Source organism: Buteo buteo, chromosome 24 (assembly GCF_964188355.1).
Source record: "Buteo buteo chromosome 24, bButBut1.hap1.1, whole genome shotgun sequence".
NCBI classification, from domain to species: domain Eukaryota; kingdom Metazoa; phylum Chordata; class Aves; order Accipitriformes; family Accipitridae; genus Buteo; species Buteo buteo.
In genome coordinates, this window is record NC_134194.1 from 7,633,254 (window position 1) to 7,705,342 (window position 72,089).

General features: G+C 41.9%; 1 protein-coding gene across 1 annotated transcript; it reads right to left on the bottom strand.

The window, feature by feature from the left end:
• Positions 1–26,486: 26,486 nt before the first annotated feature.
• Positions 26,487–35,504, bottom strand: NMUR2 (neuromedin U receptor 2). Its single transcript, XM_075056836.1, has 4 exons — positions 34,785–35,504; positions 29,740–29,824; positions 27,715–27,840; positions 26,487–26,746 (listed from the first exon to the last, which is right to left on the bottom strand). The coding sequence occupies exons 1-4, from the start codon at positions 35,502–35,504 to the stop codon at positions 26,487–26,489; spliced, it is 1,191 nt and encodes a 396-aa protein (XP_074912937.1).
• Between the last annotated feature and the right edge of the window lie 36,585 nt (positions 35,505–72,089).

Below are 72,089 nucleotides of genomic sequence, written 5' to 3' on the forward strand. Positions count from 1 at the left end.
TCAGTTCTGATTAATCAGATCATATAGATTCTTGCTACTCACCAGTTCTCCATGATCTTAGTTCAGATCAAATCTTAGGCTGGAGACATTAATTTTGTGCCACTGTTTGAAAATCAAAAACCTTTCTCTAGATCACATCAAATTGATGCTCACGAGGTGCCTTACTGAAAGCACCAGGATATACTTGAGGATTTGAGCTTAAGAACCTTCCCCAGGTCCTTCCTGCCTTTGCTTACCCATGTGTAGCTAACAGGCTATGTAAGAACAATATCTCATTCTCATTTAAGTAGTCTTTACACTACAGGGACCAGCTGGTGGTCTCCTAAGTGTCCAGGAGATGAACCAAATAGAAGATTTTGAAAATAAAACCAACTCTGTGTGCTACAGAAAGAGCAGAAGGCAAGGGCAGTGTATGATGATTGCTGTGCTGAGTTACCCCTGTCTCCTTTCATTGAGCAAGAGGCTAGCTGAAATTCTTTGATGGGCTGGAAGTGGAAGTTCAGGCACAACGTACTGTGTCATGAAACAAGCAGATCCAGTGCAAGCCATCTTGTTAGGTGAAGGTATAGGAGGTTGTAGGAACTGCACGTTGCACGTAACTAAACAGAGAATGTTAATTTCCACAAGGGTTTATTCAGATACTTTCATGGCTGTTGACATAAAACATAAATCATGTGAACAGATGACTTGGCAGGAAATAAAATATTTTTTAAACCAGAGATGCTCCTCAGTGCTTGTTAAGCGAAATGCCTGGTGATGCATTCCACAGTAGTGCAGCAACTGTAGGCATTACTCGTTTTAGCTTCTGCTCTAGAAGAGATAAATGATATGTGCTGAAGAAATTGGGCAGGATTATGTGTGCCAGTGTGTCTGCATGCTAAATATCTTCAGATCTTGCAGTCTCTGTGTGAGGAAACTCTCCTTCAGGGGGAATTCTGTCTGGATAAGGCACATATGCAGTTAAATATGTTTGTCTGTCCACTCAGTCAAATGGGGCTAGGACCATTGCTGTTTTGAATGTCTTTTCTTGGCTGCTTTGTGCTTTTGGAAATCAAGGGGAGAAATAGCTTTAATTCTTGTTTCTTTTTTGCCTAGAGCCATGTTTCCATGACCAAATTTGCAATCAGAGCCCAGTGTTTCCAGTTTTCCTTTGATAACTTAGCAGAACAGCATGGTGCAAAATTTTACCTTTCCCTCTTTTTCCCTTTTAACAGGCTCTAGTGCCTCATTGTATGTTAGGAGCATCTCTCATTAGGATTAAAGTAACTTGGTCCTTCTGTCTGTTTTGGATATGCACATGGCGCTTCCTGAACCTCAGCTATTCTCTTTGTGCAATTCTGCTAATGAAATCTGGTCATAGAAGAGATAGTTTGTACTTGTAAATCCATGGCACAGGCAGGGTATTACTGTATTGCTTCCCGTCTGCTGTCACTGAGGTCACTGTTCTGGCACAGAGTGAAACATGAACAGCTGCAGAAATCCGGTGATGGCCTGCTATTGCTTTCTGGAGGGATGAATGTGGAAATAAGTGTCAGGAAAAGGAAATTGCCAGCCATGCTCTCTGTCCTGGCCACTTGCTTGTGGGAAAGGGTTGGCAGGTGGCCTCCATTTCTTCCCTGGAGGATGAGATTATATTTTTTTTTTTTCCTTCTATCTGCTAAGCTTCTGCTCAGACAAAACTGCCATAAAATACTTTTACACATGATTATTGACCTCACCCCCAGTTCAGGTCTGACTTTTGTCCCACTCCATGGTGCTAATTTTGAGGACTTTTCCCAGAAGCTGCGCCCAGAAATTATTTCTGCTCCTTTTGCTAGAGAGTTAAGTCTGTCCTTTGCAAACCAGGACAATAAGGATTAACTATCCCACCTGGCCCTGATAATGCTCCGTGTTCACTGTTCAGCTAAATGCATGTGCTAATGTTCATATAATGTAGAGGAGTTATGCACATAAGGGACAGGGACAGTTCATGACCTGAGAAACAGTGTAACATGTGTGAGTGTTATTGTATGGACTGTCTGCGTGGGGCACTGACTTTCTGGTAAACTTCTGTTGGCAAAGTGGTCTTCAGAGGTGTTGTGCTTTAACCCCAGCCAGCGACTAAGCACCACACAGCCGCTCACTCGCTTCTCCCCCACCCCCAATGGGATGGGGGAGAAAATTGGGAAAAGAAGGAAAACTCATGGGTTGAGATAAGAATGGTTTAATAGAACAGAAAAGAAGAAACTAATAATGATAATGATAACACTAATAAAATGACAACAGCAATAATAAAAGGATTGGAATGTACAAATGATGCGCAGGGCAATTGCTCACCAGCCGCCGATCAACACCCAGTTAGTCCCCGAGCGGCGATCCCCCCACCCCCACTGCCCCCAGTTTATATACTGGGCATGGCATCACCTGGTATGGAATACCCTGCTGGCCAGTTTGGGTCAGCTGTCCTGGCTGTGTCCCCTCCCAAGTTCTTGTACCCCTCCAGCCTTCTTGCTGGCTGGACATCAGAAGCTGAAAAATCCTTGACTTTAGACTAAATATTACTTAGCAACAACAGAAAACATCAATGTGCTATCAACATTCTTCTTATACCTAGCTCAAAAACATAACACTATACCAGCTACTAGGAAGACAATTAACTCTATCCCATCTGAAACCAGGACAAAAGGGCAGTTAAAAGCTAGCACATTATGACAGGCTTCATGGAGAGGATGAAGGTGACTGCCCATCACCAGCTGTTCTGAGTGGAAGTCCAGTCCGGCAGAAAGCTGCGGGCAGGAGGGACAGCACTTGCACACTGCCTGTTGGCCACTGGAAAGACTGATTTTTCAAAGCTGTGTCTTCACATCTCTACAATCCAAGTAAAGTGAAGAAATAAATCACTGTGCGCAGTTGTCATCTTTCCCCTCCAAGCACAAGCCAAAGAGTTTAAATATAGCTAAATTACTGTATTTCCTCAGAATAAACACTCAAATACTCAAAATAAATTGCTAGGTCCCAGTATCACAGGAAAGATTTATAAACCAATTATACTGGGAATTTTATTCTCTATTGTAGCTCTGATAGATTATGGGTCAATTAGGGGTTTCACTCCTGTAGGAACACATCCTCATTCTGCCACAAAATGTCTGAACTTGGCACACTGGGATTCGTTCTGTCCATCTTGCAAAACATCTCCAGTTTGTGGCAAAACTTTGATAATCATTCTGCTGAGGGCAGATTTTTTTTATACTATTTTGTCTCTGTTTACTGCTGAGGGCATTACCAGGAATGCACAGAGTTTCTTCCTGCTGAATAATCTTTCTTCACCCAATCTTGTCCTCTTCTGTTTTCTCATCAGTCTTGGGATGTGCAGATGATGCTCATGGTGCAGCTGAGTCTGTAAATAATTAGCCATTGAGGAATTAATATCTTTGAGCCTTCAGAGTAGCTTGACAGCATCAGTAATGGGGCTGAGGGGCAGCACCTATGGATAGTCCCTAAAGAAGTGTATCTATAAATAGTCAGTGGATGGAAATCATAGGAACATAAGATTAGCAATACTGGTTCAGACCATCTAGGACAGTACCCTGTCTCCAGCGGGGCCCATAAGCAGACACATGGTGAAGAACAAGAATAGGGTAAGTAAGTTTAATCTTCCTCCATAACATTTTCTACTCTCTGAGAATATTCAGCTCAGAATTTCCCAAGATTGGTGTGATTCTCAGTACGCCATACTGGGTTTCTCTTGCAGTTGCTTGTCCAATCTGTCCTTGAACATCAACAGTTCTAGCATCATTCTGAATGAGGCACGTTATCTTTTAGAGTGAAACCTGTTATCCTCTACAATGACATGAAACCACAGTTACTCTAAAGCCTTTAGCTGAGTCATTTTTTATTGGCGAAATCTGAACAAAGACGAGAATTTGACCAAGACAGTTAATATGAGAGAAAATTCAGGGGAAACAAATTTTATGAATATGCTTCTAAAGTCTTGCACTACTTTAGCAATGCAAATTGATTACTGCATTTTAATTCTCTTGTTAGAACGGACTCTTCCACTCCTGCATGTTATTTTTGTCAATATAAGCCAGAAAGAGAATCCAGCCCAAGGGTTTTGTATCATCCTTGAATCTGCTCCTCCTCCTTTTTTGCAAATTAGAATAACAATGTCACAGTCTTGAATAACGTTACATTTTTCTGCTCCCATAAGCTACAGTCATCTTCTCTAGCCTTAGAGAGATTGAAGCTGAAAGAGAAACAAAATCCATCCCAGTCACATTTCTACAGTGTTGGTGTAAGACCCCAGGCAGGTGGTTTTGGTATTCTGATGCCCAGCCTTTTTCATTTTCTGGAGGTGGCTCTTAGCAGCCTGGAGTTGTTTGCATTAAGTGGTGTACATTGAGCAAGGCTTTTCCTCAGAATGCCTGACTCTCCTTGTTGCTTCTCTCCCCCCATTTCCGTTACCTAACATATGAATACAATAAGCACTGAAATAATTAGGACATCATGTGGCATTCACAAATTATTATACAGCAATTCCAGCATTGGTGGAATGGATAAGTAGTCAGAAAGGATAAAATAAGCAATGCTGCTGATATGAGCTGAAGATGACTAAAGTCAGTGTAGTCGCATAACAGATAAACACTGAGTAAGTAAAGTGTGTGTACAGGCTGGACTTAGGGAACTTTTTAGCTTTGTTCTCATTTTGGATGAAATAGCACCACAAGTTAGAAGGGTGCCTCAAACTAATTTTACAGAGATGAATGCCCTTCATGGTGTATTTCTCTGAAGATGATCTTTATTATATTTGGCTTCCCTCAGCTGGGTGAGAAGTTCTCTAATATTTGCCTGCCTATTATTGTATCGCCATTTACTAGTTATAATGAGTATTTAGTGTTTTCAATTATTTGCTGCTTCATTGAAAACACAACAGTCATTGAAGCCATTAAGGGATTCTTAGTCAGTCCACTAAATAATAAAAAGAATCAGAGAGCATGTATAAAGTATGAGATGTTGCTGGCCTGGCTGTCAGCTGGGAATGTGAGCAAATCATACCCACTAGCCATCACAGTCATGCTAACAAAAGCTTTGAGGCACATGCAAAAATGCAGATAGTCAAATGTTCTTGGGTTGTGTCTCCGGAGAAATATTATAGCTGGGCTTGGGGAAGAGTCTTCTGGTGATGTAAATTGCGTGTCCTTTATGGATGGTTGCTCATATATGCAGAGTGTCAAGAATTTTATTGTAGAAAACCCGATTCAGTATTTTCTCCCTGATAATATGTTTCCTTCCAACTGAAATACTTCAGCTACTTGGACAAAAATTGTCTTTCAAACTAAATATCTGGCTTCATATTTTCACTAAACATTTTTTAATGATGTGGACTAGGCACGATGGAGGCCACAGAGCTAAGAACAACTTACGCAGGGAAGGTTAGAGGGTGACCTCCCAGGATGTCAGCTTCTCCACAAGAAGCCCCAGGACACCCTTTTCTTTGTTTCTACAGAGCAGATGCAAAGCAACCAACCCCCTTTTTTTTTCCTGAGGACAAATCGCTTCCAAATACATCTGGATGAGCACGAAGAATGAGAATATGAATACAGACAATTATGATGGAGTAGAGGCCTTGTAAATTTATACCCCAACTTACCCCCTGGTAACTCATTCATCTGCGTGTCTTGACAGGATGCATGTGAAATAGTGAGACAATAAAAGCTTTTGTTATGCTGAAAGATGTTAATAGCCGGCCTCAGGGTGAGCTGGGTTTCCAAGACAATCACAGATAGCACAGATAACACAGCGGAAACTCCGGAGGCTCAGGAGAATGAGCACTCAAGCCTTTATTTTGTAAAATAAAAGAGACATGGGCTATGTCAGAGTGGGGGTTGTCTAAAGGTCCTGGTTTTACAGGATCTTATTTTTACGGAAAAGTACTTTATGGGACAGCGGGGTATCTGAACTGCTGGTTACACATATGGAAATATCCAGCAAACATAATTATAGACGACTGCGCCTCAGCGGGTGAAAGTCTAAAGACATGTCAGAGGGTCCTGGGTATTGGCCCCTTCTGCCCCTTTTGCACCGCAGCGTTCAGCCTGTCTGCCAGGCTGCAGCACCACGCTGGGAACAAAAGGAGATGCTTGACAAAGAAATATCGCATGTGACGACTTTGGCAGTCTTGGATGGTTAGAGGTATTTCAAAAAAGCTTTCTTAAAATTCAGTCTTTTAGAAAGGGAGGTTGTAATACAGAGCTGTCCTCACCAAGGAACAAGTATGCAGCGAAGATCCTTTTCTGTCTCCTTTCTGTCTCTTTTCACTGTTGTCTCTACACAACCTGCTGTCTCACAGGGAAGACACTATCATAATCACAGGACTAGCTGGGAGCATATGTTCTCAGGGCTGTGGATGTTTTCTGATAGTTCCTGAGTCTAAATCTGGATCAGCTGGGTTCTGTCTGAAAATACTGTCCTTTCCAAGGTGATGCTTTTGTGAAAAGACTCAGGAATAAACAACTAGAATGGATCCACTCCTACGTACATAGGCAAACATGCAAAGTTGTTTTAAGTGTATTCCACCTAGTCTAAATGTAACTGCCTAAAAGTTAGAATCTAGTCTAAACAACTGTATAGATTTGCCACGTAGTTAGTAGGAATAGAATGACGCTTTCAGAAACTGATCCCATTTCTCTTGGACAACAGTCTTAGGATGAAACAAGTGGTCCTTGGGAGATGTTTCTCTCTCCAGTGACGACAGTAGAAACCGAGACATCTTGCAGATCAGCTGCCTAAGCTCAGCTGAGAAGAACCCCAACCAGAGTTCAGCAGCACTGACGGAAGGTTTGCTCCATGTGCCCCTGTATACTACAAGCTAAAAAAACCTTTCCAGAGCGTACACCACGGCTGTAAAGCACAAACCCCACAACTGTTCTCTGCCAGAGGAAGAAAGCGAGGATATCCTGAGGGGAAATGCACAGAGGATCCTAGGAAGTGCTTACTTGCACCTCAATTTGGATGTGTGACTAGTGGCAAAATGACACTTGAGCAAGGAAGAAACTTGAACTTTCTGCGGCAGTGCTAGTTGCCATAGGTGAGACCCACTGATGTGACGAGGCAAACTGGTAACAACATACCAGAAACTTTGAAGGGATAAACACACTCCAGAAATGCCAGTCCCAAAAGTTGCACAAGTGACTAACAAATGTGGAACAGTGCACATTTTGGTCTTGGCATCTGTAAAATAAGTAGAGCCATTTACTTATTTTAGCTTTCATGTTCTTCTTGCCCTTCTGTCCTCAAAAGAGATAGCTTAGATCAAGTCACTTAAGTCCGTGCTGAAACAAAATGTACCTTTGTGATTAATACCTGTGAAAACTCAGAGTGGCATGGTAATAAAGCTGTAAAGGTTTGGGTTCCTTCAGGGAAATCCAGTTGCACTCACTTTGTTGTCAGAATAATGAGGTCTCTATTTTGCAGTCATAGAGTTAATGCATTTGATGCAGGTAGAATGATTTTCAAGTCACAGGGACCTCTTTGGAAGAAGACAAGAAGTAAAATTTTTAAAAATTGCTGTTTCTTATATACCCACATGACAGACTATTATGGAATAAGTACCCATAAAATGTTGATGCTCTGTAATCCCATTCTATGCTTGAGAGATAGCAAACCATTCCATGGCACAGCCCTAAGCCTGTTCTTCCTTTATAATTACCCTGTATAGTGCATGCAATTTTCTGTAACATAGGTTCAGACAACAGTTGAGTGCCTGTGTTCTTTGAATTGTTGATCCCATTGGGTTAAGAGGTACATAATGAGCGGTGTCTAACTTCAAGTGTTTGGGTTTTATGTATTTGGTGACTTTGGCTTCAGTTTTCATTACATCTGATGAATATGGACAGATGCAAATACTATTTGTAATGAAATATTAGAAATATTTTAGCCGATGTAGGTGTCAGAGAAAGCTTCCGCTCCCCTTACCATTTTGTTTTTTGTCCATACTGAGAATATTACATCATTATGCCAAATACATTGTATTGACTGATTCCTGATGGTGAGTTGCTGGGACTGACTGTTGCTGCTTTGGAAGAGAATTTATTCACATTTTTGGACAAAGCAGCAATGAAGCTGGATAAACATAAACGTACTGAGGGTTGATGTTTCAGATCAGATGAAGGATTTCAGGAAATTCACTGAATGTTCCTTGTGCTTCAGTTCACCTAGAGGGAAAACTTAAGCAAAAAGTAGCAGTCACACTGAGAAACAGATGCCAGTTTTTGGAGCAGGGCAAGCAAAGGACAACAAATACAAAATTATGTGAGACAGCATCTAATGGGTGATGGACAGTTGCTTTCAAGATGGTCAAGTGTGCAGTGTTTCTAAAGTAGTGCTTAGTCACGAGGGCTCTCTTCCCATTACTGAGCAAAGTGAGCATTAGTGCTGCCATGTTCTGCCATCCAAGGAAGGAGACATTATAATATTCACCCACCTCAAACAACAAACATGAGACGCATTGCAAAATCAGTGAGTTCAAGTCAGATTGCTGAATATGCAGCAACTTACACTGTACAGTGAAGTGCTGTTCTTTCCCCCTGTATGAGCTGAGGGAAGGTAGGTCCCTGTGGCAAAATTGGGGGTCCTTTAGTTCATTCCCACCCTGACCCCCCACTTCCTCCGTTCCTGAGCACTTACTGTCAGATCTGAAGGAATGAGGACTTTCCAGTGCAGTTAGGAAAGGGATACATCTCATGCCAGGCACTAGGAGAATCATGGCAGGAACTGCAGGAGGGAGAGGGGGTAAGATTTGTGGAGATCAGTGAGAGCCTGAAACATAGGAAGACTGCAGAGTTTAAGATTATACTGAAAACAACAGTGCTGAGATTGATCTCACCTCATTTCAGGTACCTAATCATCTGTCCTGATTTAGATTTTTACCTTAAGATAAGATGAAACATAGTCTAGAAACATCCCACTGACTACAGTCAGTGCTTCGTGCAGATGAAGTTGTCCGAACTGTAGCTATCTGTGTCTGGTGAGCTGGATCTGGCCCCATATGAGTGAAAGTAAATTTGCCTGTGCAAATCCCAGTTTGAGCATTTGGGTATTGCTTCCTCTTTCAGTGCAGCCTGTCTGCGTAGCCATTTCTACACTCCCAGCAGACTAATTATTACAAAAATTCTCTGTCATTGCTTTGCAACGGTCCATAGCTTAACTAATTTAAAAATGCAAATGAATGCTAAATTGTAGTTGAATCTGAACCATCTCCTTCTCCCTTTCTCTCTCTTTCTTTTTTTTTTCTTTCCCTGTGCTGGGAAATGAAAGATACAGCAGACATTAAATGCTGATGGTGAAAATCAATCTTTCAGATTTGAGGTAATTTTGAATTAGGTCCTACTGCCAGGGATAGTGACATCATCAGAGTTGCTCAATTGATCCATGATTTGAGGAGAAACAGCTTGGACTTGATCCTCCCTTTGTCCTTACAGAGAGACATAAATGCTGCAGTCTTCAGCTCTTTTCACTGTTAAACCTTCATACTCAAATGATCTCAAATTTTAGGAAGAGGCATTCAGGAAAAACATAAGCAAATGCATAAGCTAAAACACATCCCTTTGTACTGCCACTGTCCTGATGTGTGAGGCTAGAGCTCTGTTTTGCAATCATGTGTGGGTGATGTGCCCAGATGGTTATGAAGAATCAGCTGAAGGGGTGTTATCTTTTTAGCCTCTGTAACTAGCTGGTTAACACTAGTTAAGCTGTTGGTACATTCTGAGCCTATAGCACCCATCAAGGTTGTCTCATCATCTCATGGTCCCCATCTATCTTTACCTACTGACATTAAATTTTCTCTGCTATAGTAGCTCCTTTGAGGAAGAGGCTATGCCATAGCTATGTATTTGAAGGGGACATGAACAATGTCTAGCACCATCATTTGAGGTCTTCAGCTGCAGGATCACATACATAATAGTAATAACCATTCACAGACAGTCTTGTTGCTTTCCTAATTCCAGCACTGCACTGTAACATCGCTGAGATTGAATGCTCAGGAATGGGACTTTTGAGTATTTAGAGAGCCACAGATAGGCTCCAAGTTAGGTATTGAGACTGCTTCCCTCCATGGACAGCATGTGGCATGAGGGTCTGGTAACCCAAACTGCTTACCAGTCTTTTGACTGTAGGTCCCCTTGCGGTGCAGCTAAGTTAGGTACCCAGAAAAGAATACCTGAAACTCCAGTCCCCACTGCGTTCATGGGTCTTGTACAATCCCATGACATTTGCCAGGCTGGTGTGTGATGGGAGTTAAACTTGGTTCTTTGGAGCTGTGAACCCCCTTGCTGCCCCAAAGCAGGTGCTCACAGACACACGTATCCCCCTTCCCAGATCCCAGACCAGCACAGTGTGTGTGGGAGGGACTGGTTTTCAATTAGGATTCAAACACCACGATGACAGAGTCCTCCTAATCCTTCTACAAAGGTGCGTGTGGTTAATCAAACCGTAACGTCTCAGGCTCGGGGTAGTTTTGTTTACTAGCAGCTTAGTGCCAAATCTCCTGGGACATGTTCACCAGTTCGGGACGTGCATCCCTCGCAGGGCAGGGATGGCTGCCCATGGCTGTAAGGCAGATGTAGCTGTCGTGTTGCCTCGTGTGGCCTCTTAATAGCTGATGGGAGGAAGAGGAGCCCTTGGCCTTCTCTTCCACATAGAAAAGCAGTAAGCATATTGGTCTGGGTGCAAACATGCTTTTGAGAAAGCGCAGATAATTTTCTATGTGGACCAACTGCATTCAAAGAGGGAGCTAGAGGGAAAGGGGAACAAGAAAGAGTTTTTCTTTCCTGCATTTCCTTGGAGGGAGGTTCTTCTTCTAGCCTGGGTTACCCAAGGGAATTGTAGCTAGACGTTAGCTGTGCCAGCCCAAGGTTTGCTGGTGCTCGGTTTCCTGGGAGCATGGCAGCCCACGTTTATACAAAAGATTGTCTAGTTGGGTTTTGTTTTAGTGGTGCTCCGTTTTCCTGTGTTCTTGAGGGAGAGGAGAAATAATTGTTGAAAAACTTGGGTCTTTCTGGCAACGGGCTGGTAGTTTTTGTAAACTAAGCAAGAACCTTTTTGAGGTTTTCCTGTGTATGCCTATTAAAGCCCTCAGGAGTACTGTGGCAGCTGGGGATCACCAGCACATAGTGAAGGCACGGCCTTGAGAATTTTCCCAGACACTCCTCTGGCCTCATGACCAGATGTAAGGTGACAGCGGAGCTGTTATCCAGGCTGTGGAAGTCCTAATGGTTAGTCATACCTGTTGTACTAGAGATTTGCATTATCAGTGATGCTTTCATAAGAGCCTTTATAGCCACATATAGCAGTCTTAATTTTGGATGCATGTACAAGGCCAAATCCTGATCTTGATGATACCAGTGTAAAACTGAAATTATTTATTTATTTGTTATATTCATTTCAAAGTAAGCTCTAGACTGTAGTAATGGGAACAGAATCTGACCAAAGATTCTGGATGAAGGGAGAAAATGTACCCTTTGCAGTGGAAGGGTATGAGGAAGAAAATCTTGTATCTTACTACAGTCCCGCAGTGTATGGCCCAGAGTGCTCAGTTCTGGGTGCGAGTCTTCTCCACGCGTGCCTATGTTTGCACTTGTGAGAGGTGGTCTGTCTCCGTGAGTCACAACTCCTCACGACATGCACGGCTCCGTCTCTATTGTCTAGATAGATAGCTGCGCCTAAAGCTGTGCGTGCGTGTGCCTGTGTGGGGATCATAACAATCCATCAGCACGCACCGAATCTGTCCCTTGAGCATACCAGCTTATGTCCCTTATGCCTCAGAGTCTGTTTGGGGGAGAAAGACCAAAAATGAATCTCCTCTGTGGGCATGTGTCAGAATCCCATATATATGTGTGTGAATAAACACACACACACACACATATATATATATATGTGTGTTTCCATCTCATCCGAGGGTGTTTTTTCTGTGATTCTGTGCTAGTAGGCCCAAAAGCAGTATTGAAGATTAATTCCATTTAATTTTAGCTATAAAGAACTTTGCAGTCACAAGAGGTTTGCCATCAGTGTTAGAGGACATTAAGTATTTGGGGTTTTTTTAGTTGCAAGATAATAATGTTCTGGTGTAAATGTTTTATAATTATCTCATGAATTATTCACAGTTAACTTGATAACCCAACATTTTATGGGATATGGTCTCTAGAGTGCAAGGAGGGAGGGAAAATTTAAAAATAAATAAATGTGTAGACAGGACCCAGCTGCAACAATGAGAAAGCACTGATTTATTTTCTATCTGCACTGAAGGGTCATTTCATTCTTTTATTTTTATTTTTGTGGTGATGAGCCACAGAATGTCAGTAAGTGGATGAGGTTATTTTCTATATATATAGAAGGAAAAGAAAAACTGGGAAAGAAATCAAACTCCCTTCACTGGTTTTTAATCTGAAAGTGGTGCTTGAATTATTTTACCTATTGTTCCAGAGAGCAGAGGTTCTATTATGGTTGATACCATTTCCATCTGGTGAAGCATTAGTGAAGACCAGCATGGATTTTTCTTTATGCATATTTCTGGGCCTTTTTTCTCCCTTTTCCTTTCCTTCCCCTTCCCCTTATCCTCTCTTCTTTCATCCTTATTCCCATTCAATTTCTTTATTAATTCCCCCCCCCCCCCCCCTTCCTTTTCAGTTCCTGTCTCTCTTCCTCTGGGCTTGTCTTTTTTTCCCTCGCTTCTCTGATTCTTTCACCACTTCTCATCTTTCAGTGTTTTTGTCTGTCTACAATTCCCTCTTTGTTCTTTCTATTGCTAACAGGATCTTAATACTGTCTGCTGAAGTCCATGAGCCTTAACCCAAATCAGCTGAAGAAAGAATCAGTCCCAAAGAAGAGTTCCTGCAATTTAATGAAACATGGTGACAGCTTCTGGAAGAAGAGTATTGCAACTCACACCTGTACACCCAGTCTGAATGTCTATCAGGCCTTGATAACTAAAAGGAACTGGAAAGAAATGCAGTAACTTCCTTACCATACCCCAGAGATCAATGGCACAGAATTCTCAGGGAGGGACTGGAGAAGTCGCCCAGCTTGCCAGATATCCATGAATCCAAATGGAAAAGAGAACATGGCACACAACATTTAATTCCAGTGTGAGCAAAGGCTACCCTCGTACCCAGAGAAACAACTGATAGCTAACATAGGACTGAGACCTCCGGGAAGCTGTCCAGGAGCAATGTCTCCTCTGTGGAAGACAAAAGCTTGGGACAAACTCCAAGGTCTTCTCTGCGTGGGTAGTGGGAAGGGAACAGTGTAATGTCTGGGATCACCTGAGCTACATGGCATCCAGGTGTTGAGGTTTATTGCACCTGAGTTTCCATAAAGAAGTTTTTCATCAATTGGGAATGCATGTACTTTTTCAAAGAAACTCAGGGGGTCTGCAGAGCCTGATGGATATGCTTACGAATTTCCAAGTGGGAAATGTGGAGCGTAGCTAGCAAGACATGAGCCATTGCAGAAAGATTAATTCATAGGCAGGACTTTTTAGAGAATTGATTTGAGAATGAAAGACTAATTCCACCAACTTGCTTCATTCATTTATTTAAATTTTTGCTATAAAATGAACAGCAGAGAAAAGCCAAAACTTGCACTGATGACTTTCTTTCTTCTCCCTAACCTTCTTTTATTTATTAAACTGCTCTGGATACACCTTTCAAAGAACTCTTTTTTTTTTTTTTTTTTTTTTTGGCTCACTGTTTATTATAGCTTCATCAGCCTTGAAATGGGAGCTGCAGGCAGCTTAATAAATGGATTGAAAAGCTGCTTTTGCCAGAATCAAACTAACAAAACCCCCTCAATATCTATAAACCCTTTTGTTTTAACATTTCTAAAACCAACACTATTTCCCTCAGAGCATCGTTGAAGAGTGACGCACCAGTATCCCTCAGTGTTTCAGCAAAGGGATTATTTTATCCAGTTGTGCCCAGGGCAGAAGTTCGTCACTGGGTCATGAAGAGGACTCAGCCTGCAGCATTGGAGAGCAAGGGCAGCTGGGTATGGTCGAGGGAGGGTCAGAGACGGTCCTAGGAAGGCTGAGCAAATCTTAACTCTGAAATGTGCTGGGCAGATCAATGGAGTAAACGAGCCAAGATGTAAGAAGTTGGGTCCTGCTTACAGACACTAGCAGCTGTCCTGCTTCCATACAGCTATTTTTTACTTAGGTACTGTCTAAACTCTCCCTTTCCTTCCAATCTTTCTTTAAATATAGGCAGCTAAATATATCCCTGGTTCAAACCTTTTGTCTGCAGCACACTTACTAAGTTCCACAGTTGGTCCAGCCTGGCAGTAAACCAGGGCTTTAGCTACTGTGATTTATTGATAGAGGTAAGTGGTTCAGTCCCATCTGTGAAGGCACAAAATGTTCATAAGGAAATAAATACCCCCTAAGAAAGCGGTAATGGGCCGTCAGTTGCAAAGCTTCCAAACAGCCAGGTGAAGACATGTTACATTTCCTGCTGTAATAAATATCACAGATGTTACAGAAAAGGTGGGGGGAGAAACAACTGCCCCCCCCCCCCCCAAAAAAAAAACCCTCCAAAAAAAGGAATGAAAATATCTGACTTCTGAGAGGAAGGACCAGTGGTGGATCCTGAGGGTAAATTGAGAGAGGTTTGTATTCCTTTCCTCACTAACCTTGTTTCACCTCTACATGCAAAGCTGATTAATATGCAAAGCAAAGGATGCGAATGTCCCGTTGGCCTAAGCTCATTGCTGTGTAACTTGCCAATATTGCTCATACTGAGAACAGTGCATCCTATGCTCCTAACACAGTTTCCAACATGCAGCAGGCTGGCAGCACCCAAGGGCTGCTGCGAGGATGTCTGATATAAAAATGGGCTCTGCCAAAAGCAACAGTCTTCTTATCTCAGTTCCCACCCATTGCTTGCCTGGTTTCTGACTGTCTATGTCATCACTGAGCTGCCAAGGTCCTGGGCTGGTTAGGGTCACATCTTCCAAGTAATGACTCCGGTGCCATGGCCAAACTGTGGGCTTGTTTCCAAATTATGGTGAGCTAATATTACTGAGTTATTGTAGTGACCCCGCCTTGTTTCTTTTTTCCCCATCTGCTCCAGTCCCTCTTAAGAACTGCCTGCCTTCAGAAAGAACTTTGCTGTTCCTTGAGGCAGGAGGTGAGTATGAACGGAGAAGGACAGAGGGATGGAGACAGCCTTTCTCTTGCTGGAAAGGTGTGGTGTGTACAAGGCTGTGCAGGCAGGAATGCTAATGGGGATAAGAAGTAAGAGGTCTGAAGGTACCTTGACCCTTGGGATTCTCTGGTTGTTTAGAATGCATAATTGCAGTTTGTTTAACACCAAAGGATAACTGATCATTCACAGGAAAGAAGCCAGTGGCAGGGATCAATATTTCTACTGCTGTGCTAGAAAAATAGCAGAAAAGGGACGGCTCTCTATTACAGCAAAGCAGAAAAAATATATGCTTAAGGCTTCTTGTAGAAGGGGCCAACAGAGGGTTTGTTCAATGCTGGCTGTCATTGCAGTCTTGAGCTTCAGTGAATGTGTGTGGATGATGTGTATCCTGCACTTCAGATGTGGCCTTCCTAGAGACAGGGCAGACGACAGCTCTGCCACCCTTGATCTAGAGAGAAAAATTAAGCCACCATGAAGGTGAAATAAAGAATATCCGGGCCACAGACTGATGCGTGGAATAGTAACCTGAGGAGATCACAAATGAGCACTTCAATCTCCATTTTCTATATAGGCCATACTGATGCATATTTTTTATATAGGTGGGTGTATGAGTTACTAAGAGCTGATTACGCTTGGTAGAGCCAGAGCTGAGTTTTCAGTGGCACCTGTGGGATCGTACATAAAAGCATGGATTTGTTTTTGTGGTGGAAAAATCTATTTTATCAAAATGCTTAGCTGAAGGATTTTGTTTCCCATCAAATATTTGTTGAGCCTTTCTTGGAGGTTCTCACAGAAGGAGTGGGAGGAGGTGACTCTTTGAATGGGGTTCAGTGTAAAAAAATCTTAATTATTGGCACTGGCAAGGAATTTGGCTCTGAATTAATTATATCTGGACTCATACTTGTGTTGATCATGCATCAATATCCTGATCTCTCATCCATAGGGTGCAATCTATATATAATTATGATGCCACTCCCCTGTGAAACAAAACTAAAAGATTAAGAATTGCCCTGAAACAAGAGTATTTTTCAGGTCAGCTTCATGAGGAGGCCAAGCCTGACTCACCAGCTACGTGGTGCCACTGCACACATTTGCTTGGATCTGAGAAGCATCCTGGTGTTCTGTGGTCCTGCACTGTGCTGATTGAACAGCACATGCATCTCCCATCCTGAGCTTATCCAGCAACAAACCACTGGATACTTTTGAGCAAGGGAAAAAAAAAGAAATGAGAACACGAAAAATCTCTAAATCATAAATCAACACCGAGGGAGCTGGAACAGGTTCTCTCTTGGGGCATCTTGTGCATCGCACGCACAGGCTTAGAGTCCAAGGCTGCGGGAAATCACGGCACCCCACTGCCTCGCTCCCCACGCAGGTTTTCGTGGCACAAGACTGACCTCCAGTGGACACTGACTAGTGTCGTTGGTCTGTAAATCTGGGGAAGATGTGTACAGATGATCTTTATTGATGCCACACGTTCAGATTTCAGGGCAGGTATTTGCTCCTTGGCTTCTTCAGGCCCTTCTGGCCTAAAACCAGACCTTAGGAACAGTCTCCTGCTGAGCTGATAAATGCAACGTGGTTACACTGAGATGGATAATTCTGAAAATGTCTTAGCGAAGCAGGGAGGAATTATCCTACCTATGACCTCTCTCCCTACAGAACAGAGAGGGACACAGCAAAATGATGAGCAAGCAAGGGGCAACAGAGAAAGGGAAGAGCCTGCAGCTTTTGGGGCAGAAAAAGTTTCATTCTGTATGAGGCTCTATCCCTGAGGAATTCTGGGACCAAGGGCAAGGACCTGACTGCAGTTCATGTGGTATAGCCTCCTCACAGTAGTTTGTGTCATTCCCATTAACTTCATGGGTCACTCACCAGACCCTCAGGAAGGCTAGTCCTCTAGCTGCACTGCTACCAGTGTTCTAGTTAGTTAACTCGAGTACATGTGCAGGATTTGCAACTCTACCTTTGTAGGATGAGGGGGACATATCCCAGTTTAACCTGTGGTTCCACTTTCCAGGGTAGCAAAGAGCTGGACAGAAGTGCTCATCTAAATGAGGAGCAACCGTCTGCATAAAAAATCACCGGGACTCTCCTTCCTTCCCAGAGACCACAGGTGTCATCTTCTAACAGTAGAAATATTCTGATTCCTCTCATAACTGCCACAAACCCCTCCTTGCCTTTTATGTCACTGGTGGGAGTTTCATTCCCCCTCCCCTATGCCTTTAGATGGCTTCATAGTGTTTCACATGCCCTCACAAGTCTGTTGGTTACTGCTATCTCACAACTCTTTCCTCACTGTGCGAATACTGATCTCTCCTCATTCTTCTCAGAGCAGCATCCTGCTTCTACCAGTGAGGAATCACTGACACCATGACAAAACTTGATGAACTTAGGAAGAGGTGTCCTGCCTGGGTAATAATTACTTGACCTCCAGCAGAAGGAAGAAGATATTTATTTCCTCTGCCAGTGGAGAACTTTTGTGAACGGTAAGCCACAGCAGTACAACCTTACCTACTAGAAGGTGGGAAACCCGTCAACTGCTAGAGAGAGATCCTGCTCCTTATTTCCTAAGGAAACCTGTAATCATCAGCTAAGGAGAGGATGAGGTGTGAGAGGCTGCCCTGGATCTAGTCCAGTTGGTGCATTTTTATCTCAGAGGGAATTTTTCAAGGAGAGAGCTATCATCAGTATATGACTTTTGGGCAACCAGAGCTGCATTAATCAAGAGAGATCTTTGGCTTACCAAATGTGCCAGTAATAGGAAGTCATCCTGGACTGAGCACATCCAATGTTCAGACTCAGTAGGACTCAGGTTTAGCTCAGATTTGCACCCAGGGCAGGTTCCAATAGGCATAGACTTTGAACCTAGACACTTTCCACCTCTCTGAATCTGGTGGGAAAATTGCAGTGCCCTTGGCATCTGCATAAGAGAAGCATTCACCTGGCAGTTCATAGCCATGACTGCTGTGGAGCTCAATGGTTGTGATGAACTTGGGTAAGCTGCAAAATGGATAGATGAAATGCCTTACTTAAAAGTGGCTCAAAGGAGCAGCAGAAGCTATGAGCAACTGGGAGAGGTCTCCGGAGGGAGCAGGACAGACACAGCTGAGCTGCCTTTCCCAGAGCCTACTTAGCATGGGCCAAAGCCCTCATTTACTATTGACTGGAGGGATGTTTTACAAGTGCCCCCGCTGGTTTAGAGAGATATGAAATCTGTCTGTAATTAAGTTAATTTGGAGTTGAACACGGGCAAAGATAATGAGCTGGAAATAACAAAAGAAGAGTAAGAAAGAGGAGAAGGAGTTGCTAAGAAACAGATCTCTTGCACTAAATCCTCCCCCCCAATCAAATAAACCATTTTTGGATGGCTGAGCGATGGGGCAGACAGAGCACAGGCATGGAAATGATTGCTATATCAAGAGCTCAAAAGAATGAAGGAGATAGGAAGGTTATGACCTGGAGAACTGAGAAAGGCAAAAAGGGAGAGGAAAATTATTTCTTTTGCAGGTGACAGCTGTGACCAGCACAGTTTAGTGGCAAAGCATTGGCTTTGGGATCAGCAGACGGTGTCCTGTATGTGACTTGCCTGCCAGTCTGAATGAACACCTCCAACGCTCTGAGCCTCCACTGGGAAGTGCTCTGGGACTGGCTACCACCATGTCTTGCTTATAAAAGATGAGCAAATAACCCCTCTTAAAGCACAAGGCTTTTACCTTCTCCAGTATTTGATCCTGGTGAGAGTTCTCACTGGAGTCAAGCACCAGGGTGAAGACTTAAGGCTGTTTCTCCATGTCTTTTAGAAATGATATAAAAAATAGCATGTTCAAGCCAAAAGGAGGATGGAAAAGGGGTCTGCAGAAAGGACCAGAATACTTAACAGTCAGCAAAGCATAAGTAAATAGACAAGTTATGATCAATGAGTTTGTTTGAATTTGACAGAACTTTCCTGCAAACATAGGGGAAGGAAGGGGGGTGAAACATTCCCTGCCAGTAGGAGCTGTAATAAAGGACCTGCTGTTTTCTGATTCTCACTCTCTGTGAAAATTGAAAAGGTTAGCCAGGTAATTGAAATCGGGACTAGAATACAAATACGGTGTGAAAACCCTACAGCTGGCAAATAAAGTTGCAGGGAAAAGACTCAATCCTCGGTGGAATTTCTTAGCAGCAAAAAGACAGGGGCGGAGGGGGGCGGGGGAGAGATGATTCTTCAATATGCCTGTTCCTCGTGGGAGGGGTGATAGGGGAATAAATGAGACCTGAAGTGACCAGATTGAGGCTAACACTTATATGAGTGCTCCTTGCTGTCAATGCAAGAGACACTGTAAAAAAGTGGAGCGTGCTAAGGTTGAAACGTGTATGGCAGTCATTGCTGCCTCTTGGAATAATGTAGTAGGTTTACAGGGAATTGGTAGGCTGTCATGTCATCCCCAACTTAGAGACTGTTTCTTGTTATATGCAGATAGAGAGCTCCACATGACTCTACCCCTCGTCTTGGGGCTGAGATACATAAGCAAACTAGATGCGGCTGGACCGATGTCAACTGCCTCTTCATCTTTGTTGTGTGCCAGAACACAAACTGATTTGCATTACTTTAGGCTAGGAGCACAGAGATAGATGGTTACTGCGAAGCAGCTGAGGAGTGGTTCCTTGTTACCCCCCTGTGTGCTGTATGTGTCTGAGTCCCAGCGGAGGGTCCTGTCATTGCTACTGCAATGTAAATTTATATGTGTTGCTCTATCTGTGGTCTGTTTTTCTGCAGGAGCAGGTAAGTTGAGCTGGGACAAAACAGTGGTGCAGGGCTCAGGGGAACCTGAGGTTTGTGGTATTAGCCAAGTTCATTCACATTCAAAAAACCCCTCTGCATGTAGCATGTCCCTAGCACCAAGCCAACGAACAGAAACTCCGGTCTGTATGTGGTTAAATAAACAATAGCTATACCTCCGAGGTCCTGCATTAGTGTTTTATTTCCTTCCTCATGGAAAGGCTGGGGAGTTCTTCTATTTCCCAAAATTGTGATGCTTGTAGTTTTTTGCTGCAGTTGCTCAGTGCTGCCCAACCCACCCACACTGCAGTCAACAGCAGCATGAAGACTTCCCTTTGGAGCCTTTCCATTGAGTTTAGGCAGCTATTTAGCATGCTCTGTGGCAGGACAGATATCTTTCCTGCCCTTACCAGCTCCTACAGAAGTAAGGGAAGGAAAACTGCGAGCTTGCAAACAAATGCTGCAAATCCTAGGAGTGGTAGAGCTTTGTTTGAATTTTCCCAGCTCGTGAGAACATGCTCCAGGTGTCCCAGAGGCACCAGCCCCAGATCAATGAACAAAATGGTAGGTGACCCCCTGAGGATGCTGGTCTCCCAGTGTTTTGTGGCGAGTAGGTTGTTAGCCATTTGTTTTGCTCATTTGCAGCATGATTTTCCTAGTGAGTCATTTCTAAGGGAGTCTCTTGGGTTCTAAAGAAATGAAACAAATTGAAAGGGACTGACAAGCATACCTGCTCTTCAACAAAGAGCGTACAGCATTTCAAGGTGACCTGTACCTAGCTGCCTGGCTTTGTTTTTCAATTGTAGAAGATATGCATACAAACTACCTGTAAAACACCTAAGGTAGATGACTGAAATAGGTCAGATAAATTGATTTTAGCACAGCAGGTTTTTTCCTCCTTTGACTATAAAAGAAATCCAGATTTCCTCTGATGGAGCTCTTCATGCTGTAGACATTTGAGTCTAAGGGTCTTTTGGAAAACCCACTCCTAGCCAAAAAAGCAAACAAAAGCCTGTTCCTCTGGGAAGGAACTTAGCTGCATTTCACAACATAGTATAAGCTGAGGATGCATGAAAAAAAGTTATTTGGGCTTTTACAATAAAGACTTCAGTATTTCATTCATGAATTAGCTGTCCTAGTGGGAAGCAAATTATTCCAACAGCTCCCATACTTCTAAAATTAATCCTTCTTTAAAAATTAAGTGGATTTAAGATAATTTGCCTTAAAAGCAACAGCTGCAACTTTTCAGGGTTTCACAAAGCCTAGACAGTAACAGAAAGTCTTCCACTTCTGGTGGCAAATGGTCCTAGCTCTCTGCCTCTGTGTCTGGGGTATGACCAAAGGAGGTTGTTGACTAGCCAAAAGGTGAAATGCAAAGAAATGTGGAAGAAAATCAGCAACCCTTGACCATCCAGGCGATGTTCTTACATTATGGTCCATGCTTATTTTATGCATGGCAAATTATTTTTTTAAGTCAGGGAAACCAGTCCTGAATCATGCACTGTCTTTTGGTGCATGAGCCCTTATGGCTTGTGATCTACCCTAACAACCTCAAAAGTGTTTATTTTCCTAGGCAGGGAAATCTGCAAGGCCCAAACTGGGCAATTCTCTGCAGAGTTTATTTTCAAACTTTTTTTTCCCCCAACTCAGTCTGAAGGACATTTACCATTATTGCATCAAGTTGGACCAAATTCTGAAACCAACTTTCAATCCTTGCAAGAGTTCTTCATTGTTTGATTTCTTGTCCTTTCCCCGTAACTCCTCAGTTTATTATAGAAAGAAAAAGTCCAGATTATTATTCTGTTTTCATTACCATATTTTTCTTACTTTAATATCCATTTGATATGGAAATGCTACAGCTGAGCAATTTGCTATAGATTTGCTAGTCTGTGGACAAGAAACCTCAGTGGGGAAAAAACCTAGCAAGTGTCATAATGAACAGCAGAGAAAATGAGGCAAATGATTGTAGAAAAACAGAGAGGGAGAGCAGACCTGGCTGTTTCCCAGCCTGGGAAGCAGCACTTTTTGCTTTGGGACCTTCTGGCTCTGACAACTGTGCTGCCTGGTTTTTAACCTCCTCCCCTGAAGATGCGGTCACGCAGAGCACTTGGATGCAACAAACCACACTGGGATTAGTGCTGTATTTTCATGCATATATACCAGCTGAAATAATTTGCTTTTTTTTTTTTTTAAAATACTGTGATTTTTAGTAAGACTTTAGTGTCCTTCACTTGGTGCTGGCTGAACATCCAGGGATTCTCCATCTTCTGCTGTGACATCAGAGGGAGAAAAAAGAAGCACAAGGATTGCTGGAGGATGGACCAGACATAGGAAGAGAGACCAGTATATTTATTTTCATGTTACACACAGATACATATAACCAGCTGTGCAGCCAAAGCGTACATTTAGTTTTACTGATAAGTCATGGTTTAAATACTTCAAAACACAGTAGTGTCCAAAACCTCTTCATATAAACTTAACAGAATTGTCCACTTGCTGTCATGATTTTTTTTCCAGTACTGAACCTGGCATTAGATCTGAGTATCACTCACTGGCAATACAAGCAATTCATCTCTCCTTTAAGTGCTTCCTTGCAACACATTTCAAACTGTCCATGTTTTGTTCACATTGCTGAAGCATTGCCCCTGCTCTCCACACATTCTGCTCACACACTTGCATGTTTCCCAGAGGGAAACAGAAGCAGAGAAATAAATCAATAGACAGTTCTGTCTAGGAAGTCACGCTTGATTTCAAATAAATATATTTTTATCACACTAGACTACTTTGAGGGAAAGTGAGTTGTTCTCAGTTTTCTTGCAAGAGGAGTTTTTCTCAGCCAGTTGCCAACATTTTTCAGCACTTGGCTGTGAAAGCTGCTAAATGTAGAACTAAAGGAATATCACCAGCTTTCATGACATCTCTATCCATCTTCCCAGTATTATCATGTCTGGATCCAGCTTCCAAAATTCAGCCAGGTAAATATCAGAGCAGAGTGATAAATAACACAAACACTGACCTTTTGGGAAGAAAAGCCTCCTGTGGACATTAGCTACTTTTTAGGGACAAAGTGCATCGACCACTTTCTAGAGATTCCCCCTCAGGAACGATTGGTTACTGAGCTGTGCTGTCCCAGGCAACTTAACTCGGAGCACTCAACCTCAAGCCAGCCCACATTTTTTTCACTGCATTTATTTTAATTTTAGTAGAATTTAGAAGAATTTTGACATCTCCCCCAATAACACTTTCACAGAAGGTTTGACTTGGTGCAAGACTAAATGTTTTCAGCTTTGCTTTTGATGTTTGGCAAAAAAAGCTCAGTAATTTTTGGTTATGAGTGTAATTTCCTTTGGTGCCAAATTAAATGTGATAAAAACTGCTTTCAGGACCAAAAAAAAAGAGCCCAGAATTGGAGGTAAGTTCCTGGTCATTTGCTTCTCACTATTTCTCTTCTAAAATTTCCCCATCCATACACACTTTTTCCCCCCACCACTTCCCCTTCCTTACAAATCCCTTTGTCTTCCCTAGGAACAAAAACTTGGCCCTTTTGTTTAAGATCACACAAAATCTTCACCCTACAGCTTTTGGTCTCTTCTGTCAGGTGGCTGGAGATAGGACAAGAGGAAATGGCCTCAAATTGAGGCAAGGGAGATTTAGGTTAGATATTAGGAAAATTTTTTTTACTGAGAGGGTTGTCAAACATTGGAATGGGCTGCCCAGGAAAGTGGTTGAGTCACCATCCCTGGAGATATTCAAAAAGAGAGTGGGCAGGGTACTTCAGGACCTGGTTTAGTGGGCATGGTTAATGGTTGGACTTGATGATCTTGAAGGTCTTTTCCAACCTAAATGATTCTATGATTCTATGATTCTATTCTATGATTCACATTCCAACCTTGACTGCAGGTCTGTGTGCCCATCTGCAAGTCAAGGGATGCATTTAACAACCCCTGAGCTTTACAGCCAAGGTTGCAATTCTCCCACGAAGGGAGGAGAAGAGAGCGGCGTCACTCATGGATGGCTCTCCGTGCACCAACACAAGATGCTGTCTGGTCCTAAATGCATAAGACGCATTCAAAGAGCCACAAAATCTTGCAGAGTAATGTCTCCATCATATAGTGGATGTGTGGGTATGTCAAACTATACTGTCTCCTCACTGCTTTGGCTGGGTGTCTAGGACGGCAGAGAAGAAGACATGCTTTCAGTGGCACAGAGCTGGGATGAGGAGGATAACCCCCTGAGCTCAATTAGTTCGGGAGTTGCACAAGTGAGGCCCATGGTAAGGGAGAAAATCCCGCACAGCCTCTGCCCAGGCGGTCCCAGTCCGTTACTGGAAGCACAGAGCTCAGTGTCCTGCACGGGGACTGGGCAGCTCGCAGGCAGCAAGGTACGACCGCCACAGCAAATCCAGAGGGAAAACACACCTTAATGTCTGGTGGAGGGAAAAATGACAATACAAAACCGGTTAGAAATGTAAATGGCACTGACAAAACTCAAGTGTCCACTTGGGGGTGGCAAAGTATTTCAGCTGTGTCTTCAGGGAGCAGGAGTTGCCTTTTCTCTCCAGGGCCTTGTGTGTATCTGCTACCCTCTCCGCGGCTTGTTTCTCAAGATTGCAGCTGGTAAAATGGGTCTGACGGAAAACGTGGGCTAAAATTCCCCTTGTGCTGCGGGAAAAGGCAACTCGCCGGCTGACATGAGGCCCAAAGGTCTCGCCTCACCTGGGAGTCCCCCAGCGAGAGGCAAACCAGAGGACTTTGGGGCAAACAAGGTAAGAGCCCATAGTAGCAGGAGTAGAACCCATTCCTCCTACGGTGGGAAATGTCATCCGGATCCCTAGTAACGAGACTGGAATAAGCCTTTATGCATACAGTGTGTCATCTTTCAGGAACTAATGTTCTTATTCATTATGGTAACTCTGTGTCCTCTGGCTGTGTAAGGAAGTCCCAGCCCCTTGATGACACACATCGGACGATTTTCTGGGGCAGTGCGTGCCAAACCTGAGCCCAGTGTGGTGGCCAAACCTAGCCCTGCGTCATGATGCACAGGGGAGGCATTCCTCTGGAATACAAGCAGGCTCTGAAACTTGGGACGCAGAAGTTTACAAAATTCTCTGTCATGTAACAGATTCACCCTGTCCTTCCTTTACAAAACTCTGTAGGGTCCTGACCTTGCAGTTAGTGGAGCTCGGGAACTCGTTAACTTGGATGTAGGTGTGCTGCCTTCAGGATCTGTTTGCGTGAGCGGAGTGCGGGAGGGTCTCGTGCTTTCTGGCAAAACCTGAATTCAGTAGATGCAAAATCACTGCGAAACTCTCTTTTTTATTGCCTTTGTACCGGCTTCTCTGATCCTGCAGGTTTGCCCCAATTCTGTTGTGAATGGTTTCCAGCCTGTTTCCTGGCGGTTGCTAACCTTATGTAGATCTCTGATTTCTGCAATCCTCCCGGTATGGGCAGGTGTGAAGTCTGCTGAAGTATGACCACAGGCCTTCGCTGGCAGAGACAACACCTAAGTATCTGAAGTTCAAGCAATGATAAGAAGCTGTTGCAAACTGCAGGACACGGGGCATAGCAGGGACCTACCACAGACCATTTGTTCCCGGTCAGGCTCAGTTCAGGCAGATGAGCAAAAATGAAGCTGTATGATGCACAGGAAAAGATTGGAGACATTTCACGTTCCCTGGGCAGATATCTCCCATTAACTGCATTTTGGGCAAAGGAGCCACACCAGGAATATCCTCAGCTCCCAGCAATGGCTATTTCCCGGGTAATGTAGATGGATTTGTGGCATACACGTGCCATTTCAGCACTTTGTAGATATTGTCAGACATAGTATGCAGAGATATGGTAGTAACGTTGATACATTAAAAACAACTGCTAAAGGGTAGGTTTTTTGACAAGATTCAAGGCATTAATCACCACCCCCCACCTGAATCTTCACGTACCTCAGAAAGCAAAAGTTTGCTTCTCATAATTATTGGCTCCCTGGTTCTCCTGGCCCAGAAATAGCTATTGCTGGTGTCTGATGTTTATCAGCCCAGCTTGGAGCTGCCCTTGTTCATGCCTACTTGCTCATGTTGCCAAGAGGGGCTTGCAGCAGCTACACCTTGAGAAGATCATAGAGGAGAGAAGTGAGACTGGCTTGCCTAAAGCTAGAAGTGGGTAGACAAGGCTTTTCCAGCAGGTTGCTCTATTTCAAACTAAGTAAACTGATGTTTAGGCTGGTGCACAAAAAGCCATTTGGTAAGACTTGGATAAGCTGTGTGTCCCTCCTGTGCTGGCAACATTGGGAGTGTGTCTCATTTTTGTAAAGAAGCTTTTCGTTGGCACAGCTTGCAGCCAGTAAGCTGAGATTTTCAGCCCTCCTATTAGCTTGAGGATAATACAATGCTTGTCAACCACCTGCTAATTACAGTCTCCTCATTCATTCATTCAACAAGACATGTCTGTGAGGTCTTCCTGCTGAAATCAGTCTTTTAGGAGGGTCTTTTCTCTTTTTGTTTCTTAAAGTAATTTTCTTTAACTTCTCTCTCACCTGGATCACAACATGGAAAGTCACAGGCCAGTGGAGATCTGAGAACTGCTGACAGATGTCCTGTGGGTGCCAGGGAGACTTGTGTCTTCAGCAGAGTCCATGAGATTGTGGTCCTCAACCACAAAGATGCTCTGCTGGGCAGGAATCCTGCTGGTGGGATGGGTAGGGGCCCAGTGCTTGCAGCAAGGAGAGATCACACTGAGGAAAGCCATCCTGAAGCGCTGGGACAACAGATTGTAAATGATGGGGTTCACGGCAGAGCTCAGATAGAAGAAAACACCTACAAGAACAAGGGGGGGGGGGGGGGAGACCTCATTTCTAGTGGAATAATCTCAGAAGAGGAAAATATCTTCATTTCTTACACTGCTTCACCAAGCTTGGGTGCAAGGGTGGAGGCAGCGACAGCACATCTCTGCCTGCTGCCACCCAGGAGGGAGAGGGATGTCTCACCAAGGCTGGCTCAGGCACCACAGCACACAGGGAAAGTGGGAGAATATTAACTGGAGCTCACCGTCTCCAGCTGTTCAGGAACCAGCTCTCTCTTGAGCTCTACTGACCTGCCTCCAGCACAGCCCTCATCCCCACAGCAGGATTTGCACAGCTGGTGCCCTCATCAAAGCTGTCAGAGGATAACTTCCACCCGAGGGGAGCTAATTTCTCACAACACACCAGGACAATTGCATGAGATCGGATTTGTCTGAGCTGCCTAATGGCCACATTCAGTGTTTTCCATGGCAGACTGAAAATAAGATTCCTCTTTGAAAAAGCCTTCATTTTATGGTTGGCAGGGCCACAAACATTCGGTTTTATCACCCAATTCTGAGCAGTATGTAAGTCTTTCGTCTTGCCATTTGGTAAGGTTTCCCATTTGCCTGAGACCCTCTGGAGAACGATGCCTGCTGCTGTGTATTCATTAAAAGCAGCTCAATGACTACGGACTTCATTTCTGAACATTCTCAAGGAGGAAAAGCAGCTGGTAAAGATGCATGATAACCTTTTTTTTTTTTTCCTTCTTTGTGAATATTCAGACAACTGTATTGGACAACATGCCCACATCTTGAAAGTTGCAGAAACTTGCATGCAGTTTTTATTTCAGGCACAATTCTCATCACTGTCCACCAACCCCCAACGAGCTTCTCCATGCATGTCTTATGTCACCTACAAAATAGACAACTACATATTTCAAGTAAACCGCTCACAAATATTTTTTTTGCCAGCCCCTGTGCAAGTGGAAGAAGAAAGCTTTACCTGACACCACATGAATTAAGTTGAATATATTAGCCAGAGGCTCTGTCCATTCCACAACAAAGCTGAAGAAAAGTCGATCTATATGGAATGGAGCCCAGCAGATAGCAAAAACCATCACGAGGACAACTAGCATGGAGAAAGGGGAGAAGAAAAACAAGTCAATTATGGAAGGATATGGTTCACTAGCCTGCACAGAGCAGAGGTGGTTCAGAAAGCTGGATGAAAGACTAAATTATACAAATTTTATTCATTTTTTTCAAAGCTTTTGCCATCCTTTCTGTCTTACCATTACCAGCTAAAAGAACAAACTTTCCACTGATTTCTGTGTTGGCAAACCCAATGCATGCACACACAATGACATTGAAACAGAGCAGGCAACAGCCAGCTAATGTTGTGGCATGTACAGAGCCTAATGAAGAAACTGCCAGTGAGACATCTGGATTCATCTGTGGTACCTGGAACACACTGACCACGTTGCACCTTGGAGTTAATTTCCTCTGCACGCTATCTGTACATCACATAGCAGGATAAGGCCATAGGAACCATGTGCTGATAAGTCTGTCTGTGCACGCTGCTCAGCATGAAAGAAAAAGAGTTTGCTGCCATGCACACCTTGGCCTGTGCTGGCTCCAGTAAGGACTCTCACAAACCCATTCCAGACTCGGGTTCTATGAATATCTGTGGTCACACTCATGGGGCACATGAAATCAGGCTGAGTTCAAAGTACAATTTCCTGGTTCAGATGGTGACTTAAGCTGCCTAAAAGAATAAAGTTGTTGCAGGAAATATTGAAGGTGGTTTATGTTTCCTGCATAAATACCATCTCATTAGCAAGGTGATCTTTACCTTAAAGACAGCCCTAATTAGGAAGTGATGCGAGTGCTTTCAGGGTGGTTGGAGCACAAATTCTCCTGAATGCAATACAATGTGCAAGTCTGCCTAGGTCCTCCTTCTTCTCGGGAAGGTCTAAGTGGTTAAGTCAGCAGTAGGTGATGTACATGGCTTGGCAGGACCTTCCTGTTCATGAGCGGAGCTTGTGGTGTGATGCAAAACAGATGTACATTCTTCTTTAACCATGTACAAGATAGATAGACTATTTGCACGCTGTCCTGGTTTCAGCTGGGGTAGAGTTAATTGTCTTCCTAGTAGCTGGTACAGTGCTATGTTTTGAGTTCAGTATGCGAAGAATGTTGATAACACACTGATGTTTGCAGTTGTTGCTAAGTAGTGTTTAGACTAAAGTCAAAGATTTTTCAGCTTCTCATGCCCAGCCAGCGAGAAAGGTGGAGGGGCACAAGAAGTTGGGAGGGGACACAGCCAGGACAGCTGACCCAAACTGGCCTACGGGGTATTCCAGACCATGGGACATAATATCTAGTATAGGAACTGGGGGGAGTGGCGGGGGGAATCACCGCTTGGGGACTAACTGGGTGTCAATTGGCTGGTGGTGAGCAATTGCCCTGCGCATCATTTGTACATTCCAATCCTTTTATTATTGCTGTTGTCATTTTATTAGTGTTATCATTATCATTATTAGTTTCTTCTTTTCTGTTCTATTAAACCATTCTTATCTCAACCCATGAGTTTTCCTTCTTTTCCCAATTTTCTCCCCCATCCCACTGGGTGGGGGCGGGGGGGAGTAAGCGGCTGCGTGGTGCTTCGTTGCTGGCTGGGGTTAAACCACGACACACGCTGAAAAAGGGGGATCCTCCCTAAAGGACTGCAAGAACCAGGTTTGAAGTAAGAGATATTGGAGAGTTGCCATGCAAGCATCTGCCACGTAGGTTTGCTCAACCTCCTCTCATATTCAGGAGGAAAATCTACCTTCTGAGTCTTTTGATATTTAACCACGGTGTTTCACTCCTATGCCCTCTAAGTCCAGATAAGACAGCAATAAGCCTTTATTTTTTTATCACAGTTACTCATCTTATAACTCTTGTATCCAGTGAATTTGCCTGATACCCTTCAGGACCTGGTCACCCTCTTGTCCACAGTAAATAAAACACAGAAGGACTCACTACTTACACAACATCTTGGTGACTGATTTCCTGGATGGTCTCTGAACATTCACCGCCATTTCCTCCACTTCCAAAGATTTGTCCCCTTTCAACTGGCAAAAGGAAGGAAAAAGGAGAGCTTAGACAGGAGATGACATTCCCACCAGACACAGCTTGTTTGATATTTTGATAGCTGTAGTTTGAGAAAGAAAATTTGGGGCAATTCAGGACTCACTGAAAAAAATCTACATTTAATTTTCAGTTTTAGTCTAGGGAAACATTGAAGCTTTAGGTTCAAAACAATCTGTAGATTTTATGCATCTGAGACTGCATATTTACAGTAACTTTGTATTTCAGTTCCCCACTTGTCCTTTCCCAATGAGTCAATATTTGGTTCACAGTTTGTGTTCAATTTCAACAGTATTTTGCTAGGCATTATTTTCTCTTCTAGCAAAATATTATTTGTTTGTTTATTTTCCTGAAAGGGTTCCCCACAATTAAGCACAAACCAATGATCCAAATAATACCCAGAGAGGCCTCAGTGAAACACAGCTGTAATCACTGGAAAAATTCCTGTAGAATTCAAGGGAGTTTGTTTCATGCCCTGAGTGTTTGGACTAATCGATATTCAATCCATCTAATGAACAAAACACATATACGTTCTCTTGCAGACAGCCGGTGTGCATGATATCCACAGATTCAGCCACATACTGCTCAATTACAACAGGGTTGTTTTTTTTTTTTAATTCTGGTAGTTTTTCTGGACTTCTAAAAAATGGACATCAAGAATAATAATCTGATCCTCCCTGAAATGCTTCCCCAATATGCTTATGGTGAGAGCACTGGTGCTTTCGTGATGAAAAGACCAGGTCTAGGTAACCAGGACAATTACTTTGATTATAAAAGAAATCATCTAGGGAGAGTGCATAATTGGACCCAGCTTCTTGAAGTGGGAACTTCTGATTAGCCAACAGATTTGGAGTGATGCTTTTTTCAACTGAGAGAAACTGGAAACAAAACTTTTAATTGCAGAGGAAAGAATATCAGCAGTGAGGGAAAAGATAGAAATCAATCTGGATTTGTAAAAATCTTGTGAAAACATGCTAGTTGTGCCATTTTCTTTTGCCTTTTACATTGTGACTTTGCTTCCTGATTTTTGATTAACAATACTTTACTGTAAGGATGATCAAATGAGACCTTCTTTCAATGTTCTATTTATTCATAAAACCCATAAAAGGGAAACACATGTAAATTGAATTATATTCAATTATAGTGCAATTTAGCCTCTCATTTTTTACATTATTCCCTTTGTAACTTTTAGTCGTAGCCACAGTTGCTTGAGGAAGAGGCTCAGTTGATTTGAAACACATCTAGCGATAAATGTCTGCTCAGATTGATTAAAATCCCTAGTTTCCCTTCAGTGGTTTTCAGTCTCAACAGTAATCCTTCCAGGCATATTCCAAAGCCTCAGAGAATACAGTGCTCTAATGCTGTAATAAACCAGACACACATGTATCTGTAATTTTCTCCTTCCTCCTGTCATTTTGATGATGCTATAAGGCTCTCTTTAGCCTCAAGTGATAAAAATGGAGGTGTAACTAGTAAGAATAACTCAGCAGTTGCAATTTAATAAAACAATAAGTTATGACAAAGGGGAAGGGGAAAAAAAAAAAGAAACAGGTTTAAGGCAAAGGTTGTAACTTGAGTTCATGCCAATGGTTTGACAGAGGGAGAACTCCAGCCAAGGTAGTGGTTACCTTTACATCACTGTGGATGTATGAGGCTATGTAGAGTTGCCTGGAGATGAATGTTACCCATTCACTGCAAGACAATTAGAAGTGTCTGGAGCAAGAAGCTGAAAATTGGATTTTCCCTCCACAACTTTATTAGCTACGGCATTTCATACTAGAAATCAAAAGGCAGAGTGAAATTAGGGCCTCACCTATCCCCAGGCAAACCTAGTGAGGCCACTCAACAAGAGCAGGAGAACTGTTTTCTGTAAGCTCCTCGGCCTGTCTGACATGAGTGGTGACCAAACTTTCTCTCCAGCTGACAGAAAAATTGATATTTAAAACCCACATGGCTTGCGCTAAAGCATGCAGTCCTGCCTACTTCAGTGATTTGGCTGAAGCATTTGCCACCTCTCTGCTGAACTGCAGCCTGGGTGTGCTCCTAGCTCAGCCCCATTGCAAAGGAAAATGAGTTAGTGCAAGGTTTGTTGCACAACCTCCATGGAAAGGGGACAGACTCTTCCAGGAGCGTGCTGGGCTCTGCAGAAATTAGCCAAAAGCAATCACTCTTCACATATGATTCTGGTTTTAACAACTGGGCATTTAGGGGGCAAAACAGACTTTGATGATAAAATCTGGACAGCTATGCATTGACAAGAATAAGTTGTCTTGATTCAAAGACAGCTGAAATAAAAATTACCAGTGTGTCCAATGTGTTACTGAGGGGAAGTGATACTAAGAGAAGTGCTGGACTCTTAGCAAAAGAATCGTCCTGCCTAGGTGAGGTTAATCTAGTCCCATCTGATCATTTAGATCCCCTCACAGATGTCTGAAGTAGGTGGGATGAATGAGTCTCTGGACTCTCCACTCTTTTCATTCACTGTCAAAAATCCTCATTAAATAGAGTCTGACTTTTAGACAACCAGTGAGAACCACCAATCCCTGTGTCCTTTTAGAGATCAGCTTGAAAGAAACGACCAGGGACCTTGCACCAACTCCTGCTGCAATGCAGACTTCTTCCCAAGCAATGCCACCCCACGTCTACCAGTGCTGCAGGGATTAGCTTCTACAAGCAGCCATTTCCCAGTGCTCTCGTTTCCTCCCTCTCCTCTTCCTCCTCAGCTTTTTGGCTATAGGTTGCAACCAGTAGCCCAACAGCTGAACTGGGTTTAAAGAAGAGCCTGGCTGATCTGGCACTGGTCCTAAAGGCACCTGTGATGAGAACCCCATGAAAGAGGCAGCAGAAAGTTTCCGCAATCAAATCTAATGAGACTACAGTGTAATCATCAGTGTCCTCTTCTTTACACTAATGCTGGAAGTATCTATTGATGATAACATTGTAATATTAAACCATCAAGCCTTAAAATTATATCCAAGTAGATCAAGAGGTAATTGATCATGAGGTAATCAACTTGATGGCTCTGTTGGCAATAAATTTCCTGGTGAAAAAGACAAATATATTTTTTTCCTTTTCGCAAGGAATACAGTTAAAAATTAACTCAGTTACCATATGACCCATGTTTGCTACCTTCTCACAGCTGCTTAACATGTCACACGTTTCCTTCTGTGTTACATCCTGAGGCTCTCCTGAGCACTGGCAAAGCTTGAGGGAGAAACTTTGGTGAGGAAATGCCCTTTCGACAAAGCCTGGAGTTGGAAAGACTACGTCTCTGCTGAATTTGAGCTGTTGTGCAACCTTTGGATCAATTCTGAGTTTTTCCACTACAGTCTGTGAGCAATACATGGCACTCGGGAGACTCTAGAGTGCTGCTGAAGCATCACAGATTTCATCCTCTGTGAGTAGATAAAAAGTGTCTTCTCTGAAAAATTATATATATACAGCTTTCTTCTATCATTTCTGTTGAAAAAAATGCAATTATGTTGCCTAGTGCAGTTCGGAGCGTAATGTAGGTATATGTAGGATGCTTAAAATTTGGAAGCCTGAGTTGGATATACAGAAAAGCAGAGGCACAAACAATGAACATTGCAGCTTTTAGGAAAGACAGCTTGAACATGTCTGTGAATATACAGAAGTCCTGAGGGAGCAGCCCTTGTCTGGTACCTAGCTTCTCTTTTGGGATGGGGATTAGGAATATCTGCCGCCACAAATAGAAGTTATCGCAGTCTTCAAGACTTCTTTTTATTAGTTCAGGGATTTCTCTATTTCTTTTTGTAACAGCTATATTTTCAGCACTTTTTCATCCCTTCAGGTCTTATTTTGAAAATTTTCAGTGAAACTATGTAAAGACCCCACAACAGCCACTGGGCAGCGGGGATAATTTAACCCACTCATTTCTTCAATGATCTACTGTGTGCTATGGATTTCTGCAGTTAATCCTTGTGGCTTTTCCTGGGTAAGGAAAAATTACTTCTGTATAGTTTCAGATAAAATTATATATACACCAGCAGAGATTTGGTTGAATTTCTTGTACATAATTTGGTAAGTTCATTCATGTCTACTAGCATATTGCATCCCTTTCTTGCTATATGATCAGGCACAGCTTTTTTAAACTTTAAGTTATATTCAATGTGATGAGGTAGGTTTTATATTTTCAAAATATGTGTACCATACGAGAAGAAAAAAGTCATTGACTCACTATGATTAGCAGTGCATTTCAGCGTCGTGGTTTTTTAATACTGTGATACTGATTGTTTTATCCATGTATTTAAATGATGAATACTTGGTAAATCTAGTCTCACTTTCTGAAGAGACAGTGAATATGAGCTCTAAGGTAGCCTTAATCGATGGTGAAACTGTGCCATAGTTATATAAAGAAACGATTGCTGAATTTGCTAGCAGCAGCAATAAGGTAGCATTTCAGTGTATGACAGCTTTGTGACTTTTAACAACTGAATATTAGCACCATCTCCAGGGAAGAAGAAAAATAAAGTAGTGTAATGGAAATTCCACAGTCACAAGAAGAGGGAAAACAAATAATATACAAGGTTCAATCACTAGCCTGCTCCTTTTTATTCTTTTCAAGTTTTCCTTTTGGTCTATTTCCTTCTAGTCCCTACTGCAAACGTGCAAATCTCTGAGAAGGTGGAATCAGTCTACAGACTTGGATATTTCAGTAACATTCCAATGTGAGCAGCAGTGATGGTAATTTTTTTTAAAAAGATTGGGGTAAATTATTCCCCAACAAAGTTATATTAATTTCAGAATGGGATTACAGCAAAGAAGGAGTTGGCTCCACTGTTTTCAGAGGTTTGAAATACTTTTGCTTTTTGGGGGGAAAACAGATGGGCAAGAAAAAGGTGTAATCACTTAAAAGACACATACAGACACAAACACACAAGAATGAGCTAAGGAAACACTGAGCACAGTCGGAGTAGGACTTACTCTTAGCCCCATCAGATAGTACAGCACACTTATTACCCCCATAGGCAGCACATAGAAGAGAAAAGAAGTAATCTGGACAATACAGTTGTAGATCCACATGGGCATGACTACAGTGCAGGTAGCAGAGCCAGGGACCAGGGTGCCATTGGGGAAATACTGCAGCATGATACCGTGGGTGCCAGTGTTGGGGAGGGCAAAGAGGACAGAGAGGACCCAGAGCACCACGACGGTCCTGAGGGCACGCTTGCGAGTGCTTTCCAGCTTGGCACGGAAAGGATGGAGGATGGCAATGTATCTCTCCACGCTGACTGTGGTCACGCTGAGGATGGAGGCAAAACAGACCGTCTCAAAGAGCGCCGTCTTCAAATAGCAGCCGACGGGCCCAAACAAGAAGGGGTAGTTGCTCCACATCTCATAGACTTCCAGGGGCATCCCAAAAAGCAGCACGAGCAGGTCTGAGACGGCCAGACTGAAGAGGTAGTAATTGGTCGGCGTCTTCATGTTCTGGTGCTTGAGGATTACCAGGCAAACTAAGAAGTTACCTGCCACCCCAACGACGAAGATGAGGGTGTACACCAAAGCCATGGGCAAGAACAGATGGCTCCGTCTGGGCCCACACAGGAAGGCTAAGTAATCCTCAGTGCTGTTTAAGTACCTCCTGAAACGTTCTTCATGTAGATCAAGGTGATTAAACCAGGAGGTATTACTGATCCAGGCCATCGCTGGATCTGCTGAAGTGTTTCACAACTGAGAACCGGTCGTCTTTAAGTTTCTCTGTGCTAGTTTGCTCACTTTTTGCAGAGGGAAGAAGCTGGCGGGGGGAGTTGTCTTGCCGGACCTAGATGCACAAAGCCACTGAGAGATGTGAGTGAGTGTGTTTGCCTGGCTTCGGTTAAGGTTTTGCCGATGTAACAGCTGTTCCCCTGCAAGGAGTCCCTTAGCCAGAAAGCCCCTCCTTTCACACATATTCATTGGCTCACTAAGTGCATTAGATTATAGAGTAAGAAAAGAGGTTCCAGCTCCTTGTCTCAGCTCCCATAGCAGATGCATTTACAGAATCAGAAATGTGGGCTTTAGAGAGCTGGGAATCTGAAATATAGGATGTGAGACAAGCTGCAAGATGTTTGTATTTGTCAGAGGGTGGGAAACCAGACAAAAAAAAACCCCTGAAAACTCAGTCCAAAAAGCTTTTACAAAATGATATTGATGCTACATCCAGTTATGAGCCACAAGACAAAAAAAAAAAAAAAAATTCTGGCATGATTTTATTTTTCAGGTCTCTGTTCACTTTTATTTTCTGTTGTCTATAGCAGCAAGTACTTGGAAACAGAGTTTGATCAGTAGAAAGCCAACCTGTTTTTGTAGTTATTCACATGGAATTAGGCTAATGTAAGGTTTCAGCCTTTTTTTAAACACTGTAATTTTTTTTTTCCCTGAAATCCAACACAGGACTTTAATTGCTCTTCTTATTGATATCAAAATATTTTCCCACTTTCCTGGTATGCTGGAATCTGATCCCATATCCTTAGATAGCCTTGTTTTGGGAATCTTTCTGAGGACTGTATTATTCCAAAGACATATTTATTGCCCCTGGGACGAAATTTACATGATTTTTTTATAAACTCTTATTTCTTCCTGAATGACAACCATTCTGCAAACACACTTTCTGAGCCAAAAAAGTGTATCCTGCAAGGATGATGGCTGTGTCAAAATAGATCTTTTAGCTCCTTATGAATGCTTGGTTCGTCACTGAATTTCTCTAAACCAAAAAAGGTTTAAAGTGCATGGATGTCATCTTCTGAGATTCAGAAAAAGTTTAGGTGTTTGGGATCAAAGAGGTACAAAAGCTGAGGGCTAGTTTAGGGTATTTTGCCAGCTTGATGTGCAATTTGTCTGCCCAGGACCTCTCACTAGCTCTCACTTTTGCATACCTGCTCCTTCCACCTCCTTGAAGCCATGTAGACCTTTTACCTCCCTAACTTCCTTTGGCAAGGAGCTCCTTGGGTCTATTATCTATGTGTGAAGAACCACCTTTTCTCTGTTTGACCCTTTAGGTGACTCTCCCTGGCTACTAACCTAAGAGTGTATATTTTTAACCATCCGGGAGCAAAAGAACAGCCCTTTTGGCTGGCATGTCCTCCAAAATCCTGCCAAAAGCAAGTTTTCCAAGGAAGGTGCAAACTACTGCACTATAAGTGGCTAAACAGTAAACTGATCCCACACAAAACCTGTTTTCTGAGTCTTAAGAATTGAGGCTGTCTTAGATCCTGTCGTCTTTACTCCTTCCCTCTTTAACTTCTTCTGGGTTAGTAGTGGTCTGAGAACATTGCAAGAAAAAATACCGTAATAAGCACACACTGCCTCAAAAAATAACAGCAAGAGGTGAAGAACCAAGGTTTGGTCCCACAGAGACATATTTGATGTGTGGAGCCTGAGGATTACTGTGCATTCATTTAAAGCGTTAGGGGCATGGAAGGTACTACAACAACTGTACTAAAAGACAGAAGCATGTCTCTTGTGATGATTTTCTGATCTGCTGAAATTATCTCATACATAAATTCTCTCTGTCACAAAGACCCTACTCATTTATTTTAGCATTGCACAGAGGTATTTCATTCAGCAGATTGAAAGGTTTTATGTATCGGTGAGCTACAAGTGTGCTCTTTTGACCTATTTCTCCCTTTGTTAAGGATTCATCTTAAAGATATTCCTTGCATTTTAACAATGTTGAAAGAATGTGAATTTGATTTTGATCCACTGTTGGCGTAAGAAAGAGGTAGGAACAGGAATCATTAGTAGGGTGCCTGGTCAAGACCAGGACTGGCTGTTTCAGGGCACAGTAGGAGACAAGTATTTGAGAATTTGTGCAGGATTAAACACTTACTGTACCTCTACTTAACTTTCAGGGTTTTTTTTCCCACTTAATCTCTCAACAGTATTTAATTTCTTTCCATTTCTTCTTCCCTCCCCAGTCAATTCCACCACTCTCTACACTGCATCATAACTGAGATGAGTGAACACTTCTAAAGTAACTACCAAACTGGTCTTCATGTTTCTTCTTACACATTACCCTCTGTAAAGAAACTGAAAAGGAAACTTGAGGTTCAGCTTGAACTCAATCTTACAGAAAAGGAAGCCAAAATTGAGTTATTTACTAAAAAAAACCAACAGGGCAGCCATACCCATCATGCTCTCTGTGAAAGGAAAGCAATGGGCAGGTCACTTGAAAGTGTGTGCCAGGAGGTGCCAGGACCACTTATGTCTACTTCCACTTGTTCTCCCTCCTCCATCCTTTCTGATCCTGCTGGGCTCGGGTGCTGACAAGCTCTAAGAATAGAAACGCAGAAGAAAACCAGGTCTATTTTTCTAGCAGGTCACCCCTAGAACCATGTCACTACAACCACGATTAAGTGGCAAATGGAGAGGACAAGGAGAATGGAAAATGTATTTCAGTTCATTTCTCGAAGCTTTATTAGGTGTTCTTTATCATATCTGTCTCAATAAGGATAGGAGAGTATATCTAACCAAAGACTAGCTGTGGCTCTGGATGACTGGAAATATTTTTATTTTTACAATGGAGACAGAAAATAAAAACAGATTTTCCTTTTGAAAGTAATATTAAAGCATTTGATATTTTTCATTATAAAGCACACTTCACTGGTCCTTGCTGTACTACGCTCAAAGGAAGACAGTGTGTTGCATGCTGGCCTTAGAATTGTGCAGTTTTATGCAATAGTAATGTAATTAATATAATGTAATATTTACATTAATATAATGTACACTATGTGATGCGTATTAACGTAGTGTAATATTTGGCAATGTTAACCTAGACAAGCTTTTTGGCACAGTAAGTGTCACTACTAGTCAGTGTGGCATTATCTCCCCAGGCACTGACTATGCCCTCATGCTGGTAGTATCTCTTGTACCACATTTACACTGTGGAATATTTCCCTTAGCCAACGCAATGTGCTACAGCATATTTTTGTGTTCCATTGAGAGCAGCAAAGTGCACATTTAAGAAAAGGTGAATTCAAGTGCCTTCATGTTTCCCAAAGCCCTTGTCAGGGCACCCATTAGCGACTATTAGGTCAGTAAATGGTGAATAATTTTATATTTTAGGGAAAATTGGACACATTCGTCAAAAGAGACAGAAAGCAGTGGAGGTAATCCAGAGTATAACAAATGGAAAAATCCTCCTCTGGTCTGCTTACAGAGGGATGTACTTTGAAGAACTATGGGCCGTTATGATGGTCTGCTCTAAATACTTGCTCATCTCAGAATGTAAGATTTTATTCATACAAAACAAGCTTTTTTTGATATTTATATCTATGTGGTGAGACAGGGAGGTTTCTCATTCAGCTTCATATGCTCTGGTTGTGGAACTGGAAGTAATATAGCTGTGCTAATGCCGTGGTGTGCCATGCTAATTAATTCTGTTGATTAGCTGAGAGACAATACTGCCCTGACATGTCCACTTGGCATCTGGGACTTGAGCTGACAACTCTGAGCAACCTGCATGGGATGTTGCTAAGGGGTTGCAAGCAAGTGCTGTAATGCTCACTATACACACAACTTTAGAAAGACATCCTACTTTACTGGAAAGGCTGGGAGAGGTATTGGGTTTGCCATAATTCTTGGCAAGCAGGTGCACTAATTTTTATCTTCAGCAATTACAACCTGGCCTTTCATTTCTAATTTCCATTTTCAGCCATCAGATTCTGTTGTTTCAGTGGTTTCATCATTTCTCCAATTTGTAGATACTGAAGGTAGGTGCAAACTCCCTCAGAAATTCTGTGTGAGGGGAATGCTATCCAACCTGTCTAAGCTTGCTTTCTCTACTCCTTTCATGGAGCCTTTCAGAGCTGCCCATGGAGCCACACTGCTTTCTGAATTCCAGGTTCAAAATCACTGCTTTAATCCTTTGAGAACTTGGCAGTACCAGGTATCTCTGTCCCATAGGGACACAAAGAAAAGGATACAAATAGAGGGCTCAGAGCTGGTAAGCAGAAATGTTAATCCTTACTACATTGAACATGTTGACACAATTGCTAGAAAAATATAGCCCTACTCCCCTTACAAATTACTGAGCTATTATGATAGATCATGGATTTGACTTTTTTTTTTTTCTCCTTTGAAGAGCTTGTTTGGTTCACTACAGTAGCTGGAATGTGAGTCCTTGTTTTTCTAAGTATATTCAGTATAACATTCAACATGCCATCAAATGCTTAGATAGATTTTTTTATATTTTCTTTCCCTCCAGGCTGGAGGGGTGAGCTGCACTATAATAATAGGTGGATCTGCAGTAGTCTTTCCATGCCTTATTGTAAGTAATTTTGCAATTATCTAGGCTCTTCACAGACGGCTTTTCCATGGCTGTGCATGATATCTGAAGTCCCCAGGATATCAATCAACACACATAAGTGGATTTCATGACTGCAGTACAAAATACCAAGGAGGGCAGGTCTCTGCATGGAGCAGCTGGCAACCTACACAGACAGTGCAGACACAGGCCACTCCAAGAGTGGAACCCATTTTGCCTAACTTTAGTCATTAAAAACAGCAAATGAGTCCACGCAGATTTTTCAGGCTCCTACATTAATCAATAACAGAAAAAAGAACCTCCAGAAAGGGGTTTGTCCTAAACCAAAGCACAAGGTAAGAGGTATGAAAAGGAGGAACTTATTTTTTCCTATTGTCTGCAGAAGGGAAGTGGGTAATAACAGCAAGCTTGTTAAAAAGCTGAGAACAATTTCGAGCCCAATTTTGTGCAGTCTTATCCATCCTCTTCCCATTAGGATCAGTCTTTAGAGAGAGCCACGTACAGGCTTTGTCTCTGAGAAGCTGGTGGGACAGTTGAAAACAGGGCCAGGAGAGCCAGCCAGCAGGTAAAGAGTAAGGATAGTCCAGCGCTAAAAAAACACTCCCTAGTCCTCTTTTATCTAGCAGGGTGGATGTACCTATCAACATGGCTTTCAACGACGGATTGCTTTGTTAGTGTTGATTCCAGAATTTAGTGGGAAAGATGTCCTTCCTTTTTAGTAACTGTTTTGTGTGTTGTTTATGTTTGTGTGTGCTCATGCTTTGAAGAGACATTGGGTGGGAGGTAAGGATGTGGTTCAGATTTGACAAGCAGAGGAACAGCAAAAAGAGCTGAAAAAGAACTCTGATACAGAAAATCCTGTCATACTGAATGTGTCCATCGTGACAAAGTGACTTGGATTTACATGGGGGAAGATGAAAGGATTGTCATGGCAGAAAATGTATTGAAGTCACAAGCACGGTACAGAATGAGTCAGATTGTCTGAGTCAGGAGGGATCTGGTACTACAGGGCTCAGGTTTACACAGGAAGAATCAGATCATTCAGCAGCTCTCTATGGCTTTCTGCATCTTATTACAGTACTGATACTCCACTGCAGTTTCTTCCTCTCCTTGTGATGTATATATTTCTTGGAGAGCTTGACTCACTTGATTGTCCGACCCAAAAGAGACTTAACTACTTTCCCTGACGTGAATCATCAGTATTAATTTTCAACTTGCATCCATTTGGCTTCTGTTTCACACCTTGGGATTTGGGCAAGGATTTTTCTCCGCGGGAAAAAACCATCCATATCATAGAGTCTGCATAGTGCCTGGATATGTATTAGACATATGCAGTGATGAGACAGAAGGAATCACAGTGACAAGTCTTAACATAGTCAAAGAAAGGCCGTGATGCATTGTATTATTGGAGGTGGTAGAAAGTGAGCAATTTGTTATAGAACTGAATCCATCAATGAAAATGATAAACAGGACACATGGAATTTATATAGCACATATCATATATAAAGTTAACAGTAAGAGAATTCTTAAGAGAATCCCTTTTCTGAACATTTCTTTCTTTAAGGATTGGTGTGGAGGTAAACTTGCTGTAAGAATAATAAAGTTTATTTGAAAAGTTTTACTCCTATTGGAAAACTATATGCACTCTCTATTTCCCCCAGAAATGCAGTGATGTGTTAGTTTATACTCTATGAAACAGTTTGTTCAGAGCTACAGACATAATAATAATAATAATAATAATAATAATAATGCAATTTAAGAAACTGGAAATTAGACAGCATTTTTTCCTTTTCTTCTAATTTCAGAAAAGCCTCGTTTAAATAATCTATGCATGTTTAAACTTTTCTTGGGTCTGCTGAAGGTATCATTCTACTGCTCATAAGGGTGACTGACTGGCAAAAAGACTTGTCAAGAGTTTCCATTCCCTCCTGCCTCAGCTGCTGTTCAGATTGCTTTGTAAGTTGGATTACAGTGATCACCTGTCATTGTGTCACATTGAGAATCGATATTATTTGACTTAGAATTAATGAAACCATCTTTATGAAGAAGGATGTGCATAATTTGGAACATTAATATGTTGGCAGATGATGTTCTCTTCCTGCTCTTTTCCCCATTAGACTATCCCCAGGAGTCCTATCTTGGTTTAGTTAAATGCAGTGAGGGATGGTACTGTTCTTTTGAATGTCTCCTGCTACAAGGTTAGAGAGAGAAAGAAAGCTCTAGACACCACAGTGATGAAAAAGATACCTGCTAGAGGGATAATTTGCCATAGTTTTCAAATAACCTAACAGGCCTTAGGCATGCAAAGAGAACTGGAGCAACTTATTAAAAACCTTGTTTCAAATTGTGGTGTACACCTCAGAAACATTTTTGTGCTTTGCAGCCCACTCAGTAGTGAGACGATCCCAGGCAGAACTGCAAAATAAGGTAAAATAACCCATCCATGGCCTCTGAGCTGAGGAGCAGAACAAGCAGCAGTCCCCATGCAATGAGGAGAGCTCTCCTATGCAGGACTGGGGTGTGGGGTTAGGTGGCCTGCGTACCCCTACGACCTGGTGATTTTGGATTCAGTGGCTTTACTAAGTCAGATCTTCTCCACCAGGATTTAGATCAGACTGCCAGTTTGGGAGCCTTATTCCCCTCCATGAAACTGAAGAGGAGCGTGAGGCTCAGGAGCTTCCCACATAGACCCCTGCAAACAGACAAGGGAACGAAGGCTGCACCCTCTTAATTTCAGATGCAGAAAAATGCTATTTGGACATTTCCTTATACCATGGGCACTAAGGCCACAGCTGCTGCAGTGCATGTCTCTTTATTCTTCCCCAGTGCTAGTTTTATAGTGGCTGTACAGATTTGGCTTAGTCCACCTCTCTTTGCTGGGAGAGCAGTTCAGCATCCTGACTAATAGATATTTTGCCCAGCCAAGACACCTTCATTATCTGCTCATTTGCAAACTCTGATCCACAATTAGATCTGAGCTGACCCAGAACTCTATTGATTTGCTCTGATTGTACTAAATGCCAAACATATCTTGTATTGACGAATATCCAAACATATTCTACAATACCTTTAATAAAACAAACTTCGGCATCAGAGAGAAATGACTCAAATCTGAGTCAAGTTGTTGTTCTCTCAATACAGCAAGCTGATTTAAATGGGTAGGAATATTAACTCTGAAATGGCATCAGAAACAGATTAGGTAAGGAGAACAGAACTAGAAAGTCTGATGTTTTATTTTTCAATTCTATTTAAAGATCAATGGCTAAAGATTAATGTTGCTTGAAACAAGAAAAGATTAATGATAGCTGGCAGGACAAAGGAGGGAAAGAAAATGGAGGAGGAGAAGACCTAACAACCTTGAAACAATAGGAAGATAAACGAAGAAACACTGGGGATTGGAAGTGAAAAAGGACAAAATTAACTTTAGACAGGGAAATGAACAGAATACATGAAATGAAAAACATACATAAAGGTAAAGACAGAGATGAGGAAGGAAGACAGAAAGAAAGGAAGCAAAAAATAACCTGTAAAGAAATAGAATCACAGGCTAACACAGCCTGGAAAGTAACTCTGCAGGTCTTTAGTCCAATCTCCTGCTTAGACCAGCGTCTGCTGTAGAGTCAGACCACAGGGTGGACCATGCAGTGACGCCTCCTGGGGGCTGCAGAGGCTGCTAGGATGTCCTCTGAAGCCTTCTCTTTCCCAGGTGAAACCAGACCAGTTCTCTCAACGTCTCTTCTAGGGCAAGTGCGCCAGCCCCAAATATCTTGGCGACCTCTCCTAAACTTGCTCCAGTTTATCAGTGTCATTCCCACATTGGGGGAACCAGAATTGGATGCAGTACTCTAGGTAGGGGCTAATGAGTGCTGAGCTGGGGGAGATCAACACCTCCCTCTCGCTACTGGCTCTGCTCCTATCAATACAGCCTGTTACTGCTGTCAGGCATACAGCTGGCTCATGTTCAGATCGCTATCTACCAACACCCCTAGGTCCTTTTCAAGAAAGCTGCTCCCCAGCCAGCTTTACTTTAGTATGCACTTGTCTGCCTTTCCCAGCATTCCTCTGCGTGGAAGCTGTTACCACTAAAATTTGAGGAATGGCTCTTTAGCATTGCTATTTCCAAGATAACTCTGTGTATAAACCCAATTAGTCCCACATTGTTATTCATTATTCTCTCTTCTGCTGTTTGAAATGATTCAATCATCCCAGAAGAGAAAGGAAACAGTGCCCACGGTCCAGATTTATGAGGTGTCTTGGAGCCTGTCTCTCTGGTACTCATGAGACTTCGAATCTTAAAGGCTGTTCAGAGCCTTGGTTCCTAGCCTTATGTTACCAGTAACAGAAGAGAAATACTATAACACAATTTTTCCCAGCACTGAGAACGTCCTGCTTAAATATCTACCTTACCATTTCCCTGGAGGATATAATGCATGATGAGTTGGTACTCGATAGTCTGCTAGCACTAACAAATGGCCTATAGAAAATATTCAGGACTTTTTCTCAAGGCATAAAAGAGTTCCACAGTTAGAACTGAGGGTTTCCAGGCTCCTCACGCCAAGTCTCCTAAAACTTCGGGGTGTCCAGCAGCTTCTAAACCCTCCAGCATCACTGTAGCGGCCCTTCATTTCTTTGGAAAATACTGTGCTTTCTTTTGGTTGACAATCACCACATTTTGAAATGCATGGTCTTACACAACACCTGTTTAAACTGAAGTCTCAGAGCTGACCTACAAGTCATTTAACACAAAACAGAACGGAAAGGGAAGACATGCAGGTAGTACTTTGTGAGTGTCTCATATTTGCTAATAGTTTTATTGGGTCCCTAGAACAGTGAAGCTGGTCTGTCAGGCTGACAGCACTGTAGGTGCCTCCAAGCTAATAGAAAACCAGAGAATTTGCTCGTATTTGTGAAGGTACAAGGTTTAAATGATACCTAATAGTCAGATAGAAAAGAAGATCCACTCCTACTGGCTAGATGGAAAAAGGTTCAAGCCAGAATACAAGGCAATAATCTGCACATCTCTGGTCCCTTTTGAGAAACATTTATTCACAGACCTAAATGAGACTTCCTATGGGGAGTGAGTGGCTCACACTCTGGCTGTGTGCTAAATAGGTACTTTTCAGATGAAGACAGGCCATAATGTTGTCTTCAAGATGTGAGAATCAAGGCCTATGCATTTTGCCAGTGATTCTTTCAAAAGCATTCTACAATGCAATGCAGATGGTGCTTCACAGTGTTAAAAAGGCTGTGCTCAGTGGGGAAAAAACCTCCACTTCCTGAGCACATCTACCCCTGCTTTGCTATAAAATTTCTCACGAGATTTTCAAGTGCTTTATAGGTGTGAATAGCCCAGCTCTTCAAAGCAAGATTGTCCCTCTTTCCCGGAGATATACAAAGAAAGTATGAAATTCTACAAAGATCGTAGTGATTTAAACTTTTTGGCATTTGGGCCTATGCTGTACCAGCAACCCAGTGGAGGAAGGTCATGAGGCATTTTTGTGTCTCCAAAAGAAATGTTGTCTTCCCGTCCACCCTTTTGGGAGCATTATGTAGATTCTGCTTTGAGAGACTTCATGTCTTTCTGTCACAATTACAACAATGTCAAGAGCCCTGGAATACCTTAAAGCCCATTTAAGTCTGCTGTATAATATTTTGAAAATTTTTAGATTGCTACCAGATTTTGTACACATTAACTTGAAGGTTTTTTCTTCAGCGTGTATACATATTTATAGTGATGTGGGTGCTTTTTCTAACTGCTCTTGGCATTTTTAAAATACAGGCCATGGAAGGTGTTCTCTTACTGTATCTTCACATTAAAGAAAAGGGTGAAAAACAGGAAAACATGTAGTTTTCATGCAACAGCCATGCTGTTGTAGGAAAGAAGCTGCTGTATTGTTCTGTTGCAGCTGGACTTCTGAGATCTGAAGTCAACTGTAAGATGAAAAATGGGCCCAAAAGACCAGGCTTAAAATTAAATGTACTCTTTAATCAAAAAAGCTCATTTGAATAGTGCTGTATTTCACTGTGAAGAGGTATTACCTGAGTATGTTAAAGTACATGCACTGCTTCATTCAAATAGAAAGTGTCCAAATGTGAAGCACAAAAAGCTAAGTATCATGGAAGCATGTGAAAGCACCTCCTAAAGAGCAGAATTAGTAAAAACCACACCCAAATCTGAAGAACTGAAAAGCTGAATGCGTTTTGAAACCACGTTACTTTCTGACAGTACATATGTTAATTCTGTTATTATCTGAATAGCTGTTTACCTAGTTAGCTGGGGAAAAAAAATGGTTTCTACTTTTCCACTGTAATTTCAAAGATTTGTTACTGAGTTCAGATGTGTTTTAATCTCTGCTGGAACACTCAAGGTAAAGAAAACAACAAAGCCACCTCAAAGCAGCTCAGTCAAATGAACTTGGAGTGTCACAAAAGAGCAGTAAAGACCCATTTCCCTTTCCCACTCTTGATGGAGAGGGGTCCCTAGGTGTGGAGCATATGCTGCAGCCCATCATAGCTGTTTTCATGTCTAGCTTCAGCGGGACTAGAACGAGAGTTGACTGGGCACTGCCCCTTTTTGGTGGATAGCATCAACCTCACACCTCAGTGAATACGAGTCCAAATTGCTGGTGAACATGTTGCTATGGGTTGCTGCGTGTCTGTGAGAATCTTCAGCAGAATGGGATCAAACCTTGGTAATATTTCATCCTTTTTCAATGCAATGAAGACATTTGCTTCTACCTGCTTAGTCTTCCTCTGCTGTTCTCTTGCCAAACCTTCCTGGCAGCATGGAAACTCTCTCTGCTCATGATCGTCTCCTTGGACAATTTATGGTGAACTAGTCCTGACCCTGGTGACTCCATCTTAAGCTCACAAATGGATGTATAGAAGTTAAAATAATTAAATTCTTGGTAGGAATCAACTCTAGTTATGCGCCTGTGGTTAAAACAGCTTTCTTTGGGGAAATAATGTTCTGATGAAAACCAGTGTGTTTTGTGCCTCATGAGATGCCACTGATTTTGATGAAACTACTCCCCTCCAGAAAACTTCTGAAAGTAAAATGTGATCTGCTTTGGAAATGTCAAAAGAAAGATTTTAATATCAAAATATTGTTATGCCTTTTCATTTATATTGGTTTGAATATTTCTATATTATTTTCAGGTCTGTCATAACTATTACTCAATATGCTTTGTTAAGAAGGTGTCAAGTTACAGTGTGAAATACAGCCAGACACAGCATGACATTTACATATTTTCTAACCTTTTAAAATAAGTTTTAAGTGCAGTTACTACTGAGTAGAGATTGAACTGGAAAAGTAACACGAAGTCTTTCAGAGTGTTTTCTCATTTAATCAAGAAGACAAGAGCAGCACTGAAAGTATTACCCAGGGAATAGCTGTTTTCAATAGCCCGGTGTTAACTTGGAATAATTTTTTTAATATATATATAAAATGGTATTCTTTTATAAAAACTATTGGAATTTTAGACTTTTTTCACTCAGCAAAAGATTTCAGGATTTCAGCTATTCCTCCTAATTCAGAAAGAAAACAAGTCTTCAAACATTAGTGTTTCCAATGAACCCAAAGTTCTGACGAACTCTAATAACGATCAATATTCTTTTTCTCAGATTGTTTATATGCATATCTGACATCTGAAAAGTTCCACACTCACCTTAGCAAATAGGATCCAGAGACTTTAGGTAGGCAAGATTGCATTTACATACAAAGCAGACAAGCTTTTGAGGCCCGCATCCTCAGACACTTCATTTTCATGCAAAACAGACATGCTGTGAAGTAAGGCCTCGATTATACACAGGAGAGAGGGCAGAAGAGGCAGGGCTCGATTCAGAGACAACCTGTTAAACTGTTGGTAAGATAAATTAAGGACATTCTGGACTTCTATATGTGTGCACTTACAGGTGTGTATGTAGACTCTCTATTTAAAGGGTAGCTATGCAACTACATATATGGAGGGTTTTCCCTTTTATGTGTTTTATCCTAGTTCTAAACATAAAATAAGTCTTTAAATAAATGAAAAAAAGATAATGTAGATAACCTGACCACTCCAGCAAGCAATATTAGGCTATATTTAGAAAGAAAAAAATAAAACTCAAGTTTCTGACACTTGTTTTTAGAGCTTTTGTATTACTCTAAAAAGGTCAAAGTATTGGTGGTGTTTGAAAGCAAATCAATGCGTCTAATTTACTGTCTGCATTTCCATTGCATTTTTAAGTGTGTGAGAAGACATGTGAAGTTTTCTGGGGATTTACCTGCCCAGCTTTCGTTGAATACAACTAATCAATTCTAAGGATTTTGGGAATAGCATTTTAAGCACAGTTTTTGCAGAGCTCACTCACAATATCTACTGTTTAAGATTGCGGTCTTAAACCTATTCAGCGCAGGAAAAAAAAAAAAGCATTACTCCCTTATGCTGCTTGAAGACCGGTAAATACAAATACACTTCCCCTTAATGGAAATTTCCAGCTCAGTGGAATCGTGGATGAAGATTTTGGAACAATTTTGCAGTTCTGTATAGGTAATAACTGGGGACAATATATCATAATATCCCAAAGTAGTGAGGGGAAGGGAAGGGACACAGAATGCATTAGACTTAATTACATAATTTATTCACTTGGTAATTTTTTTCAGTAGGAAGAGAACTGTTATCAGAAAATGTCAAGTTGTTGAACTCAAAACCTTTCATGTGAATGCACTCATTTTAAAGACTTACTAGGCAAAGATTTCTCTGTTTCAGGGTGGGTTTCTAAGAAGCACATGGAAGGACTTTACTCCTTTCCAAGAAAAGTCGATAGCCCAGTGCTCTGGATATTACCCCAGCATGTGTAACATCAGATTCAACTCTCCATTCCTACACATTTGTTAAATTAATTCAAAATTAGCCAAAAGTCTGGCACTTAAACTCTTTTTGAGCCTGACCTGGATTCACCATCATGCTGAGTGAGCCCCCACCTGTAGGCTCGTACTCACATATGGTCTGAGTTTTCCCAAGGTAACATTGATACAGTCTTTGTTTTAACTAAAAACTGACCCTAAAGTATTAATGTGGTGGAGGAGGCATTTCCTCTCAAGATCTCAAATTTATTTCAGAAGGTAGCTAAGATTCAGTGAAATCCTGTTGAGGATACGTACCTACCAAGCACGACCAAATACAGAAAACAGAGAGAGCTTTGAAATTTTTCAAAAGAACAAGTAAAAATATTTTTTCCTCCCTTCTTCTCCCTTATATGACAAACAAAGGCCATTAATAATGACAAGTGAAATGTAAAAACTTCTGTGACTTGCCTAGGGTTGCAAAACAGGTCAGTAATTCAATGTCTATAGGAATGAAATGTTTATGGTTCCCAGCTGCCTCTTTGCCTCCCTAGACTGTGTTATTTGTTTCCCTTGTATGCTGAAAATGCCCTAAAGTATAAAGAGGAACTTTTAAGAACCACATGTGATTACATAATGACAAAAATGGGATTGTTTGGAATAATTTTAAAATGACTAACTGAGCTATAGATAAAAATGATCTCCTGATTTTGTTGATAGAGTGTCATAGTTCAGAAATATACCTTCAGCAATGAAACCACTGCAGCTTGAAAAGGGAAAATGTAAACACTTCTGCAAAGCTAAAGTTAGGCACTTTAAAGCAAATAAAATAGCAGTGGCATCTAAGTTATATCTGATTTACACACAATCAAGCCAAAATGTTACATGGTGGGGTTTTTTTTTTTGCATATTTTCAAATATGTTCTAGTAATTTTACTTGGAAATTTAGTTCAAGCAATGAAATATTGTACTAATACCTGGCATCTATATACTTTTCAGCACAGCTGTTCCCATTTTTAAAATGAATCATCATCACAGCTTGAATGCAACAGGAAAATAAAAGCCCGATTCATGAAAATATACTTGCACATGTTTCAAGATGCTTACATCAAAGTCAGGCTCTTAGGTAAGACCCTCTTTGGACCAGATCTTTTCTATGTATAGTTCAGGATGCAGATTTCTAGAAGGAGAAAGAGAAGCCTAGCAAGAGAAGCCCAGCAAAATGAATGTGGTAAATAACCAAACTTCTGCAGCCATGACTCTGACTTGTTTTTGCCTCTAACTGTATTCAAGAGCTGATTACTTCTGCTTTTCCTCTGAACTCAGTGACAAGTACCTTGTTTTAATGAATCTATTATTTATCTCTTTATTATAGCAAAAATGACAATAACCGAAACCAAACAGGACCGCATTTATGAAAAATCACAAATTACTTAACTGCATTCTTAAAATGTTAACCACAGGACTGCATATATGAAAAAGAGGAAGACTCACCAGAAGAAAGAATGCTGCACAAAATATTAATAAGTGTCCTGTTACAGAGATGCACTTAGGACGAATAAACATGTAAGGATGGGAAAATGAATAGTGGAAAAAGACAGAGATAATAATTTGAAAAAGAGTCCTGGCAAAACTACCTAGACTAAAGCGTCAGAAGCCAGAAACTTCTGATTGATAGAAGAGGAGGAGACAATCAGTTAGGAACAAAGATGAAAATCTCAGATTTACAGTATTTGAAGCAAGCAATATTAATCTGCTATGAAAGCTAGTTGTGACACAGAGGTTAAGGCAAAAGGCATTCTTGCTTGTGTGTGTGTGTGTGTGTGTAGAAGAAGATGGTAATTGGGTTTTTCACTAGCCACAGGTAACCAGAAATATTACAGGAAACTACCCTCCTAATGATGTCATAGATCTGCTAAAAGAATATCATTACGTATTCCTTCCACCCTTCTGTGCATATACTATGCACCTCTAGCATCATTTGGTCCCTAAGTGAACCTACTGACTCTTTTCCTTGTTCATGTCTTGATTTCCTTTTGCTGCCATTCTTTCATTCTCTGGACCAAAACAGAAATCTAACTAAGATCCTGCTAACATAACGTGCATCCATACTTCCATGTCTCAGTGCAAGATAGTCAGCATTATGGCAGGATAGGGAGGAAATATATGGGAAGCTCCTCAAGCCCTGCGGGGAGACAAGGATGGCTGGGTTTCGCCGGTACTGCTGCAGCCCTTTGCCAGCGTTCCAGTCGGTGAAATCTGCAGCAAAGTGTCTCACCACTCTGATGTTATCCATTCCTATGTAACTTTTTCCTGGATATATGCTTGACATTTGCACAGCCTCTCTGTCTCAGGTGTTGCTAGGAGTCAAATAACACCTGCCATACAAAGTGTATTAAGCCCTTTTGCTATACTAACATTGATATCCATCTATCTCCTTGCCTGACGTGTGTGTGTGTAAACATGCTATAAACCCAAGGGGATTAGAACTAACAAATTAGGTATTATGATATATTATGACACGAAGAAAGTGGAGCTTAAGGACTAAAGATGCTGATCCGTCATTGCTAAAAAATATTCCAACCCTTCTTCCCTCAGAGCTGACCCTCTCCTCACCTTCTGAGCGTTCATCTCTCACATGCTTATTTTTGTGCAGATGCCTTCCATGATTTAATAACTTTAACAGAAGAATACATGTAGCATTTGTTATCGATGTGTCTTGGAAATGCAGATCAGCACGCCCAGAGCAGAAGTAGTTTGTTTACTACTTAATGGCAAAGTGGTTGAATTCTAAAAAGGGCACTGATGTTATTATTTAAAGACAAGCAGAAAGCAGGCAGTGAAAAGAAACAACCTACTCGAAATTCCACACTGTCTACAAGATAGTAATAACCTTCTGCCATGGTAGAGAAATAGAGGTAATTAATGCCTTTAAACTCCAGTTAGAAACAGCATCCATTTCTTTCCTTTCCTGCCACAGTTTAATATCACAAGGCAATATCCGAGCGGGGAAAATGGCAAGTCCTGGGACAACTTCCCAGGAAAGGTGGTGGAATTGCTGTGATGAAATTCTGAAGAGGCAAAACTAATGTCTGTGGTAGCAAAATGCCAACCCACCCTGAGTCCACATTGGCTAATTTAGTGGTTCCTCAACTTTGTGTAAAGAAAGGATCTGATTTTTGGGGGAAAAAAAAAGAAAAAAAATAACAAAAATAACTGTGCAGCACATACAGAGATGAGGAAATGTGAGAGCTTTTTGGAAATTAAATCTTTGCAAACACTTTGCCTGCAAAATCTTTTAGTTTCTTATTGCAGAAAATACTCTTAGGAACAGTGCCTCAATTTCATATAATCCTATAAATGAGGACCATTGCTGTTCAGTGAATTTCTCCCTCTGGTGGAGACAATGTGATAAACAAAAGCTAATATTTCTATCAGAAGATAATCTTCCTGTAACCATAAAACTAAGGCCTGGAAAAACCCATTACTTAGACATGAGTGCCTCTGAATGAGCTACCCAGTAGGAGGCTGTATGCTTCATAACTTGGGGGCAGAGAGCTCTACAGCCTCTGGGCAAGCAAACATTGCAAATATTTGCTTTCCTAATGATGTCCAAGAATGTAGGTCTCTCCCACCCTAACTGATTCCAAAAAAGAGAATGTGTTTCTTCTCAGGAAAAAAACCCAAACAACCAACAATGCCACAGTTTCTCTTTCTTCAAGTTTTCTTTAATTTTGTCTGAACAAAGTGATATTTTACTTAGGTTTTGGGGCATAACTTCAATTCTACCATCTTGTGACCATTTAAACTGCAAGAAGGAGCACTGCATGGACTGTTGATGTTCTGAAGAGGGTAACACAAGGGCAACCATGCCTAGGAGTCCAGTTAACACTAAGAACCACCTGCTTCTTCAGGACCATGTTCTTTCACATGGAGCAAGGGTGCCTGCTCTGCTACCCTTCGTGGGATGTGTTTCAAAGTTATCAGTTGGTTGGCAGGATCCAGAGCGGCTCTCTGAGCCATTTAGCAGACAGCTCATCATGCAGTATTTCAAAATGGGGCCATTTTGCAGGAGGCATTTGTGAAAGAGCACATTTGTACAATCAGAAGGAAATGGGGCTCATTTCAAACATCCCCATGATTCTCAGTACAGCACTCATCAGCGTAGTATCTTGCAGCCTTTGAGGCCACTGGGCAGGCCTGTAGATTTTTCCTGGTGAGGTATGCCAGAGGATGTGTCACAGCATCTGAGATGCCTTTGGGTAGCTACATTAATCTGCACATGCCCACACGTTGCTGTTTCGCAGGAATGAAGGTTTTACTGCACATGCACAGATTGAGCACCCTCACAGCACATGCTGGTGGTGGAGGATTTGCTTTGCTGGTGATAACTGCCTCCCACCAAGCAAGAGGCAAGGGTTTGCAGGACTGATATTCTGCATATTAGTGCATTTTTTCAACATCTCCCTAAGTGACACGTCCAGTGCACATCCCTATAAATAGCAGGACTTTGGAAGTAGTTTCTTGACCAATATAAAATGCTTTTTATATAAAACCTCAAAAAAAAAGAAAAAAATCATGACTACCAGTTGTCATTACAAATATTATTTAACTCCCGCCCCCCAAATTACACCTAATTATAGAGACAAGGGGAAAGGAAAAGAAGAAAAAATAAAAATTACAGTCTGGTAAGAAAAGTATTTCAGCAATTTATATAAGTGGCATCAGAAAATACAGGAAATAAGGAGGTTAATTACACACTTTGGTCCTCTCTGAATTTTCTGTCTACGTGAGTCTAAGTAATCAACTCTCACAACGTTCATGAAACCTCTGGGAATGAATTTCAGCCTTGTGAATTCATACTGTGAGAAAAGCACCATAAACAAGCTCCCAAAATAATAATTTGTTTCCACAGAGGGCCAGACCATGGGGAAATGTCATAAAATGAGATGAAGACAGGGCCCGAACTCTAACAGGCAGATAATTCTCCCAAATTGGCTCTCTGCGCCATCAAACAATAACTTCAGATGCTGTTTAAATATGACAGTACTGTTCTGGCCAGTGCTAATCCCCCAAATCCCTTCTTCAGTTGCATAATTCTTGACAGCTTAGTGGCTCCAAGTCATTTCTCGGCAAGGGAGACTCAGCAAATGACTGTTTCATTGCGGCAAGGTAAAAGAGATTGAATTATTCAAGGGTTAGTTTATCTGAAGCCAGCACGGCTGCGGCAGTCACAGAGTGCCCGTCAGGCTGTCCTGTCACCCGTGTCTTCTTTTTCACCCACATGCCTCTTCCCCAGTGCCAGGCTGATAGCCCGGTCCCTGCCGTGGCAGCTTTGGGGCGATGTTTTTATGGTTTACCAGTAAACCTTGTGTGTGAAGTACACCTTCACCCGTAAGGGAAGGGACAGAAAGTTGGCTCCGAGGTTCACCCACTCCTCCCCAGCTGGGTAGGCATAGGGGACCCTCCCCGATAAAAGGACCGAGGGGCTTTGCACGCGGCAGCATGCAGAGCAGAGAGACCATTGGGCGAGGGAGAGTGACAAGAAACCCAGATTAATGCTTTATAACCTTTCAGATGTAGCAAAAGAAGCAGTGCGGGCTCAAACTGAGACAAACCCCTATCCTCCCTCCATGACTGACTGGCTTCCTGATACACAGATTTTTGTCCTTATTTACTCCTGGAGATTGGTACCTTCTGTGCTTGCAAAGCTTTCCATTCCCTGATCAGTAAATGCATACAAAACCTTGTTGTATTCTGGCTTCTAGAAAACAAAGCTTATCTGATACTTATTTAGCAACACACTGTCTCAAGGCATCTAGAATTTCACTGGGGCAGCTGCACACACTGTCTCCTTTTCCTTCTTCAGTGCTTGCCAAGTTTTGTCAGATGAATGAGCACATGGGTGCTGGTGAGGGATGCTGCCTGCTCCCCTGCATCCCAGCCAGGCAATGGAGCTGAGGTGACAGATTGATCCCACCGGGATCGTTCCAGCAGACCACCCTGAGAGCATTCTTATTTTTTCTTACCACCAGAGGACCAGGAATGGAAATCAAGTCAAGCATTGGTATTCTAGTGTTTGGATGCTGTTAATACATTGAATAATTATACAGTTGCATATATTAGCCTGGATTCAATAAGGAAATGAATTTGTCACTGACTGTCTATTCCCGACCCAAATTTGAATTAATTGATTTCAACCACATTTCAAAGTCTGAAAAAGTAATTGAGATCTCACATGTTTGAGAGAATTTGCAGCTAAACAGAAGAGAGTCAAGTTGTTAGTCCCACAGAAGGAAAAAGCACATGGCTTTGGTTGCCCACTTTGTTGTCCCCGAGCACATTCCCTCCTGACCGATCGGCTCAGACAGAGCTCCCGCACACAGCTGGCCCACAGAGGTTATTCCTGGCAGGATTCATGGGAAGAGCTGGGGTTACCATTATGTGAATGGGGAATCGGCAGGGAAAGGACACAGATCTATTGGAGCGCAGCTTTCACTAGGTATGCTTTTCTTGGAGCTATCCTTTTTGGATGGAATACTAGTTTTTTGGGTTTCTCAGTTATTACTTTTATGAGGGGAAATAACCTTTTGCATATTCCTGTAAAGCTGTTAATGAGATGTTCAAACTACATTAAACAAATACATACTGTTTCAATTCTGTAGTTAAAGATGAATCATCTTAGTTTGTCATCCAGGTAGTTGTAAGCAATAAAAACCTGTTTTGGTGACTTTTACTTCGGGGTGGATCATTTGCACTGCTGCTGTATTTCATAAGAACTTCTCATATAGGATCCTGTTTGCATGTATGACAAACTGGAGTGATCTGCAGTGCTGGATTTTTTTATTCAAGGAGCTTTTCATCTTCATGTGGCATCCAATCATTACTGGAGAGAGAAGAGATTTTAAAATAGGGGGTTTGAAGTTGTTCTTTTATTTCTGATTCAACAGGCACATGATTTCATATTCACTTCAGGGGATATCTGTAGATTTTTTTATTGAGACTGCTTGCTCTGAAGTGATTGCACAGTCAGATTATCTTAACATGACAGCCAGGGGCTCTTCCAATGAATTTGTATCCCACACACCACAGAAAATCAAGACAGTCCTAGGAATATTTACTCCACTTCATTTGAATAGCTTAAGTGCATTTCAATGGCCTTTCATTCCACTTAGCCTCACTATATTTTCAGTGTGTTAAGCTCTCTTCAAATATAGCACTTTTAACCTCTTTGGGGTAGGTTTTAATTGGTCCATTTCAAGAAAATCAACATTGACCTTCTGCTTCTGTAGTGACCACCATAGTGGTATGATTGGTATGATTCAGTGCATTGTTTCTATTGCAAAAGCTAGACTGGATAATTTAGAGTTCAGGTTACAAAGGGAATATATTGTATAATAATTCAAGCACAGAAAGCCACTTAATTAAAAAGTATGATCTGCAAAATGTCAGTTAGTTCTGATGCTTTTATTCCATATACAAACTTATGATATTTAAATAAAGCAAGATCTAACTGTTATCTCTGAACTAGTGGTGGGTGAGAAAAAGGTAAACCATCTTACAAATGTTTGCCTAATATTTATCTACCAAATATTTCTCAGCTTTCTGACCTGTTCCTATTCTACAGAGAGAGAAATACAAAGTCTCATAAAGAAGGCCAAAGTGAATTCTAAAGCAAAAGTTCATACCTTGTTTTTGGGAAATGTAGGCTTGGTTCCTTCTTTGTTACTTCCCCAAGGTTCACAAAGGTGACATACACACCATTTTCTGATGTGAGATGTGACACAACTGACAAACTGTCAAGATTTGGGCATCCTCAGATGACTGGAAAGCACAAATCTTCACAAGTTTTTGGCTGTGATCATGGTCAGAAAACAGGCCATATGAGTAGGAAGGCTCTGTTGTCAAGCATTGGTTAAAACTAATATGGAAAAAGCAGAAGATGGACAATAATTTCAGCTGACAGCAATTCACTTGCTCCTCCAGGGTATATGTTGTCTATGGCTCTTCATTCTGATAGCAAGAGAAAAATGTTTAAATGAAAAAAAATTTAAAAAATGCTGCGCAAATGAAGCTGCATTGGTAGCTCCACTTCTGTGGGCAGGTATAAAGGAGCTGGCAGCTCATGTGAGGGAACCTGCACAACTGCAGTGACTACCATCTTCGCTCTGTGCGTAAACACAGAAGATCAGAAATGAAGGTCATCAGTTTGATATCTTCCAGCAAAGCTAATTTCCTAGAAAAATGTCAATCTCGTTGCCTTGGTGAATTGTCCAGTGTATTAAATCTCATAAAACCTTTATCATTTCAAATCTTTGCAATTTGCTACTTGCTCAGCCACCTACCAGAAAGATTTAGTTTCTCTGAATATTTTTCAAAAACTGCTACAGCTGCCAGGTCTGTTTTGCACTGAAACAAAACTACACATTGTCACAAGCCTTCTGCAGAATTCTGGGATTCATCTGTACTGCCCATGTCCTTGATACAGGGCAGGAGTTTCTTTTCCTCTTAGAACCCTGTGTTACTAGATCTCAAGATGAGAATTTGGGTGAGCACTCAATAACAGTATAGACATGTTAAGCCAAAAGCAATAAAAGTATTTTTTTTATCAAATCCAAGTAGGAAATACAATACAAAAAGATCTGCAGAGATATAGCTGTCCAGAAAAAAAATGACGCAAAAAATTTACCTAGTACTTAGACTGACATTATTAATATAGCGAGTTCAGTTGATAGTGATTGGCAGGTCTCTCATGGGCTTCCTTCAACAGGTGTTTAGTCCTCATGCATCCCTTCCTTACTTAAGACTTGTTTTCACAGAAGGTAACTGTTCTTTGCAGGACTCTTTTATCTTCTGATGTGGCTACCCCTCTAGACACCCATTCCAGAACATCACTCCACCAAGGGCTTTCCAAGGCTTGACTTATCTCAGTTCAGCCTAAATTTATTTGTGTCCTCCAACAGACACATTAGCCTCAAATTATGGCTTAGCGTCTCCCACCAACCCAAAGCATAACCAGGAATAGCTATCAGGAATAATTGGAACATTTAATTATTCTTCAAAATCTCCAGTGCTGAAAAATCCCAAATGACCCTTGACATTGTCTAAAGCTTGACTTTCCTTAGTCAGATTTTTTTCTTAGTATCTCAGGTACCTGTCTTTGGCTTCATATTAAGCCTCATATTTGTGAACGTGGTGAAGCACAGAGCACTGCCCATGTAAAAAAGCCTTTCATGGAGTTGGAGGCTTCTCAGACTTTCCCTATCACTTTCTTTTTGTAGAAGAAACAAATTAATTGCTTTCAACCTTATATTGCAGTTTGTCTTTCCCCAAAGTCTATCATTTTCATGTCTATAGCCTTTATTAATAGCTCTTCTGTAATTACTGCAGTTTAGAAACTGCTCCCTGATAATCACCCCCTGATGTATTAATAGAGGGCAGTTATATGCGCTCTCAATTAAAATTTTAATAATATTTCAGAAGACCTTCTGTGGAAAGCAGTATCAGAGTACAAAACATTGTACTTCCATGGAATTTTTTTAAAAAATAGTTTATGAATCTACTTTCATGTCTAAATACCAACTATGGTACGCTATGAATTTGATATGTTATATAGCTAACAAGTTAAGGGATTCTGTCCTTAACAGCAACCCTTTCTGAAACAGAAAAGGTCTGGGAAAAGCATAGATTTGATCTCCTTGTGCTGAAATGACCATTTTACCAAGCAACTGATTTATCTTGGGATTTCTAGATTGCTGGAAACTCTGAAAAGTATTGGCTTCAAAAAGAAAAAGAAAGAAAAATATAATAGTTCTTTTTATTGATCTGATCTAGTTATAACCACTCATAACCTTGGGGCTTAAGTGGTCTCTCTCACTTGATGGTGACTTCGTTTGGCAGGATAGCACAAAAAGCAATGCAAATCCAAGTGATCTGAAGCCCCCCGCTACAAAACTGATGAGAACTCCTGGGATTAGTCTTGTTATTTTTGTCTGAGTTTCACTCAGATGGCTCTATTCAGCTCATTCATCAAACACTGTTGAAAGTCCTGAGGAGTAAAGGACCGGCTCTACAGTCACAGCAGAACGACAAGGACCCTGGTGCTTGGAGAGTTAATGAGCTATAGGGTGTTCTGAACAGCTCTTTATTACTACGGAAAACCCAGGAGGAAAGATCCTTTTGTGATGGCAGTGGCTGAGGTATAGGATTCAGTAGGAAATTGTTGCTTGCCCAATAAGTACAGAGATAACACTGTCCACTTCCACAGTCTACTCAGAGGTCATGGGATGGAGTTGGTACAGAGGAATTCTACCCTCCTGTTCAGGTACAAAGTGGGCACAAAGTGGACATACCAGTGAGGATTTGGCCATGTCCCCATTTTCATCTGCGATGCAAATGAACAAAGAGCTTCTTTCAATCTCTGTATCCAGGCACTACACTCCAGAGAAGCAAGAACTATCTCAAGATACCTGGGACCCTAATAAAAACATTGGCAAATTTTTCTATTCTTTTACAAATCTTATTTGGTTCCCAAGAGTGTGTCCAACTTCAGAATAAATAAAAAACCAAACAAACGAACAACAACAACAAAAAACAGAAAAGTTGGGGAACACCAGCAGCCTTCTTTAGAGCTGAAAACATTTGCAAATTCCTGTATAGGTTTGCTACCAAAATCTTTTGGCAAGACATCTTTCCTGGAGCTGTGCTGCCTCAGTCTTTGATCATACTCTACTGACCTTTCCAAGTATTAAGTTCCCCTGAGAACTGAAGTTCTCCAGGATGAATAGCAGAAAAAAGTTATGTGAGTATTCCCTGAGAGTCTTTAGACGCAAAAAAAAAAAGTGCCTTAAGTTGCAGCTAAATTAATGATTTTAAAAACAAAATCAAAGCTTAACATGGGCAAAAACTACAGAAAAAGGAAGTTGAGGCAATGACTCAGCTGTAATGAGCGGGGCCGGGAGGGATCGTGCAGGGGGGCCGTGGTCCAGCACACTAACGCGCTGTCAGCCGCGCTGGGGACTGACTGCATCACTGCTGCTGGAATTACACCGGAGCCAGCCTTGGGCAAGCAAAGGAGAAATTAAGTGCTAATGAGCAGATTGCCCTGAATCACTCTGGATCAAACAGGCTGTAAATCTGGCCAGCTGAGGCCTCCCAGGTGCACGCAGCAATTGCGCGCAATGGGGGAGAAAGAGCGAGACGGAGATGCTTGTGGTGCAGAGAGGAACACGGCTGTAACAGGTTTTAGGGTATCCTTCCCACCCTGCAAGGCACCGTGTGATTTAAAATACATTGCACCAATTTTAAGGAAGGAAATTGTATTTTAAAAAAAAAGGTTAACTATTCCAGCAGAGAGTTTTTTGGGAATGTATCTGTTAATTGTGTAACTACTGTGAAATGGGTGTATCCAGATGAGACCGTGCCCTACAGCCAACACAATGAGTCTGTTTATAGTGCAATAGCATTTTCAGGAAATATTAGCTGGGCTGCTGCTGTGAAGTTCAGACTTTTTATCAGCAAATTGTTTTCTCCCAGTAGTTTGCTGTTGTGCCAAATTGCGGTGCTGCATCCAAAGAAAATTCTCCTGGCACTACGTGTATGAACTGGAAATTCAAGGCTTCCAGTCTCAGTAATTTCTTGATCAATCTGTGGTACTTCTGGCAGAACAAAACCAGGATATCATAAAGCCATGGTGATGCAGAGTTGGTACAAAGTGAGTACAATTACTTTTTCAAGTACAACACCCTCATGAAACATAGGGCAGGTTATTGCCTGTATTGCTAATAGTCATTGCTCTATCACAAAGATGAATACCTACCATTAGAGCTAAATCATATAGTGTGTCTCGCTGAAAGTGTAATTGCATTAATCTGGCTACTTTTCTCACCATTACTGGACATGCAAACTGACAGACTAACAATTATCCAGGGATCATTTCTTTAAAAGGTGGTACAAGTATGATTTTGTTTGATTCAAACTGAATTATATATTTCTTTCTCACTAGAAACAACAACAAAAGAGGCTTTTCATATTTTCTAATTTTAGAAATCTAGCAAACAAACAGTGGGAACTAAAAGCCAGGCATCAACTCCACCTCAAACCCAGCAGGAGCAGCTCTTCTTTTCTTCAAGTCAGTAGGTCAACACAGAGGATGTTTCCTTAGCCCAGTTCAATTCCCACGTCTTCTTTAGACAGTCTGACCCAATACCTCCTGCTTCCACAGCCTGTGAAATATTCCTTAATGAGCCTTTTCCAGTCTAACCTGCTAGAAAAGCTCCCCTTTTCCATAGACTCTTGCAACATTATTTATAGCAGGAGCAGGTGCTCTCAACAACATCTCCCTGTTGAGCAGATGTCGTCTTTCTTTGACTATATAGGCAAAAGCACTTTTAAAAGGAAAAAAAAATCTCTCTTTAAAGTGATAATTTAGAGAACAACCCATGTTTTTTAGATCATCAAAATGGATATAAGAATCTCAGTTTGTCACAAAAGAAAATTAAAAATTTCACGTATTCCTTTCCTTTCCAGAAAGAAGAAAAACAAACTTTGGGGTAACAGAAGTAGACTTCTTGGCAGATCTAGTTCACTGTCAGGGATCAGGTAATAATGGACCCCTTCCTGAGTGGCTAAGGCCACACATCCCCTTCCCTTTCCCCACTTCATTGCCACATCCATACAGAAGGTTCATGTGTTTTTTCAGAACCTTCAGTCAGGCTATTCTTTTGCTCTTCTAAATCTGAAAGTTTGAGCCAAAGAGGTGCTGGTTCATGAGCACTTCAGACCTGAACACAATCAGACTCTTCCCCTGTTCAGGACCCTTACTGGATTTTTACCTTATTTATTTGATAACAAATAGACATTTGACCTTAAAACTAACTTCTCCTAGCTCAGGTCTTTCTTAGCTAGGCAATATTAACACATAGAGACAACTGTATTAGCAGCAAAGTAAACTCAGTATTTCTTAGAAGAAAAATGTTCATTTTAAAGTTTTCCCCAAATGCACAAAAGTTGCTGGTGGAAAAATATTTTAAGTATTTTGTCCTAGGAAAATGGAAATTATTCAATGTCTTCATCAGTCATAAACCCAGGACTGCAGTGAGGTCGTTCACAACTTCTCAGCAAACCTTTCACCTATGCCTTAGGACTGTGAATAAATTTCAGATTGCTGCTGAATGTGAGAATACAGCTAGGAAGAGTGATGCAGAAAGGGACAGAGACTGGTACCCAGATTTTGTGCATGCAAGTCCTGAATTCAGGTATTGCATTCACAAAGCAGCTGAAATAAACCTCCATTTTCCACAAAACCTGATTTAGCTGATTGCAGAGGGTGAGTAACCACACTGGGTAGCTCAGCTGCTCGAGCTTAGATCAACATAAGCACAGAAACGTGTAAATAAATTCAACCCACAGAGGAGAAAATGATTGTCTGGACTGGTTGGGGCTACTTCTGGCTTTTCTTTCTCCTGCAGCTCTCTAGTGTGTTATCTGTGTTTTCAGATTGTTTCTCACCATTCCTGCTAAAACCTTTGAGTCCTACTCACTTCTTTTTGGCCATTATTTGATAAATAGTAGAATGGCTTTTAAAAAATGTATTTGAAGCAATTGACTTTCTGGAAGGCTGAGAACAGCAAGGCTATTGTGCAATGGCAACACCAGGGAGCAGATGGTGACATTGATGCTAGTTAGTGAGAGGGATGAAGCTCTCAGTAACTGATGTCTGTGGCGATGAGTGATTTTACATACAAAAAAAATCTTCCTATACAATCTGTTACCCTTCTGCATATTCATTTAATTCTATCCAATATCCAACCCCTTTTCCTGTAGCTTCCTGAATCTTTTTGCCATTATAAAAAATTAATTTATATTGTCTTGTGTCTGTCACTCATATCTGCATGCATCTGCCGGTGGAAGAAAACAAGCTAAAAGTACAGCACCAAGAATTTCAGTAACACTGACATAAACGGTTCTGATTTAGGAAGGGATTTGAAAGTCACATCTGCCCTAACACACTGTCAGAAACTGCTACCCTGGTGCAGGGTGCTGCAGAAGTGAACATGTGCTAATCCCTCAGCTGCCACAAACCCTCTCCGGAGGGAGCTGGAGCTGGAACTGCAGCCTCCTGAGCCAAATGTGTGGAGGTGACACACATCTGGCTCTGCCATCTCTCCTAGAAAGACATCACCTCTGGCAGAGGGAGAGGTGGGCTGCTGTAGGTGGGAAAGCTGCTATAAGGTGACAGGGCTGAGCTGTCAGAGCCCTAATCCTGCTTTTGGTCTCAGTGTACCTCAGGAAGCGAAATGCCTCACATGAGAAACTACCCGTGAGACAAGCAGGGCCAGACGAACTCCACATTTTCCAATCAATTTGGTTTCAAGTCATATTATTTCCTTCATGGAGGGGGGAGGACAGGCAAGTTCAATAATGGCAACTCCCTTTCAAGAAAAATGAAAACACACTCTGCTTGAATTTTAGATCAATTAAAAAGTTTTCACCGGACTGGAAAGGAAATATTTCAAGTTGCTTAATCTTCTAATTAGGTCAAATTTGAATGGAGGACACTGCTTTGGAACAAAATTTTTTAAAAAGCACAAGAAAACAAAACTCACAGCTTTTGATGTTGATGCAAAACGCTGCAGCACTTGCCAGTGAACCATCCTAGTGCTCCACTCTCTGACCAGCAGACAGCTGGTTGCGCTGGGTTATGGCATCTCATGCATGATGGTGCAAGATGTTCACACATTTAGGATGTTAAGCCATGAAAGAAATGAGTTCAGATCCTGAAGCATCTGGGGCAAGAAACAACTACAAACAAACAAGACCAAACATTACAGTATATAAAGCTTATAAAGATTTTGTGATACTAAGCAGTGAACCCACAGTGCATCTTGAGTAGCCGGGGTTTTCAGCAGAGATCACAGGTGTACTTTCAGTGCCAGTAATGAGAAGAAACAGTAGGTTAAGTACAAAGATATTAAGAAACTATTTTTGATGTGTGAGTCAACAAGGCATAGAGTATTAACCATGTCTGATCCTCATGGGCTGACTCTGGGCTTCATCTCAGGGGGGAAGAATAAGAAAGGACATAATTGCTGGTCCCAGGAGGGAAGCAAAGGAAAAAGGGCTGTAACAGCAGCAGAGCTATAGGGGTCCCAAATGTATGAGCTACTGTGCACATACCTTCTCTGGGGGGAGCCTGCACAATCCTAGAGCATAAACAGCAGCAGCTGTTTGTATCCTCATCCTGCTCTGGGTAAGGGGGAGGTCTTTCTTATCCCTAGGAGAAATGTTGAAAAGTATATACCTGTATATCCCAATTTTTTCCCAGAAGTTTCCAAGTCACAAGGAAAATAGCCCACAACAACCAAACCAACACGATTCTGTTTAGTCTTTTACAAAAACATGTATTTTACAAAATTCTCCAAATCTTTTCTAAAATTTTGAAGTGAAAGAAATAATTTTGTAGCAAACAAAAGCCAGTACTAATGATCATTAGTACTTCCCAGCATTAACCAGTGAACTTCCCAAGCAAAAACCTTTGAGTATCTAGTGAGAAGATATCAAAGTGAAGAATTTAGTTTGAAGTCAAACTAAAACAATATTCAGTTTTAATCGTTAATAATGTTGGGCTTGAATATGCTGAGTAGCAGACAGAAATCCAGCCCAGGATAGCTGGATGCTGACTTTATCACTGAGACCTTTATAGACCAAACTCTGCAGTTCTCTGCTATTTTCCCCAGGAAACAATGCAGTATTTGGCACTGATAGCTGCCAGGGCTTAATTGCTACCTTGCCCACATTACTTTAATATGGACTAAAGTCCATGAAATTAATTCGTGTTACTCCTTCCACACCGCAGCCACTGTGTGCTTATAGTTTCCTCTTCGACTATCTGTTTTGAGAAATCAATTTTAAAGCTCCATGCCTTGCTGCTGTCTATGAATGCTTTCCCTTGGGCAATTCCCCCTTGTGCTATTGACCTGGCGTCTCGTTGAACAGGACAGCAATTATCCCGTGCAACCTGTCCTGTACAAACAACCCCAAAAGGGCAAAACCCACAAAAGAAGAGTGCTGAGTTGCCTGCAAGTTTCTGAAAGGAGCCACTGGCAGTGAGATTTTTGAGAGGACAGGCATGGCTTGCCTTCCACCTGGTGGCCAGGAGATGACATTTGCTAGCCACAGGCTTTGGTGTCCACCTCGATGGCCACAAGGACTTGCACAAGCATCTGAGGACCGCAGGTCACGCTCTGGCCATGAGGATCTGAGCAGCAGTGAGGAGGCGAGGGGAAGCACCAAGGTCTGGCATCCTGCCCTCTTGGGTTAGAGAAGTGCTGGGCATCGCCAATGCCTGAGCGGGCACCTCGCTGCAGGTGGGAGCAGACTGGGTCGCGGTTTTCTCCAGTCCGTGCATGGTGCCCAGCTCCAGGAAAGAGACAGCTGAGGGTCATTTGTACCTTCTCTGTCTTTTAGGGCTTTGTTATAGGCTGTCTAGGGAAGAGAATAAGCCTTTGCAGGTTCTACTCCTGCCACCATTGCATGAATTACAAGCCCGAGGATCACTGTCTGCCGAGCACTCGGCAACCCAACACAGTGATGCTCAGTGGCTGCAACAGAGACATGCGCCCACTCCTGAGTGTGCTCATAACTTCTGCTGCCAAAATGGGTATGCAGATGCTCTGATCTCTGACAAATCACAGCACATTCTTGGGCCAAACAGTGGCTGCGCTCAGAATGAACCAGTACATCTTCCAGATGCAGCAGGGGCTTCTCTGCTGGATACTTGACTATCAAATCCTTCCCAACAAGACAATTAGCCACGGTGACTGGCCCCAAGGAGGGACTGTATGCTATTTATTAACTGAAAAAAGTGTTCAATCTTGCTAATACATTTGCATTTCCCCCAAAAGTAGAACGCCAGCAAATTATTGTCACGGAAAGATTCACCCTCAGGCAACTCTTGGCAGGATACTTCTGCAAGAACTTTCTGTCAAAGAAAAACAACCACCAGATGTCATTGTAGGATAAAGTGTTTAAAAAATTGCTATTCAAAGAGTACAAAGCAAGCTCAGATTGTTTCACTGATTCTGCAGCAATTCCATGCAAGTCATCACTGGGGCCATATATCATGTTTTCCTTCACTCATGATGAGAGGAACTGGGGAACTTGGATCAAAGTTAGAGGCTGGATTTCGCAGTAAGTTAAACTCAGAGCAACTAGCCACACACTGTACTTAGTTCGAACTGTATTGCTTCTTCACCAGTATATTTTTTTTTTAATTTACTTTTTTCCACTTGTATCAGTTGCTTTATTAAACATTACCCCTGTGTATAGGCATTTTGATTCACATCTTGGTACTTGCATGTTTTCAGTACTGCTGTGACTCTCAGAAAAACATATGCTGGTGAAAATCAACGAATGACACGTAACATCAGTCACTTATTCAATAATAAAATCTTGGCCAAAAACTCATTTCAGCAAGTGAATGCTGCTTTTCTTCTACCCACTCATTTCAAGATACGATGAGTGATACAACCCTTTTGCCACTGTCAGAGTCATTGCTCTGTGCTGGAAATAACCATAAAAGTTTATCTACTGTCAATCATCTCTTCAATGTCATCTAAACAGGTGTACTGAAGACAGTCATTGCATAGAGTTTCATAAATATGAATGAATTCATAAAGTCAGTATGGCAGAGCAAAGTCTTTTCTACAATGGGACTATTGCCCTAAAATCTGAAACAAGTTGCCGAAACTGCCAGAGTTGTTCCTTTCTACACTTTACATTCTAGTCACATGGCAATGATCTCTCCTTATCCATAAAACACACGGTTCCTCATGTCTCATCCTTCCTCCAAGCATGCAAGGTGAAATGCTGCTCTGTGGGCACCACTGATCTTGAAGAAAGGAATACAGCTTTCACCCATCTCCAGGGCTGCTCCTGCAGCAATATGGGAATGAAGCCCAATGGGCAGAGAAGGCGAGGCAGCCTTTGGAGACTCGTGTGAGGCACGGTGGCCTTCAGGGCTGTCTTGCAAAGGGCAGCTCTGTTGCTGCAAAACTTCCTTCCTTCCTCCAGCCTGGAATTTAGGAGGGGAACCCCAGAAGGGAACTTCATGTTCACCTTGTACAGTGCCTACTTCAAGAAAATTCCTCATTCATCCCAGCAGAGCTTCCAGGGACCCTGTGCATCTATTTAATTGGCATAACACGACCAGAGCACACAAAAGGGGTCCAGTTATAACTCCTGCTCCATCTCCAATAAGGTGTCCTTCCCAAACAGCTCATGGTCCTTCCCAAATAGCTCCAGCTCTTTATTGTGCCCCTCCAACCATGTCCCACAGAATCAGAGATGAGGGACGCATACTGCATCTCCATCCCTCATGGCCATGTTGTGGTACACTGACATAAAGCAGCCCTGAGTGGCTGATAGATTCCAGTCCATTTGGCTCACAGCTGCGCACCTGAGCTTATGCTCCTTTCTGCTGACTCCAACCAGATGGCCAGCTGGGCTGAGATAAAAATCAGCTTTCTGCACATGGTGCACCGCTATTCACATCTCAGAGCTCCTCTGCCAAGACCTGTACTGCTGCACTCTGTTTCTAGGTTATGGTTTCCCCAGTAACACAGAAACCTGTTTTACTGTATGAAGTGAATGAGCATACATAATTATAAAATACAAGTGGGGAGCATCTCTGCTTTGTAAGAGCTTGCTTTATTGTTTTTGCTGGCGATATTCCTGCTCCAAATGGGAGTTTGAATTACTGACCACCAGAGGTCCTCTCCAGCCAACATTTCTCTGGTTCTACTGTTTTTCTATTATTTGTTCCTCTCTTTGTTCAAGGGAAGGAACTGGGAAGATAGAAATATTATTTTTGGCAGAGAATGAGAATTTTAGTATTTAGGATTTTATGCACAGTATTTTGGATTCTTTTGCAGGTTGAAACTGTTAACAAGCAGAGTGTTAGAGAGCAATTATCAATATTCATATCCAGTTATGTAAGTGAATGGGAAAGTGCTACTGATGATGTGTCTGGCTATCATGTCCAACAATTTTCTCTGTGTGTTAGTGGCAGGGAGAAGAGGGAAGAAGGTTTTTATAATGGTACTGCAGCCACATGAAGAGAACAAAGGAACAGTGAATAGTTTGATTCCTTATTGGAAAAAAAAATTATATTGATCTTTGAGCTATTTTTATGACCGAGTTTGGGGCTTAGGCCAGGTACTACATGTCCAGGAGGAGTTCTTTTAGGTGTCACTAAAACAGATGTCACTTAGGCTGCATGTGACAATCTTCCCAGTTTGGTTTTGACCCGCAAGACATAAATGCAGCACAGGGTTATATATCTCAAGCCAACATGGTCTTTCCCAATAAATAAAAATGCCTTTGTTTTGAACATTACAGGACACATCATTTTCTCTCCCAGAAGATCTCCTGCAAGCCCTGGGACAAGCCTGTGGTTCCCTATGAATCACATTCTCACTTAGTGTACACAAAATTCAATGGAGCATTGCAGATATGAGGAGAGCATCTGTCTCTTGAATTCCAAGTCTAGACCTAACAGTGACATGTTGTACATGTGTTGATGTGTCTTGGTTCCTTTTATCAGGAGGCAATATGTTATATACAAACCCTTCTTGCTGACAGTTGCCTTGCAGCTTATCACATCTAGGGATCTAAGATGAGGGAATGGCACCTTTTCTGAAATTTCACAGATGGTAATTTACCATGACATTCAAGGAATAAAAATTTGCCCTCTCCATTTGAGCTGCCTTGGGCCTGGCCTGATCTTATGACATTTATATTTGCATACCTAAGGTGGAACCAGCTTAGAAATAAACATTGTGATAAATGAATAACACAGCTAAGATATAATTACACTCAGAGTCAAGGAAAATTAGGTTTGCAAAATTAAACACTGTGAAGTTAGGAAAGGTGGCCCTAAATCTGATCTTTTAGATCATACTGATATGCATCATCATTAATTGCATGATCATATACTGTTTCTTCCACTGTCTCATCAGCTCACAGGATGGATAATGTTCACTTAGTAAGCAGCTGTTTCATATTGTGTTTTCTCTTCATTTTTCAGTATGTTGCCCTGTGTGTTATTTATTGCAATTCATCACTGATTTGTTCTGAGATTAGGATTATTCCTTTTTTGCCTGAGATCATACAGGGAAAGGACACCTAGAAATCAAACAACTTTCTCCTTTCCTACCTTCCCTCTAAAAGCAAATAACCTAACAATTTTACTCCCATGAACTGTCTCATGTTTCCCAAAATTGTTTCCTTTTTTTCCTTATCTGCATATATCTTTATCTGTACCTTGTCTCCTGGTTCAGGCTGTTAGTGGCTTTGGATGAAATACCCTTGTGCTTTGAGCTTGCCAAAACCAAGCAGTTCTTCAGCAACATATGATGCTTATAGTTTTCTCTGCTAACAAATATTTTGTCTTCCTTCTTCCAGGACATTCTCGAGACTTTTCAGTGAGCTCCGAGGAGCACAGAGTTGTCAGCAGGATATTACAGTGATGGATGATTTAGAAAACTCCAAGGCTGATCAGTTTTAATGGAGTCATGCTAAGGTGCAGCAGGCATGAGGAGACCATATCATTCTGGCATCAAACAGAATTTCTCAAAGGACACCATCACAGAGCTCAGAATCCACAACCTTATAGACGGGTACTGTTTCCATCTTCTTCTGTCTCTGATTCCTGCAATCATTATGTTTATCCAAATGGGTTGCCCAAACAGGAAACAAAATAAAAAACAAAACCCTCAAATCCCCCCCAAAATCACAACAACACCCACCCCCCCCATCCTCCTGTGAATAAGGAAGCTTGGGGAATGGAGATAATAAGCAGCTAGACTATCCTGTAGCTCCCATCTGTAGGGACACATTCACATAAAGTTGCTGTCGCAAACTAATTGCCTGTGCTGACTCATTCACAGAATCATGCAGGCCACAGACTGTAATTATCATGTCATAATTATCACTTCAATAGCACAAAGAGTGCACTCTTATCTGATATGATAAAATAGTTCAATTAATTTTAAACAGAGGGAAACACTAGTACATCCTTACAGCCTGGCCACAGAGACAAAGCAAGCTGTCAGAATTAGATTATTGATTTCATGTTCTTTTCTGGCTTTATTAATTTTCGTTCATGCATTACAGCCACCATTTTTCATGCACTTAGCAGATTTTAATTCGGCATAATAGAGAAGAAAAAGAGTAAGATTAGATATAAATTCAGGAGAGAGACAGAGATAATGGAAAGAGAGGTAAACTACAGGTAATATTTACAGTGGAGGTACTGGTGATTTCAGTAAGCACGAATCTGTTCCCACCGGGAGCAAAAGGTTGCAAGGTGAAAAGAGGAGAGGAATTGCTTATTGTTGTCAGCGGTAGGGCTTCTGTTTCTCTTTACAAATCAAGATAAATTGCTGCAAAATTAAAGCTTATATCTGAAACAAGGGAATTCTACAACAGAATAGAACAAAAGTACCCTTTAATGATGATACTTCCAATTTTTCCAGCTCAATAGCTTTCATAAGCAGTTTCCTTTGGGCTTGTTCCTGCCGTGTGCTCCAGAGACAAATGCTGTTAGCATGTCAGAGTGATTCTCTGCAATGTTACCTGATCAGTCAATGAGTTCTGTACTTTTAAAAAACACGGTGAGACTGGGAATCTCATAGGAAACCTAATGTACAAGACTGTGGTAAACTAATTCCTTTAGTATCAGAAAACTTTCCAATGAGTGCATTGCGTTACCATGGTTGCAAGGCATTTCGCTATTCCAGAACTATCGCCTGTCAGCACTGCTCAAAAATAATAGAAAAGTCTGAAATAAATAGTTCAGAAAGAAATTGGGGTTAAAGAGTTAAGATTAGGGTTAAATTTAGGGTCAGTGATTCTCCTGTTTTTTAATGAGAAAGGCAGAAAAATGCCTTGTATGAGGGAAGCTGTATTTAAGAACCACAGCAACCAGAAGATCCCAGGATTTATCTGCAGTGCAGATCTTGCCAGCTCCAGGAGGGAAAAACCACGGAGCTGCGTAGCGGTCAGCTCCTGTCTGTGCTCTGCAGACACCAGGGCTGCGGTCGCCTCCTTGGGCTCCAGGACTTCTGGCAGCACAGAAAGTGAGCCCTTGTGGGAAGGTGGCAGAGGATGGCTATCTCCCCAGCCTCAGATGCTCTAACAGGGGTTTACTAACAGCACGCAGCCACCCTGCCTGTGTTACTGCAAAACCCAAGCTACGGCTGCACTCCCGTGCTGCGCTGGAAGGCTACCCTTCAAGGGTGGGCGAAAAGCTTCTTTGTGGGGTAGGTATGAGATTTTAGAATTCTAACTCAGGAAATTTCTGTGATGACTGCACCTACCAGAGGACTTTCCACTGAGCACTGCCAAATTCTAGGAGGAACAAGGGTAAATTAGTTTTGGTCACAAAATCAGAAGTTAGGTTGCACCCTGAGTCTGCAGTTTCTTTTCTTAGGTATCTCAGAAGATCCAAATGCCTGTGGCAAGCTCTGCTAAACAAGGTCTCAGCACGTCCTGGTACAACAAACTCCAGGAACTCCAGCATTTGTTTCAGAACATAATGAACTTTGCAGTGGCTTGTCTTCCCTCAGCACCCTCACTCTCCACACCATGCCTTACAATCTTTATTGCAATTATCCTTACAGCATACCTTAGGTGGGCTAAACCTCATTTTTACAGGCTTCTTTCTACCCACCGGTTGTAGAGAGAGCATACAGCAGCTAGGCTCCTTAGACACCCTAGTTAAACATCTAAAGTTTTCTGGGATAGAAGCCAGGTCTGAATGACCTGACAGAGCATACCTGAACTTCTGTGATATAGGAACTTTAATTGAATTTCCCAGTGCTCTAGTAGTTTACTATCATCTCTGTCCTAGAGGTTTTCCTGGAGATCTGGTGCTGTTCAAACCACATGGATAAGGGATGCATTTCCCTTTGACATCTGAACTAAACTTTGGGATGATGCAGTCAACAAAGTAAAGATTAATCTGAGATACCAGTCCCAGCTCTTTCTGCTGATGGAGACTCACGTCCTGCAATATTACACATGTTGGCAGTAATTCCTCAGCTCCCATCCCTTGAGGGGGAAGCTGACAAACAGCAAGGCCAAGAGCTGCCTTCAG

What these genes read in the sequence shown, in the direction of transcription:
- NMUR2 (XM_075056836.1), bottom strand. Translation starts at nt 35,504, where the DNA reads ATGGCCTGGATCAGTAATACCTCCTGGTTTAATCACCTTGATCTACAT. An exon ending in ACTATCTGATGGGGCTAAGA is followed by an intron (nt 29,825 to 34,784) that starts GTAAGTCCTACT and finishes TCCTTTTGCCAG; the next exon opens with TTGAAAGGGGACAAATCTTT. An exon ending in CTTAATTCATGTGGTGTCAG is followed by an intron (nt 26,747 to 27,714) that starts GTAAAGCTTTCT and finishes TTGTTCTTGTAG; the next exon opens with GTGTTTTCTTCTATCTGAGC.